Source organism: Neopelma chrysocephalum, unplaced genomic scaffold (assembly GCF_003984885.1).
Source record: "Neopelma chrysocephalum unplaced genomic scaffold, ASM398488v2 Primary Assembly neopelma1_149, whole genome shotgun sequence".
NCBI classification, from domain to species: domain Eukaryota; kingdom Metazoa; phylum Chordata; class Aves; order Passeriformes; family Pipridae; genus Neopelma; species Neopelma chrysocephalum.
Window position 1 is genome coordinate 377,173 of NW_020897811.1, and position 71,647 is coordinate 448,819.

The 71,647-nt window shown below is 45.5% G+C and overlaps 1 protein-coding gene across 1 annotated transcript; it reads left to right on the forward strand.

Annotated features, from left to right (window-relative positions):
- Window positions 1-18,532: 18,532 nt before the first annotated feature.
- On the forward strand, window positions 18,533-43,607 carry KCNA6 (potassium voltage-gated channel subfamily A member 6). Its single transcript, XM_027701130.1, has 3 exons — window positions 18,533-25,061; window positions 25,370-25,456; window positions 41,189-43,607. Exon 1 carries the CDS (start codon window positions 18,959-18,961, stop codon window positions 20,519-20,521), a length of 1,563 nt encoding a protein of 520 aa, XP_027556931.1. The 5' UTR covers window positions 18,533-18,958; the 3' UTR covers window positions 20,522-25,061; window positions 25,370-25,456; window positions 41,189-43,607.
- The last annotated feature ends 28,040 nt before the right edge of the window (window positions 43,608-71,647 follow it).

Below are 71,647 nucleotides of genomic sequence, written 5' to 3' on the forward strand. Positions count from 1 at the left end.
ATCCTGCATGTGAGGATGGGACTTTATGCCCCCATTAGTCCCCTTCACATGAGACATGCTCCAAGGCACAAGTTTATTCCCCTCACTCCTATTCAGCCTGTCCCTGGCAGAGATCTCCAGGACAATGTCAGCCAGGCCCTCTGTAGTTAAATATAATCATCGCACTAAAAAATAATGAGAGCCCAGCCATCCATGTGAAAATTAGGATATAAATGCAGATTTTTCTTTGGTAGTAATGCTACTAAATCATGTCTTCTCAGCCTGAGAACTCAGTGTTTGTACATGAAATTGGAGAGAAGATGATATTTACTTTACCTGATCCCTTTGGTTCCATACTTAAAAAGTGAAGAGCTTTGATCTGAAGTTAATGAAAAAGAAGCATAATCTGTTTTATACAGATGTACCCAAGAGAATTTTCAAATAGCTCTTTATATTTTTTTTCATTGAGGGCTAGGGAAGTTAGCAAGAAAACACCTTTGTTTTTTAAGCTGACATGCACAGTAATTTTTCTGTCTGGCTCTTTAACAGGAGGAGGTATCAGTCCTTTGACTCTCCAGAGTTTACTCTTGTCCATGCAGATGTCATTCCCTGTCTTGCTTTTGGAAAATTCACATGTTGGAGAAAAGGACTTTTAGCATCAGGATGGTGAGTGGAGCAGTTGCAGGATTTGAGAAGGTCCGTTCTCTGTGACTTTTCTATGACCAACGAGTTACCAGAGAGAGTCATGTTGAGGGGCTTTTGGAAAATCACAGAAGTGTTGTCTGGAGGGCACCTCTGGAATCCCCAGCCTGTCCTCCTGCAAGGGCAAACTGCCAGCCAACACCAGGGCACATCAGTCCTGGCTTTGCCTCTCTAAATCTTCAAGACTTCTGGAGATGAAGTTTCTGTGACACAGGAGCCCTTGAAAATGATACCCTGCAATTTGTGTTAACTAATCATACCACAAAAGGTAGGGAGAAGCAGCTCTGCAGGAATCCACGGCTAAAGAAGAGAATGGGTCTACAACTGCAGAAATAAAGATTAATTGCTTTGTTGCTTTTAAAATGAATTGGAGTATTATACTTTAATAGTTTAAACCAGATCTATATTTAGCACCTACACTTCTAGAAAAGATTAAAAGGCCTTTGTTTCACTGATCCTTAGGATAATGAGGCCTCAAACTGGAGATCAGGACACGCAGTATGGGTTAGGGGAGTTAATTATTTAGAAACTGAGTGGCTCAGAATTTTTTCTGACTTTTGAAAGCCTTAAAGCCCAACTGTTTTTCCCAAAAATGTGGATTTGCATAAAATCACAGAGTTATAGAGGGGCTTGGGTTGGAAGGGACCTAAAAGATCATCTTATTCCAACCCTCTGCCATGGGCAGGGACACCTTCCACTAGCCCAGGTTGCTCAGAGCCCCATCCAACCTGGCCTTGGACACTTCCAGGGATGGGGCAGACACAGCTTCTCTGGACAACCTGTGCCAGGGCCTCACCACCCTCACAGGGAAGAATTTCTCCCTGATATCCAATCTAAAGCTACTCTCTGTCAGTTTGAAGCCATTCGCCCTTGTCCTGTCACTCCAGGCCCTTGGAAATAGTGTCTTTTCCACCATGGATGCACAGTTTCAAGAAAAAAATTTTCATGTCCTTGGTCTCCCATTTTGTTCTCTGTCTTTCCAGGTGATGGTTCTGGGAAACCTTGGAAGACAGGGAGCCACATACTGCTCTTAATTAGTTTCCATATGTTTGTAACCTGTTCCTGTGTTTTGTTATATTGTTGTGCCTTTTTTCCCCACCCTTATGTCCAGTAAGAACATCTCTTGCTTCAAATTAGAACAATTATCTCTTATTCTGTAGCTGAGCACATAAGACCCTTGCTCTTTGCTCCTGATAAAGCCTGTCAGGAACTGGAAGGTGGATTTAAACATATCTCCAAAGCTTTATCTTAAGTATAATCAAGCTCCATTGCCTCAGCTTCTCCTCACAGGACAAATTCTCTTGCCCCTGGACCATTTTGGTGCCCCTCCACTGAACTCATTCCAGTTTTTCAATATCTTTCTTGCCCTGAAGGATCCAAACCTGGAAAAATTTTGAAGTAAATAATGATTTTCATTTATCTACTCACCATCCTCTTTATAATCCAGCTGTTAGCCTTCACCATGGTCAAGGGGCACTGCTGATCTCTGCTTAGTTGATTGGACACTAGTTCTTCTGGCTCATTTTCAAAGCCAAACAACTCTTAGCAGGTAGTTTAGTTCAGTTCAGGTGCAAGAATTTTTTCAAGATTACATTAATTTACTTCTAAAAATTCCCTCTTTGTGCTTTAAGAGGATTTTTTTATGCTTCATTCAAAAGGACGAGTAATCATGGCTAAAACATTTTGACTGGCTTTTTTTCAGGCCTGCCTTCAAATACATGAGCAGAGCACCAGTTTCATGTTTCCTTGACATCCTTTCTGGGCCATGTCTTTGATTTTGTGTTTCTCCCATGACACATAGGAGTCCTATTCTGTTCCCATGGGGGAAACATGGAGTTTTTGCCTTGGACTTAAATGAAGAAAAAAAAATAAAAATTGGTTTCTTTCAGTTTTTGTCTTACTCCTCCTGCTTGTGTCATTAATTAGGCAAACCAGCAAGAAACTGCTTCTTAGAAATGTATATATGTGCATTTCCAGGTATAAAAAAGGACTGGATAATGCTGTATGTGTCTTATCATGGTAAGTGTTAAAAAGGGCAAGTAATTCACGTTAATAATGAGTTTTCCTGTCAATGCAGCTGAGCACATTATGTGTAAAGCCCAGACTTCCACCTTGCCACGCCACTACAAAAGAATGTTCGTTCCCTTCTCAGACATGGCCAAGAAAATTACTTCAGGAATAGAAATGAATTATATAAGGCTGTACCCTGGCCATCTGACAATCTTACATCTTCCCAGTAGGCACAGTACTAACTTTATCCCAGCACAGTGCTCAGGCTAATATGAGTCATCTGATAACCTCCTCATCGTGCATTGACCTCAACCTTGGACCAAAATAAACATAAATTAAATTACAAACCTATACTTGGTGCTCTCACACTCCCTTCAGTGTCTCTGAAGCTCTGAGAAGTGTGGCAGACTTGGAGGCTTCGCTTTCTTCCCATTCGGCTGTTGTGAAATGGGAGCCGAGTGCCAGAATACATTGTGTATGTCCTTTAAAGAGCCTGATCCTGTTTTCAGTGGGTTCAGCACTTATTCTGCCCTGCTCCCTGCAGGTGAATTACTTCTGACTGATGCTGAGCAAGCAGGTGTTCTCTGTGATGTTAGAAAAAACACTGCTTCTTTCTCTGAAGGCAAGACCTTGCTTCTAATATCTAATTTCTTTCCCTGGTCACACTAGTGGATGGGAAAGATTTCTGTAGTTTCATAATTTTGCCATTCTCCCTTCCTGAAAGACAGATGCAAGTTGAGCATCTCCAGGAGGAGAAAAGGGCATCTGGAATGCCCATCTTTGGGGCTTATTTTAGGGCATTGGACTGAAGGGAAGGTAACCTCAGCTCTGCTTAGTGTCCTTCGGCACTTCTCTTCTGCCTTTTCTCCATCTACAAAATGGGGCCCATTTCTAAGGTTGGCCTGTTCCAAGGCTGTGTGCTTTTTAGGGAAACATCTAAGGGTTTAGGAGTTTGTCTGGAGAAGATTCCAATGGGGATAACTTATGGAGAATACTGAGCACCCCTGCACCAAAACTGAGAGTGCTCCTCTTCTAAAGCCTTGATTTAAAGCTCACTGAGCTGTTTTCTGTGAGTAAATTATAGAACAAATTTACCTCAGTCTCTGGAGCCATCCGGTCCTGATTTATCTTGAAATAAATATTTGAAACTTTGCAGTGATGTAAATTCATGTTATTCTACAGTCTGTGTCTGAACTGTTTGCCTTAAAATAAGCCCCCTTCCCTGTTCTTGCTGTGCATCAGTCATTTGTTCTCCGCTGTCTGCAATCACTAAATCAAGAAAATAACCCATGAAGAGAGAATAGTGATTGCAATACTTTCTAAGGTGCAGTTCCAGATGCATTGTGCAAAAGCTTGCTAAATGATTCAAGAACATTTTCATGCATAAATTTGCAAAGACATGTATTTGTACAACCAGTCAATAATTCTATAAATAAGCAGAGCCTTGCAACCAAACGTGTGCCATGTAAACACACCCAGATACACTTAAAGATTTGTACAAAACCTGCACTTATTTGGCTTAATAACTACCCACGTGTCTGGGCAGAGTAAAGGGGACTCTGACAGCAATTCTAAAGATGAGTCAAAAAGTTTGGGTGGAAGGCATTACTGAAATATGGAATTATTATGTCTAAGGTGACCCTTAAAAATAGGGACTTACACACAGTTCCAGAAAACTTTCAGCACTGAGTCTGACATGATTGAATACAATACAGAAAAGATAGTTCTGTTCTTAGAGCCTATTCACTTAATTTGTACCCAAACTACCCTGGAATAAAAGGATTCTTTCATCTGAACCACTTGAGCTTAATACACCTTTTGTTTTACATGAAGCCTGAGGTATTCACCTCCTGTCACTCCACTGGTGAAGTGTTTTACCTCCTTTATAACTTGATCAGATGATCTTTGTACTCAGCACAACGTTTCCTTTAAAGTCAGTTTGGGAACATTTATGCACCGTTTTTCTTAAAAAAAGGATTAATTATTCAGAGGAGCATTAACTTCAAATGTCCAAAGTCAGGCACCTGACAGTGGTCCAGACTAGTGATAAGAAGCTGTTTGGAAAGTCAGGCTTCCTTTCTTCAACACATAGCAAAAATACACAAACACAGCAGTTCCTTGTGGAAATGGAATAATGAGCTCATGCTCATCATTATTAACTCCAAGTTCCTCTGGAAACATCATTCTTTGTGTCTGGGATAAGAATTTGAACTTGAGAACAAGTGTAGTGCCTCTGTAATAAGAATAGAAGGGAAAAAAAAGTACGTATCTTTTGTTTTTTTGTTTGGGTTTTGTTGTTGTTGTTTCTTTGTTTTTTTTCATTTTGTTCTGTTTTTTTTTTTCCCCTGTGGAAATAGTGGTATATTTCCTAAGAAATCATAGAAACAAAGAATGGTTTGGTTGGAAGGGATCTTAGATTATCTCATCTCAAGCCCCCTGCCATGGGCAGGGACACATTCCACTAGCCCAGGTTGCTCAGAGCCCCATCCAACTTGGCCTTCGACACTTCCAGGGATGGGGCAGCCACAGCTTCTCTGGGCAACCTGTGCCAGGGCCTCCCCACCCTCACAGGGAAGAAGTTCTCCCTAATATCCAATCTAAACCTACTCTCTGTCAGTCTGAAGCCATTCCCCTTGTCCTGTCACTCCAGGCCCTTGGAAATAGTCTCTCTGTATTTTTCTTGTGGGCTCCCTTCAGGTCCTGGAAGGCCACAATTAGGTTCCCCCAGAGCCTTCTCTTCTCCAGGCTGAACAATCCCAACTCTCTCAGCCTTTCCTCACAGCAGAGCTGCTCCATCCCTCTGATGATCTTAGTGGCCCGAATTCAAATCAACGAGATGTTTTGGTAATGGGTGGTGCTTGGAACTCATTATGGAATTCCCTAGTGTGGTTCTGCTTCTGCAGGTAATGGTAATCACTTGAGAACAGCAGAGAAAGAAATGCATTTTATGATCTCTAATTTTTTGTTCCTCACCCAATTATCATAATTGCAATATTGGTCTGTGCCTCTGATGTTATGGGCAGTACACCCACTGCGATATTCTGGGGCACACAAATGCTGGCCCTTGGAAGTGTTTAGGTTTTTGGTGACCTTGCCATGAATTTTACCTGTTGTACTACCCTTCAAAACAGCAGCTGCTGTGGCTGGGCTCTGGACAAAGCCCACTGCCAGGTTTTAAACAACTATCTAGTTGATATTTTCAATTTGAATCTATGTCTGTTAGAAGGTCCTAGTTCATTCATTTTCCCTTCTGATCTAGGATCAAATCCTGCATACAGTTGCCATTTGGGAACTGAGGAGTCAACCCCAGCGTCCTGTGGGTCCCTTGGACCTCAGTTATCCTGATGTAATCCTGATGACTGCCAGCAAAGTTCTGCATGTATGTCCAGGGATAATCAATAACACTTTGGGTTCAGAAACAGTGATTCTTTCCTAGAGTTTCCTTCACTTTTTTTCCTGTGAATTAAAAATCAGGGATCAGACAAACCTTCTTTCAAACAATGAAGACAATAGACCTTCTTTATTTGCAAGGATTTGGGAATTACATTTTAACCAGGGCTGACTCTGTGGGGACAGTTTTCTGATGGAAATGCATGTAATCAGACACCAAGATTTTATGGGAAGACAGCTTTTTACTTCTCCCTTTCTCCCCTTGGATGACTAGAGCAGGAATCCTTGGTTACCTGTTCACAAGGTTCCAGCTTCAGAGAAACAGCAAAACTCAGAATCAATTCTCAAGTGGGGATGAAAAGCAACCACCCTCCTGTCTGTCCCTCTCAGCAGCATCCTTGGAAGCCAAGCACTGGGAAAGGGGAGAAGCAGAAAACCACAAGAATCTGTTGCTCAGACTTTTGGTTCCTACACAGAACTACTGTTGAATTCCCTTTCTCCTTAGAAGCAGACAGGGAAAATGCAGAAATAAATGCACAGATAAGGCACCAAACCCCTTAATGACAAGCATCCAGAGTTTCCACCAGAATATTTCTGGTGCAGTGAAGTGATAAAAAATGGGAGACAGGCACATGGTGTTCCTTCAGGTTGTCATTTGCTTGGATGTCATAGGTCAAGTGAATTCATCTGACATGAGGTAAGAGGTGGCATAGAATCATGAAAGGGTTTGGGTTACAAGGGATCTCAAAAAGATCACCTCATTCCAACCCCCTGCCATGGGCAGGGACACCTTCCACCAGACCAGGTTGCTCAGAGCCCCATCCAACCTGGCCTTGGACACTTCCAGGGATGGGGCAGCCACAGCTTCTCTGGGCAACCTGTGCCAGGGCCTCACCACCCTCACAGGGGAGAATTTCTTCCTAATATCCCATCTAAACCTCCTTTCTGTCAGCGTGAAGCCATTCCCCCTTGTCCTGTCACTCCAGGCCCTTGTAAATATAGTCTTTCTCCATCTTTTTTGTAGGCTTCCTTCAGGTCCTGGAAGGCCATGCAGTTTGATAGTGCTTCATTGCTATCTGTTCTGCCTCAGCTGGATCCAGCTGCAATTTTCCATGGAACTCAGAGGCAAACAGCAGATAAGACATCTCCTCATAGAAGGATATGCCTGGCCAAAAATATCTCTGAATCTATCAGTACAAGCTGGATAGGCTTACACGTAACTGAAGGAATGCTGGAAGCAAATCCACTAAATGGGTTTTTGGTAGCACTAATGCTCTTCTAATAACACAGGCAGAGGAATGACCCTCAGCTCAGTGCTGCCCCACAGAAGATGTCCAGGAGGCTGGAGGATTAGAAGACCTTTGTCAGAACATACACTTGCATCACCTTGCAGGAGCTCTGCCAAATGGGCCCACTGGAGTGGAAAGCAGCCTGATCCTTCCAGTGTTCCTGTGGGATATGTGTATCCCTGCTCAGGAGAGAGCACTGGTTGGCTGCAGAAGAACTAATCTGTGCAAAAACCCTCCTCAGAGGGTTTGGGAAGTGTTTTTCTTGTTTAGAGAGCACACACAGAGCATTTTGCTGGGCTACAATCGTCTCTATACGTGCGGCAAAGACCTCAGCATTTGCAGAATTACCTCAGAATTATTGGTCAGTTTGGGCTCACAAAAATAGATGGGATCCTTAAGGCTCCACTCCAATAGCTGGTTCTGATGACAGCTCAAAATGCCTTACAAAATGAAATACAGTTAATGCTATTTCTGTCCTGAGCTGATCTATCTTTTCTTTTTTTTTAATTATTATTCTTAAATATTAATAGCAATGTCTCTACAAAAGATATGAAGTTCAGAATTCCACACTTTCCAATCATTAGTCAAGCCATTCTTCATGTTAGGTGCTAGTTATGCTAAAGAGCACTTCTCAACAGGGTAAAAACCTGCAGGATTGGGACCACTATCCTGGGGTGAAATGATTCCCTTGGGGAAAAATCCTGGAGAAGCTGTTCCCGAGAACCTACTGGAAATGAGAGGGGTTCTGTTTGCTTTTAAAAGCCCAGAATACATCCTTTATTTTTAGATGTCTGGCAATGAATCTGGCTGCTTTAGGGATGCTTAAGCTCTTCATAGAATCAAGTGAGGTTCCTTATTTTTCCTCCAACGTCAAGATGCCAACAATAGTTCTGATTACACAGACCTGTCAGCTTGGTTATGCTTGCTTAATTGACAGTGTTAGGCTGATAAAAGGCTTGTTTGCAAATTCTTAGTTCTCATGGTTTGACTTGCCTATTGCACAGACAGGATATAATAGGAAAAGGTTAGGGGATTATATTTTTTTTGCAAAGAAAAGCCTCTTTCCTAACATCAGAGGCTACTTAAACCAGAGGTCTAGAAAGGGTTAATATATGATGATGTGTACAGGTAGAAACTGTAATTTCTGTTTTTTCAGGGCTGTGAAACTGAAACAGGACGGTAGCTTAATGGTAAAAATTCAAAACCAATCTCCATGAGAATTTTGAGGCTCCTCTTAATCTTTTAACAAATAATTTAGGTATTTTCCCACAGAGGTTTATTGACTCCAGTTAGAGCAAAATCAGAAAGAGATGTCATTCTGAACTGCAGCAACTAGTTTGAAACTCTGCTATGGGAAAGGCATTATGCATTTTTCATAGAAAGCAATAAAATATTAATTCCTTTTAGTGACTTAGATGAGCACTATAAAAAAAAAGGTATTAGAACTGGGCCAAAAGAATTGCATTATTCAGCCACATCCTCTTCATTACATGTTATTAAAAAGATGTTCGATATTCTGAGAGGAAAAAGGCTTTTATAGTTCTGGTTATGAGAGTAAAAAGTTAAAATTTCCTCAGTCTTGGGAGAGAGAACAGAGCCTGAAGGAGATGTTCCCACTCCTTTTTTTTTTTTTTCCTAAAGAACTAAGCATCAACATTGTAATTAAGGAATTTTGTTTGACACCTTTATGGGCACTGGAACAGCATTTTACAAGACTGTTCATCAGAAAAGCCCTCAGCAGAGTTAGAGCCTGGCATGCCAGGCTCTCTCTAAGTGATCCCAAAAGAGGTTAGAGGGATTCCACCAGCCAAGGAAAGTTGCTCCCATGCTTGTCCCTCCAACAGTACCTAAGTTACTATATAAGGCTTCTCCTGAGCTCAGGATTGTGTGATATTTGTCCCTTACAATCATAACCCATTGAGTGTTGACATCTTCACAGCAAGCCTTGACCTGGCAAGGCTACACAAGGTTAATTTTATGTATATCTCATTAAATTCTGAAGGGTGGTTCAGGAGCGTCCCTGGTTTATTTTACAGGCAGCTTGTGGCTGCTCGGGGTTTGTTTTTTTTAAAAAAATAAGAGTGGTGTTGCTGTTGTTCCTCCTCACAAAACGGTTTGGCAGCCATTGGGAAACTGTTGGATGTAAGTGGATGAGACAGCTCTTATAGGAGGGATGTCATGGAAAGAGTGTGATTCATTGCTTTGAACCGCGCACAGAGCTCCAATCCTTGGCGTAATTTGGTGCTAGGTGCCAAACTACATATCTATTGCTTGACACTAGGACAGAGTGCTTTTTTTTCCTTTTCTCTTGCTGATGCTGAAACTCTTCTTCCCCTTTTGAGGAGCCTTTCCTGGGTGTCTTGGGTTGATCATATTCCAGAGGTAATTACACAGCAGTGCCATAGATGTGTTCTGCAAGCAGCAGCTGGAGCTTGGAGGACATACCCTTTCCTTGGAGCTCCTTACTCTCAAAGTTGTTTTACAGCAACATTTTCCTAGATCTGCTTCCCAGATTAACACAGGCGGCTTTAAGCTGCATCTAGCGCTTAAAATTGTGACTCTGCCAAGCTCCAGATCTTGAAAAAGCCTAAAATTGGAGGACAGATCTGCAGTATAACTCTATTCCATTGCTGTTTAACATGTTTTTCAGAATGCACTAAGTTGTAGCACATTGTGTACACAGGAAGAGAAGTTAAAAGGCTTTTGTTTCCTATATAATGTACATTTTAAACACCAGGAGACACTGTATTGCTGATAAAACAAGGTAGGCAACATTCACTGCTCTCTCCCCTTCCAGTGAACCAGCCTTTTCATCATAAAAGGAAATAAAGTTGGTCAGACATGATTTGCCTTTGATAAATTCATGCTGGCTTCTCCCAACCACCTTCTTACCCCTTGTGTGGCTGGAAATGGCTTTGAGCAGGATTAGCTCTGTAGCCTTCTCAATGTCCAGTCTTGAAAATGGGGTCTGGATTTGCCTCTCAGGCAACAGGAACCTCTCCCTGCTCACCATGAACTGTAGACATGATAGGAACTGGCCTTTGAATGGCATTGGCTGTTCCATCAGCACCATAAAAAGCATCTTGGCTGATCCCATAGCCTTGTGTATGTCCAGTTGATTTCCATGTTCCCTAACTTGATCCTCCTCTGTTGTGGATATTGCTTTGCTCTCACAGACTCTGCTATTTGTGTCCTAAGAGGTCCCAATTTTGCTGGGAACAAATATTAAAAAAACCCTCAAACCAGCCAAAAAAAACACCAACAGTGAACACCTCAGACTTTCTCTTGTCCTTTGTCCCCATCTCCCTTGTCTCATTGAGCAATGGGGTCATTTATGTATTAGCTTTCTACTTTCTGCCTGTTTACTGGTGGAGCCCTGAAATCTGACTCAGACTGCAAGAATCAGAACTTGTGGCTCTCCAGTGGTCTTCAAAAAGCCCAGGAGAGAACACAGATGACTTTGCGTGGGTAATTCCTCACCTTACCTGTGACCCTCATGCTTTTTATTCAGCTCCTCCGCAAAGCCCCACTGATTTTCAGCAATTTTAATGCAGAGGAGGTGGTGGCTTGTGTTACATCTGCTCCTTATTGCTTCATATTTCAAGACTGACTTATTGCTCCAGTGGTCAAGAAGAGGGGAAGTTATTTCTGTCCTTTATAGCAATTAAGACGAGAGGATTGTGTGAATGGAATTTGTCTGTGTGCTGGTTTTGTATGTCAGGCTCCTCTGTTGAGATTTAATTAAGTTTAGTGTCTGTTTGGTCTGTATTCGGTAATGACAGTCCCAAAATACTGTCGCTAAGCTCAGTGATCACACTACTGTTGTCCTCAAGGAGTCTGGTAAAGCCTTCTCTGTCCTAGCTGGAAGGTTTCTTGTTGATCTTAAGACTGTTCAAATAATATTTTTTTCATGTTTCTTGTCTACCTCAGGGCTAATTTGCCTGTTTGTTTTTATTTGGAAAGCTGCTGCTAAAACAAACAAAGGGGGGAAAGTGATTTGGCTGTCTCTGAAACAGAGTTGGTGGAAAATGTTTTGCTTTGCCTGTCAGAAATTATTACATTCATTTTGCTACAAAGCTCTACTACTTCTTCAGCAGAGACAGAAAATTTGGCAGGGAGGCTGTTCTGACGTCATTGTTTGCTGCTTTTTGCCATCCTGGAAGAAATTTGCTCAGTGCATTCCTCCAAGATTTATTTCTTTAGAGACTTGTCAGAGATTTACTACTGAAATCCCTGAGGATTTCTTAGACCAGATGTTTCCACATCAGCGGGAGGGATCTTGGCTGGCCGAGCCCTTGCTGCTCCTGTCTGTGCAGGATGGGTGGGATAACAGGTGGCAGACCTGAGAGCTGTGTCTCCAGGGCTCTTCGTGCCCACAGGCAGGACACTGGGGAAGTGGGAAGGTGCCAAATGTGTCAGCTGAAGAAGTTCACAGAACGGGATGAAGGGAGGGGCAGCCTGAGAGAAGGAGCACAATGCTGCCAGCTGTGCCTTCACAGGTAGGGACACAGCCCTTTTTTAGCCACATGGCCTCTAGAAGTTTCATGGTTTCCACTCCAGGAGTGACCAGAAATCCCTGTGAAGGGCAATTAGAAGTTAGAGAAAGGCCAAATTCTTTCCCTCTTCTTCATGGTTGGGATGGGGGACAGGGAGAGCAAGCAGGAAGAGCTGTGTTGCTCCAGGGAGTGGTATTCCCTTCTACTTTCCCCCTTGAGTGCACCTGGTCAGTCTACTGCCTAACCTCACACTAACACTGACTACTGAGAAAAATGGAAATGTGACCTTTATGGAGACACACAGACGTGCAATGTGGGGGATAAATGAGTTCTGTGGAACCATGGAATGGGGAGAAGGTCTTTGCAGATAGGATATTCCTTATGGCACTGTCTGTGGGGGAGGATGGACACATGACACACACATGGGGTGGGGGCTTACCTTGGACACAGAGCTCCCTTCACATCAGAGCAACACAAATCTCATTAAAGTCTTTCTGTTTTGTTCTCTCTCAATAGTGACATACAGTGGTGGCATAAAATAAAGGAGTTTTGTTACAATGCAGGCAACATCTCACCTCTTACAATTTGTAATAGCCAATATTGAACTGTAACAAAGTTCCACAGTTGTGGTGTTCCTTGTTTGTTTTGTTGCTGCTGGTTGTTTGGGTTTTTGTTTGGGTTTTTTGTGGTCTTTTTGGTTTGTTTTGTTTTAATAACCTTTAAACAGGCTGCAAGTGGATGTGACCTTTCATAGAATCATAGAACGCCGGGGTTGGAAGGGACTTTAAAGATCATCCCGTTCCAACCCCCTGCCATGGACAGGGACACCTTCCACTATCCCAGGTTGCTCAGAGCCCCATCCAGCCTGGCCTTGAACACTTCTCAGGATGGGGCAGCCACAGCTTCTGTGGGCAACCTGTGCCAGTGCCTCCAGCATAGAATTTCTTCCTAAAATCCAACCTAAACCTACTCTACATCAGCTTGAAGCCATTCCCCCTTGTCCTGTCACTACATGTCCTTCTAAATAGTCTCTCTTTGCATTGAAAGGGTCCTTGATTGGGTTACTTTAATTAAACAGATGCTTTCTTCTTCCACATACCCTTACACAGGATACAAGGCACTGAGGTGGCTCATTAACTGGACCACTTAGGCAAACGTTATAGGGTTTCTTACAAGGCAATGCCACTTATTTCTATTTCACAACACCCAGCTCCATATCCTCACTTTGTTAATATTAGCTCCATACTTGCTGCTAATGGGGCTGTTTTGTATGACACTGCTCTCTCAAACCTCCATTGCATCAGATACACGCAAACACAAGTCTACTATAAAATTTCCTGTTGCAAACACCACCAGTTGAAAATATTAGAGGTGCCACCAGCAGCACGTGCAACCTGATCTCAGCCCAGGACTCCTGGCAAGGGCTTTCTGAACTTGGGCTGAAATGATTTTCCTCACTTGTGCATTTGGAAGTACCAGGAGGGCTGTAACATCACTCGTGCACAAATGCAGACGGACCAAATGCCACAACAGAGTTTTCAATAATTACTTGTCATTTTGGAAATAATGCCCTTCTCTTGTGTACAGGTGGGGCTCTGCTGAAATATTTTGGGTTCAGGAAGAGCCAAAGCTAAACAAAAGGATTAGGAGAAGGAGGGGATGGGAAATGAGGAAGGATGGAACAGTGAACTGCAAGGGCTGAGAGAAGATAGAAAATGCGAACAGGAGGCTGGGACATGGGCAGGAGCCAAGGCACAGGATGGCAGGATAAACACTTGGGACCAGCTCAAGGACTGCAGGGTGGAAATAAATCAAAGGATGGATATTGAATGACAGAATGCAGGAGCAAAAGGGGTTGAACAGACCCAAAAGAGGACAAAGTCCAGCTGAAGGGTGAGCAGGGATCTCAAAGCAGTTGCATTTGATACTGCAGGACCTGACACAGCGTTTGTACTACTCAGGAATTTTAAGGTGCCTGACAAGTAGTTGTGAAACCCTCCATCATTTTCTGGTGATAGGTCTGCATACTGTTGTTAGCTTCTTTCACACTCATTCATTTGCTCATACAGCACAGGAGTGTGCTGTGAAACTAAAAACTGTGCCTGTCTGAGAGGCCAGGAAGTTTTTTGTATTGTAATAAATCGAAACCTGAAGTCCCTGACACACATCTACAGGATCTGTCTATGAAAAGCATCTTAAAAAACCCCAACATATTTACATGGAAAATACTTAAGAAACTTAAATAAAAGTTTAAAAAAGGCTTAAAAGTTACTCAACTGTAGATAGAAGTTTGGGGAACTTATTTTCAATTTTAGCTTTTTGAAAACCCAAGACAAACACAGTGTTGAAGGCGCTTTACAGAGGTAAGTCCTTGAAAGCTAGGAAATACTTGCATGAAAGTTTCTAGTACAACCTGCTTTCCCTTCCCCTTCTCCCTTTATTTCCAGTATCGTGGCAAAATCTTCAGTTACACCGTGGCATGTTTTTCCCAGTACAAGAACCTGGCATTATTCGATGCACAGAAAAGACAGAGTTCCAGTAATACTCCAGGGTGATGCAGTCATCTTCAACTTATCATGGAAGAGCAAGCCTTCCATCAGCCAACAGTGGCACAAACATCCTATTCAAAGTGTAGTATAGGGACAGTGTCCAAGGCCAGGTTGGATGGGGCTCTGAGCAGCCTGGGATAGTGGAAGGTGTCCCTGTCCATGGCAGGGGGTTGGAACTGGATGAGCTTTAAGGTCCCTTTCAACACGAACCATTCTATGATTTTATGACTGGGATGGATGGTTTCCTATCAAATAACAATCAGGGTTGCTTCTATCTTGGGAAAACTGGGAATTTTTATCCCTGCCCATCGGGGCAGTGGTGGAAATGGCAGTGTGATGGATACATGGGTGTCATTAGATGCCTGATCCCTACTCATCTTTTTGCCATCTGAGGCTTTGAGGTCTGCAGCTGCACAAATTGCATAGTTTCTTCCCTCTTACAGTGTAATGGGAATGTGAAAGCCACATTCAGTGAAATCACTCCTCTTTCCCATCATAAGTGCGTCTGGCATTCTGCGAAATGCAGAGAGAAACATTTCAGACCCACGCCTTCGCTTGGAGTAGAATAAAGAGGCCGAAGGCACCAAAGAATCTGGCCACTAACATCTGATGCCGTAAGCAGTTGGCTGCTCTGACGCCTGGAAGGATGTTGACAAACATCCTTCAGGTTTGCTCCTGTTTTCTGGTAACCAAACAAAGCAGGAGAGCTCCTGTTTCGGAGTGGTATGCCTAGCAGCTTCAGGGCTTCAGCTAATTCTGCTTCCCTCCCCTGTGCAGCACTCTCATTTATGTATTTATGGCTCTGAGTAAGTGAAGAAGTATGAAGTTGGCTGTAATTGGTACTGTGCATAAGCGTAAATTACCATTTCAAATGGGGATGCTCTGCCAGCTATTACATTTTATTTTTTTTTTTTAATTTCCCTGTCTATTGCTCTTTTTAGACCATGGGGATTTATTTTGTGTATGTGGAATATTTTGGCTCCTGGGAGATGAATTCTGCCTCAGGGCCTCCAGGCTGTAGGAGGTTACATTGTGCCTCTCAGGCTGCATGTTAAGGTGTTGATGAATGATTTCAGAGGTGTTTTGATCACCAAAATATACTGCAGGTATGGAGGGCTGTTTGGTTTTCTTCTTGTTTCTTCATTTGATGTGGATGAGTATTACAAGATGTCACACAAGCAAAGAATCTCTAATTGTTCTCCTTGTTGCCCAGTGCCTTCTCCCCGTGAGCCAGATGGTCAGGCAACACCTCCAGTGCTTACTGGGCAGGCTTCAGTCCTGACAGGATTTTTGGAAAAGGGATATAAAAAGTACTTTGATACTGGGAGCCACTGGCCTTCAAGGAAGTGAAGAAGTCAGAGGGGAAGAGAAGCTCCATATCTGGGAAAAGTGCCAGAATGTGGAAAGCAGAAGATAGGGGTAGCCCAGAAACCATGGAGGAGAGAACTGGAAAGTTCAGGAGAAGATGGGGTGACTGGGAAACACAGAAGGGCAGGAAGTGGGTAAGAAGTTCTGCATGTGCAAGACTCAAATCTAGATTCCCACTTGGGGTGTCTTGTTTTTGGAGTGCTTATCCTGAGAGTCTCTGAATTTGGCTATCCTGGGAAAATCCTACTCAGATATGATTTTGTGGCAGCTGCAGTGCTGAGCACATCAAACCCTGCAAAAGGGAGCTAAAGAGAAACCAAGGGGTGGTAGTGTTACCCCAAATGCTGAGCCACCTTCAGGGGTGTGTAAGACATCTAAGGAATGGTTTGGCCTGTTGAAAATGAACTGTTGTGCTGCAGATTCACAGGTGGCTGTAAGGACCAAGCTTGGGAGGACAATGTCCCTCCAGCTTCTGGAGTAGGATGGGAACCCAGAATCAGGTGTCCTGCTGTGCCAGTCAGCAACAATTTTTTTTCCCATGTATCTATGAAGGGATTTTTGTGCCCCTGGGCATTAGTGACTGATACAGACTGGGGCAGGATGTGGTCATTGTGAACTCTTGAACCACAGTGACATGCCATACCTGAGCTTGGAGATGTGAACGCTGTCACTAAGCTTCCCTGTGAGGTAGTGGCATGTTTTCAGGTAGCAGTGGCCTTGTGGAGTTGGCAGGAGACCCAGCAGCCAAATCTCTCTGTTATGGTACGGAACTGTGGCTTTTGGGAGTGCTGCTGTCTTGCCCCTCCCTCACATCTCCACATCTCCCATTGCTGTTCCTCTCCAGCTTTGCAAACAGTGAATGTGCCATCGGGAGCTGCTGGTCCAGCAGGATCCGCACGGAGGCTGAATGGTGGCAGCTGGCATCTCCTCTTAATATAGAAGTGAGGGTGGGGCTGCACAGGCACTGTGCTGCAGAGCACTTTGGGAACAGCCTGCGTTCTAAAAAGAGTTGAGTTGCACAGTGCTTCTGCATTTAATACTGAGACTAAAGTGCAGGATGAGAGCACAGAGGGAAAGCCAGCGGCTTCTGAGGGGCTTTCAGGAGCGAGCACAGGTGGCGTGGAGCAGCCCCAGCGCCTGCTTAGAGGTGAGCTGTGGCAGGAAGGGATGGCTGGACGGGACTGCACCTCAGCTGTCTTTCACAGAATCACAGAATCCTGTAACACTGCTCGCTCAGGTAACGTGAAGACCAGAGCTGTGGCAGCAAAAACGTCTCTAGGGGCTGCAAAATCATCCTGCAAACCGTGGTGGAACGTTGTTCCTGCTTTGCTGCTTGGAGCTCGCTCGTTTAAACCCAGCACAGGGTGAGCTCAGTCACAGCAATGTGGACATGCCCTGTATCCTCTCATAAACCTTAGGAGCTTTTCCATCCATCCCTCTCAAAAGCTCTTTTTAAAGAGCTCAATAGTTAACCATGAAAATGAATAAATCATAATTGTGATTCAAATAATCCCAGGGATAAATAATTCATTGTAATAATTGAAAAAGAAATTTCAGCAAGAAGCATTTTACTATTACAAAGGTAAACATCGATTCATGATTTTTTTTTTTTTAAGGAAAAGGTGTATTCTCCAGGCAATTGTTTTTCCTTACCACAGTTATGTATAATATGAAACAAAAATATGCTTCTTTGCGAGACAGCCATCTTCACATAAAGGAAAAAATATGCTTCCTTTTACAACAGCCATCTTCAATGCTAATGAGTGAGAAATGAAAAAGGATTAAGTGACATTTAAATCATATTCACCTCCTTGCTGAGGACAGAGCCAAACAAGGCAGCCACAGTCAGCTGGTCAAAATGTCCAGAGCCTGAACTGGGTAGTGCCAGATAGTTTGGAGCAACTGGGAAGAGGGGTAAAGAGGGGAATGTTTTCCTCTAGATATGTGCTGCTATGAGATAGTGTAGGCTAAGGACATGGCTTGCAGCCAGCAAAGGCATCAGATACTATGATTATAAAAGCCTGATTAATAATATTTAGCACTGACAAAGGGCTTTCAAGTGAAGGACAGACACTTGCCCTGGGAAGCATGGAAGCAGACTCTCCTGTTAGCCCCATTTTCGGGTTATTTCAGTAGAAAGTACACGGCCGTGAGTTTCCCTATGCTTTCAGAAGCTAAGTGTGACATGGATGGAGCAAGCCACAGGTTCCTAAAGCCAAAAGAACTAGTAGTCTGCCTCTGAAATGCAGATTTGGCTCTCGGGGAGACTTAGTGCTGACTGGGTGGTGGTAAAAAAAAAAATAAAAAAAAAGAAAGCAAGCTCACCTGTTTGGTACCTGGGAGAAGGGGAAAACTCTGTGCCCTGCAAATAAGAGGAAGGAAACTGCATTTACCCGTATCTTTCCCCCAGTTGCACTGTTTGCCCTGACAGGTTGTCTCCATCTGCGGATGGTCCGGTGCCACCGCCGCGCTTGCATCATGGCAATGACATTTATAAATGGAGGTCCGCGAGCCACAGGCATGGAGCGCCTGGCTCAAGGTCAACTCCAGCCTGCGGCAGGGACGGGAGCAGCACCGAGGTCCGCCGGCTCCCACGGCCGAGACCTGAGCGCTGTTGGACAGCCCCCATCGGGGGTTTGGCTGGAGGGGCAGGTTTCCACGCTGGAGAGGTGGGGGGAAGAAGGGCGGGGGCGGTGCCGCTCCTTGGACAAGCTGTTGCGAGGCGGCCGACAGGAGAGCTGCGCCCGGCAGCGCGGTCCCCGCGGGGGTCTCCCCCCAAAATCCGGCTGCTGCCGGGGAGAGGTGGGGCCGAGCATCCCCCGCCCGCGGGTGCGCGCGTGTGTCTCGCCGCGCCGGGTGCGCGCATCGCTCCGTCCCTGAGCGCGCCCGCGCTGGCGCCGTGTCTGCGTGTCTGTGTGTCTCCGTGTCCCTGCGTGTGCCCGTGTGTGTGTCTGCGTGCGCCCCTCCGTGTCACACCGTGTGCTCGTGCCCCTCCCCGTCCCCCCGGTGTGTGTGTGTGTGTGTGCAGAGCCGCGCAGCCCCGCGGTGCCCCCCGGGCTCCGCGGGAGGAGCCGCTCCGGGAGCTGCGGCCGCCCCGAGGCGCAACAGGCGGATGGCGGCGGGCGGCGGGCGCTGAAGGCGAGCGGGGCGAGGCGGAGGGAGCGGACCGGGCGGGATGCGGGCGGAGGAGCCGCTGGCGCTGGCGGCCCCGCGGGCGGGCGAGGCGGAGGCGGAGGCGCCGGGCGAGGAGCGAAGCGGCGGCGGCGGCGGCAGCTGCTGCAGCAGCGAGCGGCTGGTGATCAACATCTCCGGGCTGCGGTTCGAGACGCAGCTGCGGACCCTCTCCATCTTCCCCGACACGCTGCTGGGCGACCCCAGCCGCCGGGTGCGCTACTTCGACCCGCTCCGCAACGAGTACTTCTTCGACCGCAACCGGCCCAGCTTCGACGCCATCCTCTACTATTACCAGTCCGGGGGGCGGCTCCGCCGGCCGGTCCATGTGCCCCTCGACATCTTCCTGGAGGAGATCCGCTTCTACCAGCTGGGCCAGGAGGCCATCGAGACCTTTCGGGAGGACGAGGGTTTCATCCAAGAGGAGGAGAAGCCCCTGCCCCAGCACCACTTCCAGCGTCAGGTCTGGCTGCTCTTTGAGTACCCCGAGAGCTCCGGGCCGGCCCGCGCCATCGCCATCGTCTCCGTGCTGGTCATTCTCATCTCCATCGTCATCTTCTGCCTGGAGACCCTGCCAGAGTTCCGCCAGGAGCCCAAGGGCGCCCAGCCTGGCTTCGGGGAGGCGGCACCGCTCGGCGACGAGGCGCTGCTGCTGCCGCCGCCGCCGCCCCCGAGCGGGACCCCGCCGCCCCTGCGCCCTGCCGCCGGCGCCGGCCCCTTCTTCACGGACCCCTTCTTCCTCATCGAGACCCTGTGCATCATCTGGTTCTCCTTCGAGCTCCTCGTGCGCTTCTTTGCCTGCCCCAGCAAGCCCGAGTTCTCCCGCAACATCATGAACATCATCGACATCGTGGCCATCATCCCCTACTTCATCACCCTGGGCACCGAGCTGGCTCAGCAGCAGCAGCAGAAGCAACAGTCGGGGGGCAGCAGCAACAACGGGGGCCAGCAGCAAGCCATGTCCCTGGCCATCCTCAGAGTCATCCGTCTGGTCAGAGTCTTCAGGATCTTCAAGCTCTCCAGGCACTCCAAGGGGCTGCAGATCTTAGGGAAGACTCTCCAGGCCAGCATGAGGGAGCTGGGCCTCCTCATCTTCTTCCTCTTCATCGGGGTGATCCTCTTCTCCAGCGCTGTCTACTTTGCAGAGACTGATGACCCTGACTCCCTGTTCACCAGCATCCCTGATGCTTTCTGGTGGGCAGTGGTGTCCATGACCACCGTGGGCTACGGGGACATGTATCCCATGACCATTGGTGGCAAGATTGTGGGCTCCTTGTGTGCCATTGCAGGTGTGCTCACCATTGCCCTCCCTGTTCCTGTCATCGTGTCCAACTTCAACTACTTCTACCACCGAGAGACTGATCATGAGGAGCAGTGCCAGTACACCCACGTCACCTGTGGCCAGCAACAGTCACCCTTCTTTGAGCCTAAGAAGGGGGACAGTAATCAGTCTCTCAGCAAATCTGAATTCCTGGAAGCAGAAGACCTGGAGTCCGTGAAATACTCCAACTTCATTCCTCCCAGTAACCAGGGTTTTAAAGAGAAGAAGATGCTGACAGAGGTGTGATCAGTTATGTTCTCCTGGGTCCAGACACAGAGCTGCGAGCTGCTGTACAGCAGCCTTCCTACAAGCAGCTGGATCTATTCAGCATTTACATGCCAGACTGTGAATTGTGATACCGTAAACAGAATGATTGTGATAATGGGCTCTTCTGTCCTGATTTGCTGTTTCTCATTACTGTGTGCTGCCAGAAATGTTCTTGCTTTATTCTGTGGAGTGCTAGCTGTCATCCCCACTCCCCTGTGAATTTCTTTCTCTGCTTTTGAAGACTGCTTTTAACCCAACATTTGCCTCTGAAACCAAGCCTTGTTACTCCACTGGCAGAGAAGCCCTTGCCACTACTTCGGCTGAAGGATTCAGCAGAGTGAACAGTTAAAGGGGCCGCAAACATCTGGCTCAAGCTGTGCCCTTGGTTCCTGTGCCGGCGCGGTGCCCTTGGCTGTGGGATCGGTCACGCCTGCCATTGCCTTTGAATAATGGAAACGCTGCAGCCAGGAGCACAGCGAGCTCTGCAGCTGTAGGGGAGAGTCAGCAAGCAGATGCCTGCCTTCTTTGCAACCCTTGGCATGCTAAAGATACTCTTTTTGGTTTGTGTTTCAAGAAAAAAAAAAAAGGTGCATAGATCTGAAGGCTCTTTTGCTGCTTGTCACCGTATGTACCATATATCAACAACAGGCTTGTAGCAGTCAACAGTATTGGTGATGATTCTCTGTATTTTGAGCTTATCTCAGCCTTATTTATGCCAGTGCCCTGATGTGAATTGGCCTTTATAGTACCAACTTAATCTTCGTAGTGGTAAGTGCCTTCTGATGCAAGGCGCATTTGAGTAAATTCATTTGTTATCTCCACACAATAGCGTTTAATAAGATGTGCTTTATGCCTCAGATACCCAGCTCTGTATTTGGGCATGTGAGAGCAGTTGACTCCACTGCTTTTTTTCATTGAGCATTTGTATAGCTGAGGGAAGTTTGCATGGTAGTATTTTGTTGACAAGGCTGAAAAATTCTGACCACAGGCAGCTGCACCTGTGCTGTGGGAGGATCTCACTGGTTTAAGGACTCACAAGCATAAATTGCCGCAGGGTAAGTGTGTTAACATTTGAGACTGTGGTTACAAACTTCCCTAAGCTATCTGCACAAACCCAACGATTTCGAATGAGGGGAGAAGCAACTGGCCTTGAAGGGATGCTTTTGCTGTATGACTGATCCAGCCAGTGTTTGGTGTTTCATGGATAGAAGGGACAGCAGTGTTTTTTGGACTGGGTTTTATGAGAGCAGTGTATGCCAGCAATGCAAGATATGCATAGCTTGGCCTGCAGTGCTGGGTTTGCCAAGGGACCAGAGATTTGTGTCTTAAGATGCACATTTTGCTTCTCAGATCATTGAATTAGTTTCAGTCAGCTCCGCCTTACACCTAACTTTAAAATGTTTCAACTGCTGCCAGCAGGTGAAAAGGGGGAATGGATGCTTTCAGATTCTACTGGAAAATTTTTCTGCAAGGAAAAGCCTTTCTTGTTCTAAATCTAAGTGTATATTTTGCATTCACATGTCTGCATGTGTATGAAAGCAAAGGCAGCCGTTAATGCCTTGCATGATCTTGTATGATATGCATATTAGAATGTACTACATATTGCATGTGACACATGGAATACATAAACCAGACATAATATCAAGGTGCAAAATACATAGAATGCATTTTATGTATGTATAATGCTTTTCAGCCATAAGGCTAAGAATGCTAGAGGCATATCATAGAATCATAGAATGGCCTGGGTTGGGAGGGACCTAAAAGATCATCTGGTTCCAACCCTTCTGCTGTGGACAGGGACACCTTCCACTAGATCAGGTTGCTCAGAGCACCATCCATATACTTTAATATAGTCAGAACTGGCTGTGAGAAGGGATCTGTTTGCATCTTCATTACCCTGCCTGTTTTCAGTCATCTTGAGATATGGCTCCATGCCTAGAGTGCTTTTACTGTGGCCTCTCCTCATCTGAGCCCTGGTCATATGGTAGAAGTTGTTTGTGCAAATCCCGACTCTGCTCCGTTTCTCCAGAGCCCTGTTATCCTCTCCAAGGTTTTTAGCATGTGGGGATCTCCCATGGGGTCAGCACACAACCATTATATTAAAATCTCTGTTCTCTCTCTCTCTGAAATCAGGAGGAAAATGCCACTTGTGTCAGTCTGGGAGATACAGGCGTGGTGTGGTGAGGGCTCGTAGCTCAGAGGAGTGTGCCTGAATAATGTATAATTTCTCTTTGCTTCCTTGGGATTGAGGCAAAGGTTTGTGGAGCTCTGGGCCTTGGGAGCCATTCTGCATCCCTTGAAGAGTGTAACCAGCTGGTGGGTAAGTTGTCCTGGTGAATAAGTGGGACTGAGGAAGGATCAGCGTGGTGGCATCTCTGTTGATTTTGTCTAAAAGGACCCAAGTCCAGGTCATTGAGTTTATTCAGTAAAAAGCTGGTGTTGTTGTTAGTTGTGTTTCAGGGTCACTATAATGAAATCTTTACTGTGAGGGAAAGAGAGGGACTTCCCTTCAAATTTCATGTTGGTGGAAACCAGCAAAAGAACCTGCTGTTTAAGAGGAATGTTTCAAGGCTGCTGCCCTATCCTAGCAGAATGCCCATGTTTGGGGATATTTTATGCCTGAGTATATCAGCTGATAGAAGTTTCCCCAAAGTAAGATATAAAAAACTCAGGTTAAAACATAAGTTCAGGAGAAGTCACGAGACACACGCTGAGCCTGTGTCAGAAAATTCCTGTGCTTGTTTCTTCCCTTCAGCCTGGCCCCGTTGCCCCTGCCAGGCAGGAGCCCTCCCTGCTCAGAACAGGTTGTTCTCCTGACCAACGTGACAGACATCTGGGCATGGAGACTCCGGCAAAAAGAGAGATTTCCTGTTCTCTGGTGAAATTCAGCAGTGAGTTTCTAGTGGGTTTTAAAAGTCTTCATACAGATGAGGGGCGTGCGTACCCAAGGTGCGAAGGAATTCTGTTGTAAACAGGCAGCTTTGTGCAGATTTTGTCATCCACATTTTTAATTTTTCAAAAGAAAGTGCATGTAAAAATGTGCAAAGCAGGAGTGGTGCTTGTTCCCTGGATTTTCTGTGTTAGAGCGAAGAGAAATGCAAAGAGCTCACAGAAGTGTGGAAATTGTAACCTTGGGAGTCATTTGGGCATGTAAATCCTTCTCTGAGCACCTCCTGAACTGCAGTGAAGTCCCAGAGTCATCAATAATCCCACATATTATAGAGCTTGTGGAATTTGATATTTTTATTAAGGTTTTTTTGGGGTTTTTTTGTGACTGAAGTGACATAATGGCACCTGTGCCATCGACTTCACAGAGGTCTCGTTGTCACCAAATCACAGAAATGCTTTCAAGAATTTTACCTCAAGTTCTCAGCCCATAGCACTCACCCCTGAATGTTCAAAATGCAAATCTGTCTTGTTCCTTCTGAAGCTATTTCCTTCTGAAGGTAGAGCACATCCTTGTGAAGCCAAGTAGGCACCTCCAGGGAGTTGTTTCCATAACAACCTCCTGGACTGTTTCTCTCTACGCTGTGACTGTGGCTACAAGCAAAAGCCCTCGTTGGATATTTTGTTTTCAGATATTAGCACCTCATCTTCACACATGTTTTCCTTGCTTCCTGAAGATGATCCCATCACCTTGTATCATGTACAACTTGTCCTGTCCAACTTCAGAAGGACAGTTACCAGCCTTTGAAAGAAGGGAGTGCAAACCTGGAGATGGGAAGAGATTTAACTTGTACACAGAGGGGTGGAGAGTGTTTGAAGGGACAATCTGAGCACTCAGTCAAGGAGCTGAGGGTCAACTGGCCTGTGGATTTAGAGTCATCTGGGTGCCTGGTGACAGGGAATACAATCTAAAGCATCACATGAAAAAAACAGAATCTCCTCTTTCAGCAGTCTCACTAGGAAATAGTTTTGCAGTGGAAAAGACTATTGTTCCTTCCTGATCCCTTGACTGGTTTGTGACAATCAGCTCCCCAGAGAATTTTCCCGCTGGATGTTTTGCACCAAAGCAGGACAGGGCAGAAATCATCTCCTTGGAGGTGGGGAAGGAAGAAAAAGAATTCTACTGAGGACACCATTTTTTAATCCACTTAAAGGACTGTAAGTGTGAAAGGCACGAAGACCTGTTTTGTGATATTTCAAGATCTGCATTACCGGTGGATTCCTGCACTTCCTTCCAAGATGAAATTCCTGTTCTGCTCCTATGTGGAAAATGTTGGAATTCGGTATTTCTGAGCAATTTTCTGTTTGGCCATTTTCTTTCATGGATAAAAACTTACTGCTACACCAGCCATGGGGGTGAAGGTGACTGGACTTGGTGTTCTCTCCTTGGCTGTCTTGTTCAGTGTACAGAGATCCCTCTGGAGATAAAGAAGAGTGAGTATAAAGGAAATTCAGGGCGGTAAGAGAGAGGGTAAGGACTGAAGTGTCTTCTGTACAATGATGGAAAGAACAGCATCAACCCTGAAAGCAGAGGAATAAACAGCTCCAGCATTGGCTGCTGTAGCTAAAATAGGTAAGGTTTCTTTTTGTTCTATGAAATTAATGACTAAGAATTTCTTGAAACTAATGAGGAAGGATTTTATAATTAAGATTTGCAGCCTAAAGGGAGAATCTGGTTCTAGGTGAAGACAGAAAGATAATTATAAACTACAAAAATATAGTATGAGCCAGATCCTCACCATCTGCTGATTCAAGCTGGCAAAACTCCTTTTAGTACAACTACCTTGGATTATATTGGGCTCCAACTTCAATCTTCTGCATCAAGTCAAAGCTTATGTGCTGTTTGTTAAACTGCTTATTTTTGTTTGTTTTTTTCTTGAGGTCCTGTTTACACCAGGGAAGGATCTGCAGGTTACAGCAGGAGTTAACCACAGCTTTCCCAAAAGTGCTCATCTGACTTGAGTCCAAGTAAGTCTACCGAGCTCAGCAAAGTTAAGCTTCTCTTTAAAGTTTCTATTGACAGAAATAAGAGCAGCAGCGTTTTGTCTATTTATTTCTTAGTGGTGGTAGTATCTGGAGAAATCCACAGGGAAGTTTAAGACTAAAGAAGATCCTGCCCTCAGTGGCAGCCCTGTGAGCACAAGATAGCTCTATTTACGTTGCTGTAAATGAAAGCACAGCCTTGAGCTCTTCATCTTGCTCTTTGAAGTCGCACTAGAGACAGATCCCATTCTGAAGACATTTGTAGCCATGTTATCAGCAGGTTCACAGTCTAATGCCTGAATTGCAGTCACCTGCTTTACACAGAAGGAGGGGAGCAGGTGTTTGCGGGATGAAAAGACTTAATCCCCTGATGAAAGGAACCTGTGAATGCTGAGTGTCCTTAGCTGCCACCAAAGACAGTTGGTGAGGAAATTGCCTGCCAGCTTCAAGGAGGAGCTCTTCTTTTGGAGGGTCAGGTCCTAAGTAACACATGAGCCCAGCCAGGGAAATAAATCCAGAAAGCAGGCAGAGAGTGCACTAATTGTTTTCAAGTGTAGCTTATGCTGTTAGTACCTGTTAGTTCCACACGCTTTCCGTGGGTTTTCCTGTGATCCAGGGAAGTCTGTCTGGGGCTTGTTGGCTGATACAAGAGCTTGCATATCATAGCGTGGTTTTACACTGTGGGAAACACATGGCTGTGATCAGTGTGGGTTTTACATTGCTAAAGCATAAACCTTCACTGATAAACCCTCACCATTGGGAATATCCATGTTGTCTGTAGTACAAATTAATAAGAGGGGCTGAAGCAATGTGCAAGTACTCCTTAGTGAAAAGAAAGACAGGATTTACAGAAGAGAAAGTGCTCATCAACTTCCATGGTCACCCCAAATAACTGAAGCTGTGTTGACTATTTATTAGAGACAAGATCTATGGGAAACTTTTGTCTTATCCTTGAAGATTCAGTAAGTCCTTCTTTGGCTTTATTTTCACTAAGATATTTATTCAGTGGTATAAAGTTTTGGAAGGCTCTTAGTCAAAAAATGCTGTAAATCACGAATTTATCTATTTAATTACCAAATTCAGCTGTTGTTTGTTTAAAGAAAACCTAAGGTTAGATAAATACTTTCTTAAGAATATGAGTGGTATGACTCCTAATTTAAGTGTGAGAGAAGAATCAGGCCCAAAGAAGAGGGCTGTAGATGACGAGAGTAAATCTCTTCAGGTGTTGCAGAGACACATTCCATTCACCTGAAAGGTTGTACACAATTTTACACCAACAAAAGGTTTAGTTTTTAGAGTACATATTGGTGTATACTCCAGTATATGTTGGTGTATCCTCTTACATTCTTTGGAGGGAAATTAAATGGTATTTTACAAGAAAACTGGAGCATTACCCTCTCTTCTTGCTGCTCCTTGACGCATCTGTTGTTTTCAATTAGCTTGATGGCATCCATTTTCAGAAAGCAGATGCTGCCCTCTTTTACACGGGTGCAATTCTGGAATAACTCCACTGACGTCAGTGAAGTGACTCCAAATTTATCCCTGTTGAAAGCAGAATTGGACCACAGTCCTTTTGTCTGCGTATCTGCTCTGGAGCTCTCAGGAAGGTGTGCTGTTGTCACACCATAAGGTGGAGGCAAGTGCCTGTGTGCTGTGCCATGCTCAGGTCTCTTGTATCCTTGACATCACACTCACGTGCCAGGGCTGGAGCAGAATCCAGGCTAGTGAGGGGCTTGTGTGGTCACCAGGTTCCTCATGCAGAGGGCTGGTCCTAAATTCTTGACTGTTCTCCTATTCCAGTTTGCGTTGGCTTCCTCTTGCTTGGACGTTTTCTATGTGGATGCAGAGTATTTTAAACTCCAGAAATGTGATTGCAAGTCTTAAATAATATAACAACAGAAGGGTGGCAGAGGTAGATGTGGAGACAAACTCTACCCCTCCTACAGGTTTTTGCTGTTAGAGCTACGTGAAAATTGCTGCAGTCGTGGTAGGTTGGCTGTACATCTGCTGGTTTCAGAGTCTCTGTTTTGAGGGAATACTAAGTTTAAACAAATTGGGCTGTATCTTTCCTGCTCTTAACTCTTTGGATCTTGGTCATGCCTTCCCTGAAACTGGACAGCAAGCTTCATATGCTGTACAAAAAATGCTACATGAGATGGGAGAGGTCAGGGTGAATAGAAGAAATAGAGGCATAGAATCACAGAATGTTTAGGGATGGAAGGGACCTTAAAGATCATCTAGTTCCGTGGGCAGGGTCACCTTCCACCAGACCAGGTTGCTCAGAGCCCCATCCAACCTGGCCTTGAACACTTCCAGGGATGGGGCAGCCACAGCTTCTCTGGGCAACCTGTGCCAGGGCCTCACCACCCTCACAGGGAAGAATTTCTTCCCAATATCCAATCTAAACCTGCTCTCTGGCAGTTTTAAGCCATTCCCCCTTATCCTGTCACTCCAGGCCCTTGGAAATAGTCTCCCTCCATCTTCTTGTGGGCTGCCTTCAGGAACTGGAAGGCCACAATTAGGTCACCCCAAAGCTTCTCTTCTCCAGGCTGAACAATCCCAACTCTCTCAGCCTTTCCTCACAGCAGAGCTGCTCCATCCCTCTGGTCACCTTGGTGTCCCTCCCCTGGCCTCACTCCAACAGCTCCATGTCCTTGCTGTGCTGGGCCCCCAGAGCTGGAGGCAGCACTGCAGGGGGGTCTCCCCAGAGCGGACCAGAGGGGCAGAATCACCTCCCTTGATCCATTCTCTGAGTCAGTAAAAAAAAAGAGTAAAGATGTTCCTCCAGGATTAGTCCTGGGATTGTTCAGAATATTAGCAGTAGAGCTGAGACTACAAAATTTAGCAGTGAAGTAACCTAAGTGTCATCTTCAAGACTGTGGATTAGGACACAGAACTAGATGACCGAATAATTCACTTTAAAGAAATGGAAATATATTAAATAGCACAGAAATTAATGTCATAGAGGTTAATGTCTGGAAGACAGACAGACAGAAAGAAAGATTGGGGATGCTTAGATCAGCCAGAGTGCCAGTGTCACTTACTGAGCCACCAGAGTAATGCAGCCATAAAAACTGCAGGTGCAAGTCTTTGAAAGTCTCAGAAGAAGCATGTTCAGTGTCACCTGGGAAGTATTAATTTCATAAGGCCTCATCTGGAATGCTGTGTGAATGGTTGGTGACCTAAATTTGGTCAGGAAGGATGCACAGAAGAAGAGCAAGAACAATCAGGTGAATGGAAATTGCTTTGCAAGTGGAAGCTGGAGTAGGCTGACTTCTATAGGCTAGCAAAAGATGGACAAGACTCCTCTAGTCAGGAAAATACTGGGGGCAAAGTAAACAAAAGAGAAGAAAGAGATGAGAAATTTTAAGATCTTCCCACATATCTTGTGTCCTCCAGCTTGTTTGACGTAGTGCACCCATTTACCTACAAAGCACCAAGTCCTGGTGATTTTATTATTTAATACTTGGGGTTTGTGGGTAGGAGGCAGAACTAGAGGAGGAGCTGTGAGTCTTGGGAGGTGTTTTTTCTTGATGTGAGTGGGATCCTAGGAGTGGGGTAGGGTGGGGCAAGGAATACCAGATCACTCTAGGAACCACTCTAGAGACACAGAGGAAGTTCATACCCCTTTAAGTCCTACCAAACTATGTTCATTGCACTTCCCCTTCAACCTGGAACTGCTGCTGACCTCATCTAGTCTCTTCTCCCTATCCAGAGCTCTCCAGCCCTGTGCTGATCTTCCTTCTTCTTGGAGTTTCTGGTCATTCCTCAACTACCATGAGCTCCCTGGAATCACTGGAACAAGGCATTGCATCTCTTGTTGAGAAAAGCCTCGAGCCAGCTCTGCTGCAGCTCAGTCAGGTTGTCTGATTTGAGCAACCTGGTCTAGTGGGAGGTGTCCCTGCCCATGGCAGGGGTTTGGAAGGAGATGATCTTTAAGATCCCTTCCAACCCAATCCACTCTATGATTCTATGATTTGTATGAAGAAATAGTCAGTGATGCATGATCTTCAACAACTGTTGTTCGCAGAATTGTAGAATCATTAAGGTTGAAAAAGATCTCCAAGATCATCAAGTCCAACCTTCAGTCGAATATCACAGTGCCCAGTGAACCATTTCACGAAGTGCCACATCCACTTTCTTTGAACACTTCCAGGGATGGTGACTCCACTTGCCTGGGCAGCCCATTTTAATGCTTAACCACTCTTGCAGCGAAGAAATTTTCCTAATATCCAACCTGAACCTCCCGTGGTGCAACCTGGGGCCATTTCCCCCTGTCCTACTGCTGGTTGCCTGGGAGAAGAGGCTGCTCCCACCTCGCCACATCCTCCTTTCAGGGAGTTGTAGAGAGCAGCACTGTTGAATGGATTTACCTATTACCTGGTGTCAGAGAGCCAAACCTAGGACATCTACTTTAGCATTGTAGTTTTTGTTCAAATAAGTATCACAAATCTGTATTTCTCAAGCTCTGGATTATTCTCATATTTTAATGTATCAATTCTCTCAGGTACATTCCTTTTAATACTCTAGACTGTGGGCTTTCATGCTTACAAAATAATGCCCAGAAAGCAATTGATCTTTGCAGTCTGTCCTTGGAAATGGCGCTGTGACTTTCAGAAACGTTTTGGAGGGTATTCAGTATTGCTTACACATTAGTCTTTTATTTGATGATCTACTACAGCTTTCAGCAGTGAATTGCAAACATTTCTCTAGGGCGTATTTCCTCATCAAAAGGTGCCCCTTCCTCAAAATCAGAAATATTTGTGAGAGAGGTTTTGTTTCAGCTCGTTTTGATGTTCTTTACAAAAGTCATGTTTGGAAAATTTTGCAATGTACATGATCATTTTCTTAATGTTCCAAATATTTGTCCTTTTTAAATGTTTTTTAAGAAAATGTATGTAAAGAAGGTAAAACACCTTACATTCGTGTCTTATATATGTGGATCTATAATGAAAGATATAATGTGGAGTTGGGGTTTGTGAGGGTGTTTTTTTTGAAAGGGAGGGGACTGCCCTTTGTTTAGGAGAGTTTATTTTTAAGAGACTTTTTTTTTAAGCAATGTAGTGGTAGCCATTGGTTGTTTCTGGTTGCTAGCAGTGTGGCTCCAGTGTCAGCTCCAAAACTTCCTTGAATTAAGGTAAATGTTGTGGATACACTAGTGACAGAAGGGATGTCCCAGTGCTTTGGCTGTGGCTGAGCCAAGCTAGTTGTTCTTTTCTGAGCTGGAAAACCTGTCCAGGTAAAAAGTTCTCTGAGACCAGAGTGCTTTTACAGCACAGTCTGACTTGCTAGGACGTGTCATTTTGAATTCTGAACTCCTCCTTTTCCCATTCAGCTGGTCATCTTTTAGGAACTTTTACTTGGAGAGTAATGGGGGGGGGGGGAAAGGAAAGGGGAAAAAATCCACAAAAAATTATTACTGAAAAATTTCTGGGTGAATTGAGAATGGAGGGAGAAGTCACTATCTGGAATGTGCTGTAGCTCCCCTCCTTACTTACTTTTTTCTTGGCTCTTTAAAAAACCCTCAAACCTGTGCAGATTTGTGAAGTGCCATTAACACTTAACTAAGGGGTTTTCAGAGGAGATGAGTTGGGAGTTCTTTGCGTGGTAACCACTAATCAACATTTCCATAGAAGATGCCTGAATACATGTTGATCAAGCCAGCTGCAGCTGTGACAAAGCTGTGATGGATTTTGGAGGCTGGTGCATCTTTCCATCCCCAGTCACAGAACCTACGTAGCAGCAAAAAACACCCACTGGTACTTCTGGCTCTGGGATTTCTGCTTATTAGTAATTGCAGCAAAAAGGGATGTGAAGCTTTTCTTTAGTTAAGAGACCACTTAATGAGGAGGGTCTTGGTAATTAAATTCTGGATTTGGTGTCAAGGGGACAGTCCCTACTACTGTCACAGGGCCTTTGGATGTCCCACATATCTCAGTGCCTTGGCAATAAAACAGGTCAGTATTAGGCCATTTAGTTTCTTTTTCCTAAACCATTTAGACATGGAGATCTTTTTGAGTATGCCCCATCTCTTCCCTAACACCTAGATGATGTCAGGAGCTCCTCCTCCTCAGGACACAGTGTTGTGTTACTGCCATAAAAGGAGTAATGAGCAGATGGACAATGAGGATCAAAGAAACACAGGAAGACATTTGGCCCTGTGTGTGAGACTTGTGTAATACCCAAATGCTAACAAGTCCTGCTCTATCGACCCTGATTCCTGTTTTTCAAATCATCATCATGGCCGGGCTTCGCAAACAAAGATTTGGGAAGGGCTCTACCCACATTTGCTACAAGCCTGCTTGTGGCTAAAAAGGCCAATGAGAGATAGACAGGTCCAGTTGCAAAAGGCACAGCAGAAAGACTCCTTAGGTGGTATGGACAAGACACGATTCTTTCTGCATTGTCTTTTCTCCTCGAGAGGGATCCTGCCTGCGTTCTCAAAAGAAGCAGCAGCGTTATGGATTGTGTGTCTCCAGGCCTCCCAATTGGAGGCCAGAGTAGACCAGCGATGATGAAGTTTTTTTCAAATACTTCAAATACAAAATACTTGGTGCAACCCCCTTGTTTGTGACTCTCTTGTTCCCTTCTGGGCCGCCCTGTGAATTAAAAGTGTGCAAAATATTTCCGTGTGACAAAGCCCGGAGCTGACTTACTGTGAGGTGAATTGAGAGCTCATGGAATGCTCTGTGGAGATAAGAGGCTGATATCAACTTCTCACAGCTGGTTCAAGAGAAGGAAATTCGAGCAAGTTTTTCTCTTAGACCTCATGAGTTGGTAAGGGACCACGGTGGTAAAGCAGCAGCAGAAGATACGCTGGAGATGGGAGGAGTTCACAAGCTCTTTCAGAGATTTGTATCAGCTCTCCAAGCATGAAGGGCTGATACTGAACAGTGAAATCTGCACTTTTGAATCTGGCAAGATGGTTTTTTTCCTGCAGATTTTCACTGGCATTGTTAGGAACTAATCCTCCTAAATACTTTGCTGGTTTTTCTTCCTTTATGATCTTTCAGAGGAATAGGAGGATACATAGAATAGCAATTATGGCTCTTCATGGTTTATATTTAGTCATATATTGGTGATTCAGAGACAAGCATATGTAAAAAGGCCCAGATGAATCCTCTTGCAAATTGCTTTCTGTCCTGTAGCACATTTAGGTGCCTGAGTCTTTCATGCAAGGCATGAGTCTCACAAAAACCTTATGTTTTTGGAGAGGGACTGTTGCCATGTCTTTGTGCCCACCACGATGCACGAGGAGTTTTTTTTGATGGCTGAAATATTTTAACAGTCCTACTCATGCAGAGACTTGGTTTCAGGCAAATGGAACCAAATTCTCACATTTTTCTTCTGATGCCAACTAGGCAGTGTGGTACAGGGTGCTTTAGAAGCCTTTATTTTTTCAGATGGTCAATTTTCATTATGGTTAGGAAACAAGACCTGTTTATCCTGGAAATCCAGTGTTTTAAAGCATAACAGAAGTTTCTGTTTGAGTGTTTTTGAGTTTTGACTGTCAGATCTGCCACAGCACCACGCTGGTCTGTGGGTAGGCTGATGCTGCTCACTGGCACATTCTGGGTCTGGATCTGGTATGGATCTGACATTTCATTTTTCCTGTGCCTCAATTCCCCTAACTGCAGAAGGGAAATAAAATCTTTCTCTCCTCAGTATGCAGTTGGGTGTTCATCAGTGATAAGGTTTTATAGGAACAATTAGTGTATCCATTGGTAAACTTACTTGTCTTCAAGTAATGCAAATGACCGTGATTTTCCTACAGGGAGTCACAAGCAGGTGGTGTGAGGCAGGCTTGGGAAATTAGGATCATAGAATGGCCCGAATTGGAAGGGATCTTAAAGATCATCTCATTCCAACCCCCCTGCCATGGGCAGGGACACCTTCCACTACACCAGGTTGCTCAGAGCCCCATCCAACCTGGCCTTGAGCACTTCCGGGGATGGAACATCCACATTCTCTGGACACCCTGTGTCCTAGATGTTCAGCTGGGGCAGCTGGTTACTGTGGGAACTCTAGGGAGCTTCTCTGTAAACCTGTTTCTGATTTCACATGGTTGTAACTTCCATAAAGGGCATCATTATTTTCACAGCTGGAAACAGGATAAATGGGATGTTGACCCTCTTTAATTGCTTCAGTTACATTGCCTCTATTAATAGTATCTTTTTAGGAAGAAATTCTTTACTATGAGTGTTGTGAGGTACAGAAACAGGTTGCCCAGAGAAGCTGTGGCTTCCCCATCCCTGGAAGTGTTCAAGGCCAGGTTGGATGGGGCTTTGAACAACCTGGTCTAATACAAGATGTCCCTGCCCATGGCAGAGGGTTGGAAGATGGTCTTGAAGGTCCCTTCTAACCCAAACCATTCTGGGATTCTGTGAATATTTCCCTACGCCCCTTTCTGTGGTTTCTGTCAATAATCAGAAGCCTCACTACTGCGTATTCAGGCAACTACAGTGGGAGTATAAATACTTAGCTAAGCAGCCAGGCAGTAAGAAGATACCATAAATTCACACTCCCAGAAATCTGGTAGAAGACAGCACTAAAAATAATGTCTGTTAAAGCCTAAACACACCATGGCCTTTGGGAAGTTTTTTCTGGTGAAACAGTTGGACCGATAGTGGAGATCCAAACTTGTCGCTTGTATTTGTGTGGCTGTTTTTGATCACAGTCCTTGTGCCCAGGCGGTTGTTGCTCTGCTGATCCTGGAGTGTGTGACCTGTGCCATACCATACACACCTCCAAAGCAATGCCTTCCGCTCGTGGTGATTTCTTTTAACTCCATGACTCCGTCAAAGCACGGCAGCTTTCCTATAAATTCGTGCAGCTGCTTTGGGTTTGTTAATGTTTTATGGTGCCTGCCTGATGTGCCTCAGCTGCAAGGGCAAAATTAAATATTGCTGGATGTGTGGTGCCAGAGTTAAGCCATGGGGAGGAATAGAGAGAGGGAGAAAGCCAAGCTGAGCCAGAGGAACCCTAGAGACCCTTGGGAAGAGGGGAGAAGTAAGGAGTGGAATAGACTATTACCACTGCCACTACCACGGCAGAAGTTTCCTTGTCCCCAAGCCCCTTTTCCACATTTCTCATTGGCTTCCCAAGACTTGGAGAGAAGGTAGGACCATGGCTGTTTTGCTGTCCCTCAGCAGGCCGTTGTCCTTAGCAACTGTTGTCTTTGCCTCTGCTGCAGACCCAGCTGTAATGTTTTGGTGGTTTTTTGTGTGCTGGTTCCCTGGGTACACTGAAAAGAAGCATTTAAAACAGCAGTGAAGATAAAACAGATGAGGATTTAACGAGGGCTAGCAACTGAAGTTAAAGCTGATAAGGGAGGTTGGATTCAAGTTGAGTAAAACTCAAGTTGCTTCATCTTCTCAGCTGCTTTAAGCTGAAATAACTGACCTTTGTGATCTTTTTCAAAAATTTTAATAAGGACAAGCGTATCTTGTTGAATTTTAATTTAAAATCATTGACTATGCAGTTCTCCCAGAATATTTCTCTTGAAGGGGTGCTTTGTGAATCAAGGGAAAAATCTAAGCCCTGTGTCATAGGCTCATCAAACGCTGATGAGAAGGCTTTGAAATCTGACGCACAGCCCAAATTTTAACATCTGTGGTTTGGCTGCGTAAATGGGAAAGGATTGGGAAACTGTGTGGGTGCTTGAACAAGAGCATATGTGCCAAATGTGTCCACAAATGTGTGTGTAAAGGTTTGGTGGACAGTTGGTGCTGGAAAGCTGTAGGCTACAAAAGCTACAAGTTTTTGCAGTGATCTGAAGTAAAATGCAAATGATGTGTTAAATAGCAAGACTATGAACTGAAGTTGGTTTTATATAGTACTTTGAACATACCAAGCATGTTGTGAGCAATAGCTGTTCATAGAATCATAGAATAGTCAAGGCTGGAAAAGACCTCCAAGATCGTAAAGTCCAACCTTTGACAGGTCACCTTGTCAACGAGACCAGAGCACTGAGTGCCACATCCACTCACTTCTTGGACACCTCCAGGCATGGGGACTCCATCACCTCCCTGGGCATCCCCTTCCAATGCCTGACCACCCTTTCAGTGAAGAAATTCCTTCTGATGTCCAACCTGAACCTCCCCTGGCACAACTTGAGGCCAATTCCTCTTGTCCTGTTGCTTGTTCCCTGGGAGCAGAGCCCTGGCTACAACCTCCTGTCAGGGAGTTGTAGAGAGTGAGAAGGTACCCCCTGAGTTTCCTTTTCTCCATGCTGAGCCTTTTCTGGGGATAAGATTACCGTTGTTAGTCAAGCAAAATGCCCACAGGAAGGGAGGTGATATTTCTGGGCAAAGACAAGCACCAGCATGGGAGAATCTATAGAATTACACTGAATTCTGGAAAGCCTGAAAATTCAAAGGAAAAACGTGCAGCATGAAAAAGTCTGCATTGTACTGACTTGCTGTCAGGAAGTGCCACTGAGAGCCCGTGAGGAGTTTGTGGGGTGTCACAGTGCCATCCTGTGGGCCATGGAGGTATGAGACAAGCCAACACCTGGATGTGTGACCTGCGCTGAGATGGGGTGTTGGCAGTGGTGGGTTTGGCCATTGTCGTGGTTTCACCCCATCCAGCAGCCAAGCCCCTCACAGCTGCTCCTTCACTCCCCCACCAGCGGGATCAGAGAGAGAACTGGAAGGGCAAAAGCCAGAATGCTCCTGGGTTGACATAAAGACAGTTTAATAGGGAAAGGAAAAGCCATGTACACAAGGCAAGGAAAACAAGGAATTCACTGGTTCCCATGGGTGGGCAGGTGCTCAGCCATCTCTAGGAGAGCAGGGCTCCATCACGCCTAACAGTGACTTGGGATGACAAACACCATCACTCCAAACATCCACACCTTCCTCCATCTTCCTCCCACTGTATGTACTGATCATGGTGCCATATGGTCCGGAATATCCCTTTGGTCAGCTGGAGTCACCTGTCCCAAATGTGTCTCCTCCCAACCCTCCGTGCAGCTCCAGCCTCCTTGTCAGCATGGTGGTAGGAAAAACAGAAAAGGCCTTGTCTCTGTGCCAGCACAACAAAAAATGTCTCTGTATTATCAACCCTGTGTTCAGCACAAACCCAAAATGTGGCCCCATACTAGTCAGTGGGAAGAAAATTAACTCAGCCCCAGCCAAAACCAGCCCAGCCATGAAGGCTCCACTCACATGTGGAGCATCTTCTACCTCAGCATTTAAAGTTTTTAATCTCTTTCATTTGCTACTGCAGATCTATCTAAATAATCAGTGCTGGGGTGTACCATGGACCCTCCACAATGTTCATGCAGCTTTACACCCTGGCTGTGCAGAAGCAGGACTTAGGGGCAGAAACCTCCCCTGATAACAGAGAAACCTTTTTCTTTTTCTTAAGCTGAATGTGGACTGGCTCTTTCAAGACATGAGAGAGGGAGAGCAGCTTCTTTTTGTGTAGTGAGCAGGACCCACAGTGCTGGGAGAGTCCCCTTGCCACCAGGCATCAGAGGAGGCTGGTGTAGGGGCACAGTAGGATGCTGTCCTTGCTGCTGAAGCTCTGTGGGACGTAGGGTTAATGATGCAGAAGAGGAAGTCTGGCTCCAGAGTACTCCTTGGAGAATGGAATGAGACCTCCTGCTCTTCAGTTCTTCCTTCTTTCCTGAGTGAGAGTTTTGCCACTGACAGCCTGGTGGATCCGCCTTGTTTTGTCATTCTACCAGTGTTCTTCTGTCTCCAGAAGTTTGGAGACGAGAGCTGCTTTGGTGGCAGCTGAGGACAAGCATTTGGCCTTGGATTGGATTTAGACACGTAAAACAGAATGGAGGTGGGACTTGGCCACATCACCCATTTTCTGGAGAAAGTCAGTATAGTCTTTGCACAGTGTCATTAAATCCAACAATGTCCTTTTTGGCTGTCAGCGTCAGAATTGAACACAACATGTGCTTGAAAGTTGAGATTCTTCAAGGCAGTTCCAGATGGCTCCCAGGGAGAGAAGTGTGAGCTGCATATGGCCAGCACTGTGTTGGGGTTAAACTGGAGATTTAATTTGGGGAGGGATGATGGAGTCTTGGGGATTCCCCTGAATGTTTTGATTCACTCAGTCAAGCTAAAACTACCAATCTCACATGAGTCAGTTCTGCATCTTTCCACTTATTTTATTTCCAGCTGATTTTATATGTCCACTGCATCAGTGTCCTTTACTGTAGCAGGACATGGAAGGAGTTCATCCTCTCGTTAGAAACTGCTCAGTCCACAACTCTATTGCTCTTTTCTGCTTTTCTGTTTTAAAATGGGCACTATAAATACACTGGATCTGGTCTGTTTAATCATCTCTCCCTTATCTTTGCACAGTATAATAACCTGACTGCCACATGGGTCTGTCAAAATGAAAGCAAGTAAGATTTGCTTCAGTGGAGTTACAGCCACTTGAAATAACTTTCCTCACATCTTTGCTATCCCTAGAAACACTCAAAGCCTGAAATCATTCTCAATTAACTTGCTAGGAGTTGTTTCTTGTTTGTAGATCTCCCTCTTACTTGCACGTAGAATTTAAATGGGATTGGATCTGTCATCACTGAGAAGGATTCAAGGATCTTCCACGTTAGCAGGAGGAGTCAGTTCTGTGTTAAACATGAATCTTTTCAAATCATAAATGTAGGAGGTGTCTGAAATGGGGTTGAAAAATTGCCCAGGTGAGTTTACATCCCATTCCAGAAGATAATCCATTTTTTCATGTCACTGGTCTCAGAAAGCCTCACTGAGGAGTGAGGAGCCTTTTACTGTGAATTCAGGCATCAGTATCAGACTCTCAAAATTAAGGGCAATAAGGGATAGAGAAATGGGTCCCCCAAATTAATCCCTTGCATCCCTCTACGTGTATACGAGGTCCACCTTGTAAAAAATGACAGCAATGTAGTAGGTTTTGTTTCTGTACAAGACCTGCTTTCTGAAATTCAGTCCCTTTGTAGTTCAAGCTGAGCATCCAACATCACTGGCCACTTTGGAAATTCTTGGTTTAGATTTGCACTTTACATTAAAATAGTATTTAAAAGCAAGTAAGCAATAACTGAGTGATGAGTAAGTCATAGGCTGGCAAGGAGTACTTTGGTATTTCATTTCTCTTATGCTTTTTTTCATGTTCATTCCTTTTAAATATTGATTGCTTTTACACTTATAGAATTATAGACATAGAAAAATCTTCTTTGGTCCATCTGCCATTCCTCTGGCCCAGTCAAAGCCTTTCCTATTGCTTTCTCTGTGTGAGTGATAGCAATCATTATTTTAATCATTATTTTAACGATGCCTTCCTTCAAGCGCTATTATAAACTTGGATCTAGTCCCTGGTTTCGTGTCAGTCCTTCACTGCTGTGGTGTGTAAGCTAAACCCTTGCTTATTTGACAGATTTAAAAATGTGAGTTTTTCTGTCCTGTGGCTACACTGTTTGGGTTTTTCCCAATATTTGCATTTTTAAATGATTATGTGTTATACTGTAACTGAGTGCAACAGCTCTTTTGTACTTTCTAAGTGGTTTGCAGACATCTGCTTAATGCTGTACTGTTTGATCCCTGCAGTTCCTTTGTTTATAGAACAGATGACGAAAGACGGTACAGAAAAATTTGGGCTTTTTGATTTACGAATACTTCAAGAAATTTTTTTCATGCCAAACCCAAAAACCTTTTTATGTCATTCATCTTTTTATCTACTGAGACCCCATTTCTTTTGCTATTGATTTTAAGTTTTGCACAACCCTTACTTTGAATAGACAGGTGACATTATATGCAATGCTTGTAGTGCAAGAGGAGTCTTGTTTGCTACCAAAGATCTTTACTAAATGCATTTGCAAACCGTAAAGGAGCAGGAATCTTCTCCCTGTAGATCAGGATTTTACAACTTCTAAGCATTTGTTGGATTATTAATATCCACGATGGATAAAAGGAGATCCTCGATATCACATAATGAATATTTAGACTCTCATCCTCTGCCCTTTACCAGTGGAACATCTCTACTGACTTTGGGGAAGATCCACATCAGATACATCAGTGTAAAACTAAAACTAGAATCAAACCAAAGACCGCTGGGATTGTTCCCTCTGCAGGAAAATCCGGGGATTTGTCATAGGTTCAATTAATGTAGCAGTTGCAGACATCTCTCTCTGCCCCTGAGTTACGTGATGGGGTCTCTGACTTACCAAACTCCAAGCAATCACTGGGATCCAGTGCTGCTCTGAATCTTTTGAGAGCTGTGAACTAGCCTTAGCATCTCAATTTGTTCACTCTCTGTAATCCTTGCATTGAAAACTTTCCAGCATATAAATCCACAGGAAAAAGCTAACATGAAAGAGAACTCACCGAGGGAATTTGGCTTTGAAGATCAGCGTTATATTTAGCCTGTAAAACAGAGATTTCTCACAGCTTTGGTGAACTCAAAGCAAACAGGCCATACGTTTTGTTGGTAGACCTGGCTTTTTTTTCCCTGAGAAAACTTTGTGAGGAGCAAATGCATTTTACAAATCCTTACTTGTGATATCTTGCGCATCTCTGTGTATCTGTAATCACTGCTTAAATGTGTACCTTCTGTGTGAGTGTGAATATATCAATATATATTTATATAAGGATACGTATTTATATATTTTATGTGCTGCTGACATTTTCTCCTTCTGAATCTAGATAGAGCTTTTGACAAATCTAGTTCACTTAGAAGGCTTCTCCAGCCTCTGATGTTTCTCCCACTTCTTTCTGCTCCTTTGGGCTTTGGCAATGTTACAACCAACCTTCTGGCCCAGGGTATACTTTTTATAGCCTGTTCTTTTTCTTTTTCTGGCTACTTGAGTCCTTGTCAAGCAGTAGCAGGAGTTGCAGCAGCACAGGGAACTAGAAAGTGCATGATTTTCATAGTGGAATAAGCTGCTTTGACACTCCTGCACTGAGTGAGGAATGGAATTGTCTTTGTAGAAAATACTGCGTAAAAACAGTTATTTTTTATCTTTCTCCCTCTTTTGTTGTTGAGGACTGCTGATATTTTTAATAACTTATTAAAAGCCCTGTAGGTTCCATGGGTAACCAGCACAGATGGACTTAGATGCAGCTAGAATGGATTGCATGAAAACGTGACAATGGAGAAGTCTCTGAAGAATGAAAGGTTCTTGCAGACCCAACCTGTTTTCCATCTGTTGCCTAATAAATTGTTTCAGATCTGATTTAGAAGAATAAAATGAACATTTTCAATTTTAAATTCCCTCTCTTGCTCTGAGAGACTTCCCTGCCCCTGACATGGAGGGGAGGGGCTTGTGAGCCAAATCGTTAATATAGATCTGTCTCAAAAGGACTTAAAATTAGACACCAGTGGCTGTGGGAATTCCCAAAGTCCCAGTTACAGTAAAAGTCAGACCTTATGTCTCCATGCTTGGAGAGCACAGCACTGCAATGCATCCTAACAAACTTTGTAACCTTCTGATGTATGAAAAAGGTATTTCATCTCCTGCAAGAAGATATGTATAATTCCCAGTAGCCATAAGGAAAAATTGCCCCCAAAACCAATCCCACTAGGCATCAAAGAAATGTAGCACTTTCTATTTTAGCCAGCTGCAGTAATCTTGACAACATATCTCAAATTCAGCCCCTTCAAACGTTCTCCTTAGGAAATGAACCCTTAGGTTGACGTGTCTTGACTGCGATCCATGTAAAATAACACCTTTGTCTTGGGCATTTTTTTTAACACAAGGCTTTTTTTATTTTTCCTTGCTAGGCTGGATTCTGGATGCTGCGAGTCTGTCATGTCAGGATGCTGCAAAAGAGGTGGTTGCATCTTCTTACTGTAGAGTTGGTGACGTTTCCCTGTGTGCAGGGAATCCGACCTTTATGGACAGAAAACTGTTTTCCTTGCTTTGCAGTTCTTTTGGTGCTGTTGGTTTTAAAGGGATCAACACTCTCAGTTCAAAGAAGGTGAAACTAGATGTGAACAGGGATTGGAGGAAGGAGGCAGGGAAAATCCCCTACAAGATTCAAATGTGTCTCATTTCTGGGAAAACCAAATAAAACAGGATTCAACTGCAGCAATTTATGAGCTGTTCATCAAAAACCCCTGACAAGCACTGAGTCCTGTGGGAAGCTGGAAATGACACAGGACATCTCCAAAAGACTCTGTTGTTGAAACTTCCTTTAAACTTTTTTTTTCAAGTGGAAGATCCAGACCTGGCAAATGGGTGAGGTCATCCCTTAGAAGAGCTCTCTCCAGAGAATTGAACAAGTCACTGAAGTCTGTCCGTTTGTCTGCCTGTCTTTTGGCCTCGGGTTACTGTGCTTTTTAAAACTGTGATTTCATAGCTCAGATAAAAGGTAGGTGTTTCACATAGCTCTACAGGTAGCAATCATCCTGTTCATGCAAAATATCTGCTGTGTAAGGGATGGGCCCAAACTAGAGGTGTTTCTCACTTACCTACAAAGCGTCTTGCCTGGTGTATGTACAGTCAGTTCTTGTGAACATGTGAGTCCATTGCCTGCTCTAAAGGAGTTAGTGACTTAGTTTCAGTGGTCATAGAGATTTTCACCGAAATAGCGCTGTTTGTGGTAGTCTTTTGTGTGATTTAGAAGACACAATAGCCAGACAGTTCTGAAATTATGATATAATTGTACTCAGTGTTCCCAGAAAATGCTCTGAAGTTTTCTCCTGTTGCACCATTGTGATAAGAACCTCTGTTGCTTTTCAAGCTCCACAAGTCCATGCTGTGCTGTGCTGAAATTGCTTGAAAACCCAATTAGGATTGAAAAGGGTAGGACAGAGTGGGATACTATGGCCTGGAATTCCCTCCCTTTGGCAGCAGCAAAGGTCAGTCATGCAGCCAAATTTCCATAACCACATGTGGATCCATCCTGTGTGTGTTGCCAGTTCTCTGCATAGGAGAGTGAGAGGGTGGGTAGAAAGAATTGCTTCTGAAAGGGGAGAAGAGTGGAGTAAGCAGGATGACTGGGATTTTCAGAAGTTAGTCTGATGGATGCTGGGCACTGAGTTCCCTAGAACTATTTATCAATAACACCCTCTCTATTTTCATGAGTGACATTTAGCCTGTCTGGCAGTTTTCACAGTCAGTGTGTGAGGGAAAAGAGGTAGAGGGCAGTTCACTCTGCTTTGGCAGCTGTAACAGGCCGGGCTGTAATACCTGAGGGTCTGAACTCTGAGAAGCTGTGACATCCTGACTACCTGTCAGGTTCACAGAGGCTTATAAAAGAAACCCTGACCTGCCAGATGGAAAGTTGCTTCTGGAGCAGGTCTTCTGAGTAGTCCTGAGCATGGATGTGAGGCTGTGGTCCTTAGGCAATGTGTACTCCATGTTCCCAAGAGACCTACTCTGTGTCTTAGTGCAGGCCAGCTTGCACTGTGGGACTTCTCTGAGTCCTGTGTATCCTGATCTTGCCATGTGGCTGACCATGAGTGACCAGAGCTGCCATGGACAGCAAAGGCAGTTGTCTTCAGAGTCAGCCTAGGTGCAGGCTGCCTTTGGAAAAGCATAACTATCCTGCAGAAGTCCATGGATACCCTTCAGACACATGGCACAGCGGTCAGAGACTTTAGACCATGGCTGTGTGCCCACGCAATCAATCAGCAGGGGTGATAGTTACAGGATTGCTTTGCTTTTGCTGTGAGACCTGGTTCTGATGCATTATTTCAAGGAAGACAGTTGGAATTTGCAGGCCAGACCATGTGGTGAAATAAGGAATTTCCTTTATTGGAGCGGCTTGATAGAAATCTGGCTCAACATTTCTGAGAAACTGTTGATGGTGGGGGTTTTTTTGTTTGTTTCAATGAAAACCTGAAGCCTTTCCAATAGAGAACGTGAGGTGTAGAGAATTTTTTGATGGAGCATGTGCTTCAGGCTGTTTGCTGGATTCAGGCTTTGAGAATCCAAGTTCTTTGTAGACAATCCCACACGCAGTGGGAGAAGAGGTTATTAGGCTTGGAAGTTGACCAGGGAGATGGGACTCAACTGAGCTTTGAACAGCAATCATTGTCCTTATTGATGGTGCCATAATATGTGCTTGACTTAAACCCAGCCTTGCACAGGCAAGAACCTGTTAAGTCATGTAATTAGATATCTGTGGTTGTTCCTACCAGTGTGATCCAGTGTTGAATAGGCTAGAACATATGAATAAAATCAGTATTTTTTAAAGTGTGCTGTGTTTTCTTTCTCAAAAAGACTGGCTACCCTCTTGGACTTTATTATGTTCATATGAAATATTTGATGTGAAATCAATGCTGCTTTCTTAGGACAGTCCACGTCCACTTGCAGAAGTGCCCCTTTTCTTCCTCAGAGGTGATTGCTGCAGTCCTGCACTGTCCTCCTGCCACTGAGCTGACCTGGGCACTTTCCAAGAGAGCTGTCTTGCTCCAGCAAGTTCACCTCCTTGGGACTGCTCAGTGGCAATCTTCAAATTAACTCCTCACATCTTTTTCTTGCTTCTTCACTTGGAAGCCACAAAGGTAAGTCCATGTATATGGCATTTATCCACTGGGGAGATATTCTGTCTGCCATACGGTCACACTGGAAGAGGCCAATGAGACAAGAGTCAAGGAAAAAGCCAGACCCTGTTTCCCCCACTGGATGCACCAATCCGTATCCTGCTGAAGGAATCAAGGGCAATGGTTCATGCACAGAATTTGTTTTCTTTTACCTTGACACTGTGACAGCACTGTTAACCAGTGAGTACATGTGCTTGTCTGCTCCCTGTCACTTATCCAAAGCCATGACTGTCTCTAATCCTTGAGCCCTGGATGCTCTCACTGTCACGTTTGAGTTCACACCCATCTTTTTTTTTTTCTTACAAAGCCTTGGTTGTCTCAGCTGCTGTATTTCAAACCACAGAGTCAGCCTGACCCTGCTTGCCTACTTAATTCATCTCTTTCCCTTCTTCATTCAGCCCAGATGATCCTTGACTCCTCTTTTGGAGGAAAGTTGCTGTCCCAAAACACTCTCATTACAGATACCATCCCTGAAGCCCTTCATCAGTGGTGCTCAAAACCTGCAGCAATGTGTAGAAATGAGATTACTCACAACTGCCAGTATGTTTTACAAGTGGATGTATTATGTCAAGGTAAGTTATAGGCAATTTTATCAGATAAATCATCTGTTTGGGGGGAAAAAAAAAGAGGTTTTTTTAATCCAGTCAGGTTTAGGGTAAGTTTGGGAGTCTGTTTTTGGAGGATGGATTGATGGAAGTATAAGCTGTGCAAGGCTGACTGACCAGTTGAGCCCTGTTTACCATAAAGGTCCATAAAAGTCTTTATGCATTAGAGAATATGCATGGACAGTACAGGTGGAAAAGAAATAGCAGGAAGAGGGAGCAGCAGGGAGGAGTATAAACGTAGTAATTTTGAGTACAGCATTTGTATTTGCTCTTGTAATTGGTCTGCTGTAATGATTTTCCTAGAAGTGAATTAGTGGTCCCAGCAGAGAATACAATTTGGAGAGTCATTGAATTAGAAGAAATGAAATCAAAGACAGACTAGCATCTCTCCTGTTAAATAAGTGTGGCAGAAATTGTGTTGCAGACATGTGGAATGAATGCTGACAAATCACCAGAACTGAGTGGTGTTCACTCACGACTTCAAGGGAAGTGGTGGGATTACTTATGGCATTGTATAATTCACTTAATCCTCCATTGGTGCCTGAAGTCTAGGGAGTAGTGAGCGCGGTGCCTTTCTTTAAAACAGGTTCCACAAGTGTATCTAAGGTACTGCAGTCTGGTAAATTTGACATTTGTATTAGGCCAATTAATAGTGTAACAAGGAATTTAATCAGTGAATGCCTGATAAATACAAAAAATTTCACAGAATAACACAGAATATGCTGAGTTGGGAGGGAGCCACAGGGATCATCAAGTCCAACTCCTGGCCCTGCACAGGACCATCCCCCAGAGTCACACCATGGGCCTGAGAGTGTTGTCCAAACACTCCTTGAGCTCTGTCAGCCTTGGTGCTGTGCCCACTGCCCTGGGGAGCCTGTTCAGTGCCCAACCACCCTCTGGGAAAAGAACCTTTTTCTACTATCTAAGTCAACAAGGTTTCTGTTAAGAAAGGTTTTGCTTTAGGAAACTGATTTCTTTGAAGGGATAAACGAGCACAATGATAATGGTGAGTCTCTTCGATTAGGTCAGAAGGCTTTAGAGGAAACTGTACAGTCATGGGATAAAAGAGAAGGTCCTGGCATGGTTAAAAAGGGGAAACAGTGGGCAGAGTCTCTGGCCAGCTGATAGAATGGAAACAAGTCAGTTAAAAAGTCGTCTCAGTGCTCAGTGGCAATTTAAATAGTATTTAATTAATAATAAGCATATTAGGCTCTGCTTAGAGCTCAGGTACCACCGCAGTCCTGGTGCTTCATCTCCAGACTAGAGCTGGAATATGTTTGGAGAAGGCAAGGAGGATCATCAATGGCGTCAAAGAAAGTCTGACAGAGGCCTAATTATGAAATGCATGGAGAGCTTGAGTAGGGATTAAGCATTACCTGTTTCTTCTTGGGTACCTAGACTTGGAGTAATCCAATGAGACTGTTGTGATACAGGTTCAAAATACAAAGAAGGAGGTGGCACTTCAGGCAAGGAGAAGCATAACTGGGGAGGTCATTGACAAAGGAGGGTGGAGATGCAAGAAATTTGAATGGAAATAAGAGGTGACCTGGTAAGGCAGAAAAGAGATTGATTGCAGATTACTAAATAAACAAAACACAGCAGATTGAGTAGACCCCAAGAGCCAGAAATGGTTAAAAGATGGCAAAGTATATGGTTGTTCTGTTCTTATTCTCCTTTAGGTGTTTGTTATTGTTCTTAAGACTTCCTAGTATTCATGCGGAAGATTGGCAGAAGCAGGAAGCCTCTATCTGGACCAAAGTCAGTTCAACTTTAGGAGTAAATGACATTACATGGTGTGATATAGATTTGACCCTTTGAAGATACCTAAAGCTGACCTTTCCCAAGCTTGGATGAAGTTAGATAACTGTTTTCCAGTCTTTTCTGATTTGCAGATCTTCTAAATATTGTTGGTGGAGATGAGAATAACAGTACAGTAAATACCAGCTTACTGATGACCTTTATGGACTCCTTAAAACTTGTCCACAGACCCTGAAAGAGTCTTGAACAATAGCTTGATGGACACCAGCTATACTGTGTAGAGTTCATAAGTATATTTGTCTCTGAATGGAGCAGACAAACTGCCTGGGTATTGATTTTGTGCACATTAATACCTCCTAACAGCCCAGACTGTTTCCTGGCTAGCAATTTGCATACTCATAGGGGAATAATTTCCTTGTTTATTGTTAGAAAAAGTCACCCTTTACAGTATGTTTTGACCAGAAGACGACCATTTCAGGCCACTTTGTAGTAGTGGAAGGTACATCATGTAACCATGATCTCTGTGGCACTCCCAGTCAACAAGCAGTGGAGCGACTGTGAGCCCAGCCTGGTGTCCAGCAAGTCCAGCCAGTCCTGTGGGAGAAGCAAATGCTCATATAAGACTTCTCTTGCTATGAACACTTGATCTTCCTCAGCGTGGAACTGTGAGGGTGCACAACAGCAGGACCCCTTCCCCAGTGGTTTGTTTCCCAGCAGCTTGGGGATAATGACAATCCAAGCCTAAGTGCTTATAGTAGAGCCAAATATGCTTTTGCATTTGCTCCTGAGTGTTGTTTGGGAGCTGAAAGTGTCTGTGTACACATCCTTTTCAAACAGGGTCATCCCTGGCTTGGGAGTGGTTTAGTGATGGTCTGGGGAAGGTGCTGAGGAGGTGCTGTGTTTCTGGAGGTCACCTCTTACCCTAGACTGCTTCATTATGTAGGGATATATAGCTGTAGCTTCTTCCAAACCAACAGGGTGCTGTTTAATTCCTGCAACTGCTCACTTTGTGTCTTCTCATTGCTCTGTACAGCCAATATCATCCTTCCAGTTGCTTCCTATGTCCATATGGGAGTGAAAGCTGGGTGTCACAGAAGGAGGGAAGAAAGCTTTCAAGGCTTTCATCCGTACCATGCACTCCTGGTTCTGGCCAAGCTGAAATTTCAGACTGCAGGCAGCACCAAAGGTCAGAGGTGCAAATACACTGTAATCATTAGTGTGGGGCCTTCCCAGGACCTGGGTGATACAGTGTAGTCCTAACATCCCTCCCTCTGGAATCACTTCTGGTGTAGTGCCTGGTCTCCTCATTGTGACATAGGGGAGGATGAGGAGTTGTGGGGCTTTCCCTTCCCACTAGCTGACAGAACTCCCTTTCTTCCAACAGAGAGACAGAACAGCACCAGGAGTCACCAGGTTTTTGCATGTCCTGGCCAGGGAAATAGTGTCATGGAATCAGATAATGGTTTGGTTCCAAAGGGGCCTTAAAGCTCATCTCGTTCCACCCCTTGCCATGGGCAGGGACACCTTCCACTATCCCAGGTTGCTCAGAGCCCCATCCAGCCTGGCCTTGAACACTCCCAGGGATGGGGCAGCCACAGCTTCTCTGGGCAACCTGTGCCAGGGCCTCCCCATCCTCACAGGGAAGTATTTTTTTCTTTCCCTTGGGAACAGTGTGGATCTCAGGCTGCAGGGGTAGGTGGGGTAAAGGACTGAGTCTCAGTCACACCTTACCCTGTGGGTAGAGTCTTCAGAGGTAGGGATGACTTCTCCCTGCCTTTGCAGAACTGCTCCATTACCCTCCTTGCCTTCTCACTGTCCTCTGATTTGATTGGTAATAAATTAAGCTCATTTCCCCAAGTAGAATCTGTTTTGCCCGTGACATAACTAGTGACTGATCTCTTCCTGCCCTTATCTCGATCCATAAGCCTCTCAGTATATTCTTCTCCCCCCATCCAGCTGAGGAGGGGGAGTGATAGAGCAGCTTGGTGGGCACTGGGCATCTACCCAAGGTCAAACCTCCATAGATGTGTAGCATTAGATGTTTCTCAGGCAAATCCCAGCTTCTTGGAGAGTGTCCTTCATACTCCTGAGCGAGCTGCAGGAAGAACCACTCCAGGATCTGCTCTCCTGCATTGCTAATCTACTGAGTCTCCCTGAAGTCAAAGACCTCACGAAGTCCATCCCTCCCCCTTTGGGCTCCCTCTAGGGAGCAAGATCACCCTCATCACCTGTTGTATAATGCTTAATTTTTCTGTTGTGTATAACCCTTATATTACATTATATCCCTTGAGCTTTCTCCCTCCTAAACGATCCTTGTTCTCTCCCAGCTCTGATCCTTCTCATGTGTTGTGTTCCCGTCTCTCCACCCTGGCTTGGCTGGGATGAGCGCAGCGCTCCAGCAGAGGGCGCAGGATCCATTCAGGAATAAGCTGGAGAAAGTTCCAATGACTGACTTATTTTTCTCTCTTTTTTTCCCCCTCCTTTTCCCCTACAGTGCTATTTCAGGTGTGTAAATACTTGCCCCTACAGACTCTGCCTGTAGGACAATCTCTAGATTTTTCTCTCGCCCTAGCACAGTCTAAGTAGCTGTTTCCCTTTTTTCCCCCTTTTTTTTTTCCCTGCTCATGAGTTAGGCAGTGTCTGTGGAGCTGCCTCTGCATCTGTCTTTATGGGGCACAGCTGTTTTAGAACTCCTCGAGTGGGACAAGTTGGTTGACATGACAGTGTTGGTGGCTTTAAGCTTTGACTGTGTTCACTTCTGTACTAACTCCATTTCAGTGGTGCCTCCCTAGTGTGGGATGTGAAGCCATCGCTGATGGAAGTGTGGGGTGTCTGCCTGCTGAGGTTATTCCTTTAGGGTAACTTAGAATCGTAGAATCATTGAATAACAGAATCATTATGGTTAGAAAGGACCTCCAAGACCATCGAGGCAACCTTCGACCAATACCCACCTTGTCAACTAGAGCCGAGCACTGAGGGCTGCATCCACTCATTTCTTGAACTCCTCCAGGCATGGGGACTCCACCACCTCCCTGGGCAGCCCAGTCAAATCCTTCACCATCCTTTCAGTGAAGAAATTCTTCCTCATGTCCAACCTGAACCTCCCCTGGCATAGCTTGAGGCTGTTTCCTCTTGTCCTGTCCCTTGTTCCCTGGGAGCAGAGCCCAACCCCCAGGTGGCTACAGCCTCCTGTCAGGGAGTTGTAGAGAGTGAGAAGGTCCCTCCGAGCCTCCTTTCCTTCAGGCTAAATACCTCCAGCTCCTGCAGCTGTTCCTCATGAGACTGACTCTCCAGACCCTTCCCCAGCTCCATTGCCCTTCTCTAGACACTTCCAGCCCCTCAATTTCCTTCTTAACGTGAGGGGCCCAGAACTGGACACAGGATTTGAGGTGTGGCCTCACCAGTGCCCAGCACGGGGGGACAATCCCTGCCCTGGTCCTGCTGCCACACTATTGCTGATCCAAGCCAGGTGCCATTGGCCTCTTGCCCCCCTGGGCACACCTGGGCTCATGTCCAGTCACTGTCACCAGCACTCCAGGGCCTTTCCCAACAGGCACTTTCCAGCCCCTCTGCCCCAGCCTGGAGCTGCAGGGGGTTGTTGTGACCCCAGGGCAGGACCCAGCACTTGGCCTTGTTGAACCTCAAAGGCATTAAACAGGACTGGCCCCAATACTGACCCCTGGGCAACACCACTGGTGACCAGCTGGATGTAACCCCATCCACCACCACTCTCTGGATCTGGCCATCCTGGCAGTTTTTAACTCAGCAAAGAGAGAGTTTAACTTGTAGATCTAGAGGACAGGAAAGGTGAAAAGATGGCAGTGGGAGAAGAGCTAGTTGAATCACAGGGCTGCTCTGCCAGGAGGTTGAGATTCCACTGCTCCCTTCCCTTTTCTCATTACATTACACACCCATAGCAATCCTCTCTGGCTTTAAAATTGATGGCAGATGTACTGCTCAGATAATGAGTCTCATAAAAAACTGTATGAAATCTCCCATTGAATTTGATGGCAGGGGTGCTGTTCCAATTTAAAGGTTGCAGCATGATGCAAAAAAAAGCTAAAGAAAGGTTAAGCTTTTCCACTCAGCCTCTGGAACTTGGGTTATTATAGAGCTGACTTTGCCAACACTAGAGCATGTTCTTTTGGATGACTGAAAGGAATCTGTCTCTGGACAAGGAAATGCAGGAGTGTTCCCCATGTGTTAAGTGGACATAGCTGCAGAGGTCTGAGAAGTGTCACCATGATTCGTCACCGAGGTCCTTCTCATGGCAGAGCAGTGACACTTAAAATTTCTCTGAAAGAAAATGAAAAAATTCTTTTTTTTTCAAACTGGAAATATTCTATCATGTTGCACTGTAAAATTTTTAAATTATTATTATTAATTATTACTGTTAATCTTGATGGAATGCATGAACATGAAATAACTATGGTGCTGTAATACTGTCAACTCTTTTTCAGTACTAAATACAATGTCATCTTACAGACAGACCTATAGCCTGGAGGTTTTGCAGCAGGTGCTCTTCTGGTTCCTTTATACGGAAATCTTTACCCCTCTTAGCCATGGAGAATGACTCCATGGACCAAAGCCCTGCTCTGACATTATCTACCAGGGTGGACCTGCCTGGTGCAGTGGCAGCACGTGCCTTTGTTATGGTATTTGACAGGTCTTTGGTACCAGAGCTGTTTTTCTTGTTAAAAGCCACAAACATGGGTGTGGCCCGGGCTCATATTCAGCAAGAGAGCACAGAATAACCAGAATCTTCATGTCTTAACATATATGGTGCCAAGAGAGACTCCTTTTCTTTTCTTGTGACTAGCACAGCTGAAGTTATCCCAAATTTGAGACTGTGGCCCGTGGCTGGGGATGCTGAGGAGCACAGCAAAGCAGATTCAGGGAAGGGTGTGTGCTATTACAGAGATCCGGGTTTTAGTGACTGAAATTCTTTTTAGTGCCACTAGAGGATACTCAAACCGTTGCCAGCATGTAAGAAACAGCTCCTTAATCTCGGCTTCCTTGGAAGTCAATTGCTAGGAGAAGGAAATGTATTAGGGGTGAATAAAGCAAATAGATATTTAGGAACATCTACAATCTTTCTTCTAGGTTACAGTGGCAGCTCAGGGAGTAGAATCACGAGCACACAAACTGAAGCAGCAAGCTCCCTGTACCTGAAAGCTGCAGCTTTCTCTGTGTCAGAGAGTGGCTGGTTCCTGTGAGATGGAACCAGTGTCTCACTGGTGGAGCAGCCACATCCTATTGTGAGAGGCTGGAAAAGCTAAGGTGGTATGGGAGAGAGAAGGATGTATAGAGAGGCTTAGAGAAGGGGCTGGTAGGATATCTCTAGATTTTATTCTGGCTGGATAGATGGGATCTGGTGCAAGTCTTGATTCCAGTTTAACATTGGTGTAGAGTCAGAGGGAACAGAACAAGCCCAGAAAATTCCCTGAAGAATTCACTTCTGAGGTGTGCTGGGGATGTCTGATAGCAATGCTGGCCTCAAGGGGTCATCCATGTATTGTTTAACACCTCCAGAAAAAGCAAAGACAGGGAAGAGTCCAATGAAGTTGAACTTCTCAAGGAACTAAAAAAAAAATCACTACTGTTTTACTCGAAAAGTCACATCAAGCAGGGCTCAAAGCATTTTCTTACCTTGTCCAAACCAGGTGACACCAAATGCACCAGCAGTGCTGCTGCTGGATCTGACAGTCTCACCACAAATCCCTGTATTGGGATGGATGCAGGAAACATATTCCTGTCTGACCTCTAGTAACATTCCTTGCTGGGCAGTGTCTCAGTTCTTCCAGGACGACTGTGATGAGGTTGGTTATCCTGTTACTTCTGATCTGCATCTTTTGGAGATGGTTAAGCTGACAAAGGTGCTTAATCTGCCAACTAGAGCAATACAAAATTCTTTACTACTAATCCAAGAATTCTTTTAAGGGCACATGAAACTACTCCTCCTAAGACCCATGGCAGAGCTCTGTCTTGGTAAAGTCAGTCTCCAGCAGTCTTATCCATCACATGCAGGATTGATGTCATTCTGGGGCTGTCTTTTCAAGTCTGTGTCTTACCTTTAAAGACTGCAGTAGACTGGATGGGGCATGTGTCAGAAAAAATGTCTCTTGACAATTTCCCCTAGAGACTGGAGGTAACTTCTTTCTCAGGGGCTGGTCAGGAGCACAGCAACAGGATTCCATGCCAAAATTCAGGAGAAATTCTTTCCCGTGAGGGTGGTGAGGCCCTGGCACAGGTTGCCCAGAGAAGCTGTGGCTGCCCCATCCCTGGAAGTTTCCAAGGCCAGGTTGGATGGGGCTCTTAGGAAGGGGGAAGGTGTCCCTGCCCATGGCAATGGGGTTGGAACAAGATGATCTTTAAGGTCCCTTCCAACCCAGGCCATTCTCTGATTCTGTTTTTATAAATTAACATGACCTTCCTTCCTAACCAAGGTCAGGCAGGCACTCTTTTTTCCTTGGTCCTGCTGACACTGATTTCCTGATTATCTGTTTCTCAGTGTTGTTGTACCTGCCCACCTGGATATCATCTGTATGCTGCTGGAATGAAGACTTGTTCCTGCTCTTCTAAGGGCTGTATATCAGTGTTGAATAATGCAGCCAGAAGTCTCTAGAGCTCGTGTACTGCAAGTCATTAAACTGGATTGACTGGCCCCATACACGGTGAACAAGCTGTTCTTTTTAAAACAGCAATTTATTGTCTTAAACTGTAGTAAATTCTGCTGCATAAACCCAGAGAAACTCCAGTTCGCAGTGAGACAGTTTGTTTTAAGGTATTTGAAGACAATTCTATTGCTCTGTTGATTAAATTATGTTCATTTCTCCTCACTGCCATCTCGATCTCAAAGCAGGATGTAACCTATCTGAAGATTTTTTTCTAGCCAATTGTGGTGGTTTTTCACCCACAGGAAGTTTCTCCAGCTGTGCCTTTGTAATCTTCAAAATTTCTTCCATACTTTCATCTTCTTTCCCACCTGTTTGATCTTCTTCTTTTGTCTCATAAACTGTGCCAAATGCTTCCTTGAGCTCTTCCAAGTGCAGACACCCCTTTCATTCTGCTGATGGCCTGTGGCAGAGTGAAAGTTAATTTTTTTCCCTTTTGTGGTAAGTTAGCTCTCCCAGAATAGAAGTGATGACTGTAATGCCGTTTGTGGATATGGCTGTTGGGGGAAAAATATCCTTACTTTTGCTCATTGTTATCTGAGGACTGAGATACCTGTGGTGAGGGAGAAGCAAAGAACGGACTAGTGGCTGTTCTTACTCACCTTGTTATGGCTTGGGATTTTATCTGCAAAAAGCCATACCAGGCTTCATAACTCAGCAAAACTGCATTTCTATAGGTTTTTCCATTATTTCCCATTGTTTCCCATTGGTTGCATGCTGTAAGTGTAGTGAGGTTTCTGGGAAATATTTCAGCTCACGTGTTTTATGCTTGGGTTTTTGGGTTTCTTTTGCATCTATGCATTCAGCTTGATTTTGAAGATCCATGAGAGAAGGTCTAACATGGGCTGAAAGGTTAATCTCCTCCCTGATGTCAAAAAGTGCCAGCCCACTGTGCTTGCTGGGAATATCATCCTGATGTCTGAAAACTCTGTGGAATGGAACGTTTCTTTGCTGTCAGCACCTATTAGAGAGCAGGGAAACAGGGGAATGGAGCTCTGTGGGAAACTACAGGTGCCTTTGGGGAAGGATCACTCTGCTGCAAGGTGAAACAAGTGACTGGTGAAATGCTTAACTGGTTTGCAATTGAAGAGTTTGGGATACTTTTGTTGTAATGAAGTTATGTTGGAGGCAATAAGTGTCAAGAGCAGAGGCAGATAAATGGAACTCAGTGTGGCCAGGAGGTGAAACCATCCTGTCCTTGCCCTGGGTCTGCAGGATTAGGTAGTACAGATGAAGAAAAGCACTGGTGTTTTCCCTGGGAGCACTTGCTCCCTGCTTGGTGAAGTTTCCTGTTCCTCTGTAGCGTTTCCCCCAGGAGCAATGAGAGCTGGGGCAGGGCTGGAGTGTGTGGAGCCCTGCAGAGGAGCAGCCTGTGAGGCAGGACTGTGCCATGACATTCTCCAGCTGGAGAAACCCAGAGAAGCCTGGATCTGCTGCTCGGAGTGTACCCACCCTGCAAGGATTGCACTGACCATCATGGGAGGTCGGGAGACTCCACAGCACTTTCCTTCCATGACTCCAGAGGTAACTCCTGGTGGTTCTGGGCAAAAAAATAAAAACTAAGGCAGTCAAAGGAAGGAAACCCTAGACAAGCACAGCTGCTTTCTTTGCAACAGACAGAATCTGGCAAGGAGGGTCACAGGAGTAGGATTATCCCATAAAGGAAGCACTGTAGGAGTCCCTGAGACCTGTAGTGACACACACACACCCCCTGGTAAATGTGCATTTGAGAAAGGACAAGTACCTTTAGGTGACTGCTCAAGTGAACAAAACATCTACAGTGAGCAGTTGTTTGTAAGAAGGCAGCTGCCAAAAGCACAGGCACAACCCCGTTTGGTTGAATTTTGTGGCTACCTTAAAGGAAGATAATTCCCTGGAGGTTCCTAGCTGTTCTCTTGGGTGACAGAGTGGCATTTCTGGGTGTTTCTGACCAGTGGCTGTACCAATGACTTGCCTTTCTATTGCACTCCTGCCAAAAACTCAGGCCAGTGACTTCCTGTCCTGCAACTCTCTAAGTGAGAGCTGGATCAGGTTATTTCCAACATGTGACCAAGGCTGTTTCAAATGGCTCCCCCTTTCCACTGGTGTCCTTTCAACTAGTGATGGGGGTGAAATGTGGGATAATCTGTGTGCCAATCACAGATTTCACAGACATGCCAGAGTTTTAACCCATGGGATCCAACAGTGTGTCTGTGCTGGATGTTCCCTGTCCAAGAATATCCTACTGACTTCAGCTCCTGAGCCCTTCCCACACTGTTGGTTGGTTGGTGCCAAGGTAAAGTAGGTCAGCTAACTTGGAGACCATCTCTGGTTTGCCTCCAGCAAGGTTACTGGTGTGGTTTTGGCCACTGGAGGGCTCCAGTTTTATTTCATAACTGTGACAGAATGATGCTAAAAATGACCATTGCATTGGGCCAAATGGAGGGTCTAAAATCCTGCAGAAGCCTCGTGCCTTATCCTAATACTTGGGCATGAAAATTGAAAATGGGATGTCCAGCTTCCTGCATCACAAGTAATCAAGAATCTGGGACACTTGCTTGAAATTATTTGGGTTATTACAATGATTTTTCTCAGCCTCCCAAGTCTGTCTCTGTGCCAGTGCAGCAAGGATGTGCTCATAAAATCTGGTTTTGTGCAGAGGAGCACTGGCACTGAAAAACAGAGGCAAGGGTGTGTGCGGAAGGAGAAGACCACGGCAGAAGCAAAGATAGACCCACACCACTTCTGTGAGATGCTTTTATCAAGGGCTGGTTGGGGGTAGGACGGGAGGGAATCCCCAGATTGCACCTTCCTGAATTGGTTAAAATTCTGTCTTTTTCCCCTCTTCTCCCTCATTGAGAGACTGGTGCAGCCCAGGAGGGAAACAGAGAGGGAGCTTTTATTCATCACAGAGCACTGCAGTGCATTCACTGTGTGTCCTTGAAGGAACCCCTCATTTTGCAGCTGACCCTGAGCTTTAGCATCAGGAAAGCTTTTTTTTTCCTTCTTTTTTTTTTTTTTTGCCTCCCTCAGCTCTAGTCCTATTTTTAGAGCCTGCCGTTTTCTCAGGGGCTTCGCAGCCTGTTTTTAAAGAGACTTTGCAGGCTGCCAAACCATTGTTATTTTCTTTAGGGTGATGTCAACGTGGTGCCTATAGTAAATGTGGCCAGCATTTACAATAGGTGATGTTTTAAAGCAGAAAAACATTAATGTTGAAGGTGAAAAATGCTTTTGCAAGTGTGGCCCCACTGTGAAGTGTTTTATTTCCACACAGCATCCTTTTGCTTGCCTCATGACTTTCCCCTCTTTCGAAAACACCGTTGGTCTGACCGTCAAATTGCTCACTGCTGCATGAACCTGATCTGTACATTATTAGATCATCTAGAGTGACTGTAAATCAGGTTTGGTCCAAGTCTTGCAGCATGTTTAATGTTTTTATAAAGTTCTTTTTTCTTGCCTTTTGTATTGGGAGTGAGTTAAACAGCCCAGCTCTAAAAGCCGCATAGGGAAGAGTTTGAAGGGCTTAAAATATGAGCAGTAGCAAATATTAGTAATAATCATCATATCATCAATTTTGGTGGCATTTCTCAGATGAATCTGGGATAATCACAGCTTCTTTTTACCTGTGGGGAGAAAAAAAAAAAAAAGGAAAAAAGTCAGGAACAGTTATGTAAAGATGTGGGAGCAGATGTACTGCTGGAGTAAGTTGGCACTGCTCCACTGATGTCACTCAAACTAGTTGATGTGGGGGAACATTTGTCTGCAAGGGAAGCAAGTCTCAGATTTACCACTGAGCTGTGGTGGCTTCACAGAATCACAGAATGGCCTGGCTTGGAAGGGACCTTAAAGACCATCTTGTTCCAACCCTCCTTCCGTGGGCAGGGACACCTTACACTATCCCAGGTTGCTCCAAGCCCCATCCAACCTGGCCTTGGACACTGCCAGGGATGGGGCAGCCACAGCTTTTCTGAGCAACCTGTGCTGGGGCCTCCCCCACCCCCCCAGAAGTCAATAAGACATCAAACAGTTTAGCATAATTGCCCATGACATTCTCTGATCCCCCCACAACTGTGAGTGTGATGATGTCTGTATTAATTCTCTTTCATGGATACTTAAGCCAATGTCTCTTCTATATTTCCTGCTGCAGACAACATTGCCCAAGAGGACAATTCCTGCCCTCAACTCATGCACAGTCATTCCTTGGGCTGTAATAGCTCAGCTGTGCCTTTGAGCACCGACTTGACAGGCCACAAAGACACCTCCTCCATCAGCTTCTTGTGTGAATGCCAGGGGAAGACTGTGGAAAAGTCTCCATGGGAGGTGGTGAGCAACCCTTCTCCAGAATCACAAGGACATTTAGAAGCCTAAAGTGCCTTGCTTCAGTAAAATTTGAGATCATGAATACTTTTGCACATTTAAACTTTGAGTGCTTGTCGAGGAAATAATGCACAGTACACAGGAATGGCTCTGTTATTTGTGCCATTCTTGCTCTGAGTCCTTTCCTGAACTATGAAACCTCCAGAAACTTCACAAGTTGATGGTATTCATTTCAAATATAAAGCTCCAAGGGACTGATCTTCCATGAGTTTGACCAGCTGCCTGCTGAACCCTTGTAAACAATTACAATCCATAATGTCCTGCAGGAAGGAGTCCCACGACTCAGCTCTCCTGTGTGCAGAGTCACCTCCTCTTGCATGAACCTGTCCCTTTTTTTGTTACCTCCTCACCCATAACTTGATTTCAGTGGATTGCTTGAGGCTCTACATTGCCTGGAATTCAGTTTCAGTTCACCAAAGGCCCATCTCAATTTTACCAGGAGACCTTTGCACTTTTGTGAACCCAACCTGAGACTTTCATTGGTAACCAAACCAGAGGAGTTTCGCCTAGGTTTGTATTTCATTGAACATGCCTTACAGTCTTCTTCCATATAATCCCACTGGACAAGAACAACCATTTGGAAGCCCCCAAGAAAACTGCCTGACTTCAAGTTATTTTGGCACCAGCCCCCAAACTCGGAGGAGCCACCAGTTCTGGTTCATGCTTTTGGCAGCTGAGCTGGTTGGCTGCCTCTGAAGGTACAACTGCCATAGCAGATGGCTGTGAGGTTAGAATTTATTCAGAGCTATGCATAAATGAGGCTGTCTTTCCTCAGAGGGAATGGCAAACAGGAGCACGCTCACATCCCCACCCACGGCTGCACACTCACATCCCGGTGCTCCGTGGTGACCGAGGAGCGGAGAAGTCAGCCTGTCTGTCACACCAACTCCCCTGTGCTGCTTCACCCCACAGTCTGTGCCAGCTCAGCGGGGCTCTAGGCTCTGTCTGCCCTACTGAGCAGCAGAGGTGTTCCATGAGTCCGTGAACCTGCCCTGTCCGTAAGGAAATAGGGCTGGAATGGTGCAGAGCCTCCATCTTGGGCACATCCTTTTAAGTGCCCTTGGTGACCTGTGCCCAGTCAGCAGTGCTGGGTCACTGTTGTCCCTCCACTGCAAACTGGGTATCAGCACTCTGAAGCACTGCTTTTCTGAAGGAGTGGCTTGTAGGAGTCTGAAAGTCTGATGGGAGTGGAAGGATTGGGACAGGAGGGATAGGAATCATAAAATCACAGAATGGCCTGGGTTGGAAGTGACTGTAAAGATCTTTTAGTTTCAACTCCCCTGCCACAGGCAGGGACACCTTCCACTAGCCCAGGTTGCTCAGAGCCCCATCCAACCTGGCCTTGGACACTTCCAGGGATGGGGCAGCCACAGCTTCTCTGGGCAACCTGTGCCAGGGCCTCCCAACCCTCCCAGGGAAGAATTTCTTCCTAATATCTAATCTAAATCTGCCCTCTGTCAGTTTGAAGCTATTCCCCCTTGTCCTGTCACTCCAGGCCCCTGGAAATAGTCTCTCCATCTTTCTTGTGGGCTCCCTTCAGGTCCTGGAAGGCCACAATTAGGTCATCCCAAAGCCTTCTCTTCTCCAGGCTGAACAATCCCAACTCTCTCAGCCTTTCCTCACAGCAGAGCTGCTCCATCCCTCTGATCATCTTGGTGCCTCCTCTGGCCTCGCTCCAACAGCTCCATGTCCTTGCTGTGCTGGGCCCCCAGAGCTGGAGGCAGCACTGCAGGGGGGTCTCCCCAGAGAGGGGCAGAGGGGCAGAATCCCCCCCATCTCCTGCTGCCCACACTGCTTTGGGTGCAGCCCAGGGCATGGGGGGGTTCTGGGTGCCAGCACACACGGCCGGGGTAGGTCCAGCCTCTCACCCACCAGCAAAAAGTCCTTTTCAGCAATAATTCACACTATTTTCCTGGGAAAAGCACTATTATTATATTAGATGCTGGTGTAGGAGTGAAAATGGCTGAACAGAAAGAGAGCTGTAAACCCTCAAGAAGTTTCCTCTTCAGTGCTTGTGTGTAGGAGTTACGCATCTCCACCTGTGTGCTGAAGCAGATGTGAAGGACCCTTGGTCAGAGCCTGTGACTACTGAGCAAATATACCAGCAGTTAATGGGGTTTGAGCTGACAGCTCCTTGACTTCTTTTCTGCCCCTAGAGTAACTGCATTAATTTTTATCTTTGAACATTCCTGCTGCACAAAAAAACCTCACCAGTGGTACCACCTCTGAGTCATGCCAGCATATTAGTGTGCTGGTATATTTAGGAGCAAAGCTGTTGGAGTTCAATAAGTATAAAGCAGCACTTGATAAGTGAGGTAGTTGGTGGTAGTAGCTGTTTAGATAAGGCAAGGGGAGATGTGGTTTGCTGTCAGTAAGTACTTGGCGCCTTACAGTGTTGGACCCCAAAAGAGGTTGGCCCAGGCTGTTTCTACAGAAGTGGGTTTTCTACAGGTTAAATTCCTTTCCTCAGACTCGGAGGACATATCAGTGTTATCTGCCTGATAGGAGGCAGAGTTAGATCATAGAATCATAGAATATGCTGAGTTGGAAGGGACCCATGAGGATGATCGAGTCCAACTCCTGGCCCTTCACAGGACACCCTAAGAATTCCACTATGTGCCTGAAAGTGTTGTCCAAACAGCTCTTGAGCTCTGTCATCCTTGGTGCTGCCCCGGGGAGCCTGTTCTGTGCACAAGCACCCTCTGGGGGAAGAACCGTTTCCTAATAACCATCCTAAACTTTCCCTGACACAGCTCCAGCCATTCCCTCAGGTCCTGTCACTGGTCACCACAGAGAAGAGATCAATGCCTGCCCCTCCACTGCCCCTGGTGAGGAAGCTGCACTGCTCTGAGGTCACTCCTCAGTCTCCTCTCCAGGCTGAACAGACAAAGTGCCCTCAAGCAGCTCCTCCTATGGCTCCTCCAGGCCCTTCACCATCTTTGCAGCCTCCTTTGGGTGCTCTCCAGTAACTTTTTCAAATAAATATCATAGAATGGTTGGGGTTGGAAGTGACCTTAAAGATCATCCAGTTCCAACCCCTCTGCCGTGGGCAGGGGCACCTTCCACTATCCCAGGTTGCTCAGAGCCCCATCCAACCTGGCCTTGATCCTGGTGGTCAGATCAGCACTCTGTCTTTTCAGTCCTGCTTTCCAGTCTTTTTTTTTTGACAGACACCTGCAGATACCCCAGAAACTCATTTTCTCTCCTGAAGTGCAAGAGAGAAGCCTTCCGTTCAGCCTCTAACCAAGCTCCTTGTTCAGATCTGTGTGCAAACAACCTGTGCTTGTCAGCTGCAGTTTCTGGTTGCTGATCTGCAGAGCCCTTGCTGGTGTTTCAGGGGAATTGGTTACCTTCAAGGTAATGGGTTGCCTCTTTATTCCAGCAGCCAGAGAGCACGGAAAGAAGCTAAAAATACCTTTCAGCCGACATCTGATGTTGCTTCTCCACGTGAGGGGTTTGTGCAGTTGCCACGGGGATCTTAAGCAGTTGCATGGGGGAGGGGATAAAACCCTTATTTTTGTGAATAGAGGGGGAGGCGCCCATGAGAAAAATCCCTCTATGAAAAGTCTGTGGAGCCTGGGGCTTTGATGCCTGGGTTGAAAAAGCTAAATATTCACAGATTTAGACCAACCAATCGCCTGTAAATGCTATTTTTGGAAAGCACAGTGCAGAATTATGGCACATGCATCACATGTGAATTGGGAAAGTGCAAGCTATTTTTGGAAGCTGTTTGCATATGTGCTGAGTCAAGGTTTGCACACAGAGCTAGCCTATACCTAACATCTCTTAAATCTGCTTTAGCAAGATTATTAGCTTCCAAGCAGTCTCTGGGCCCCACAAAATCCTTTTACTATCACCTCAGCATTACAGAGAGATTAATTAGAGAAGCCAAAAAATTAATTGCAAAAGGGAGCCATAAGAAAAGGGGAAGCAATTTAGAGTTGAAGGGGGATGGGTTCTGAAAAAGTAATAGCTAGGTAAGCACAGAAAGGCCAGAAAAGTGTAAAAAATTATGGAAAGGCTTGTAAAGAAGGTTGTTTTCCACCTTATTCTATCTTTGCTAAAGGAAACCTATTACAGGGAGCAACCCCTAGAGAAAACAGGAATCAGAGAAAGAAGCTGGAGCAGCACTTCATGAATTAAAGCTAGCCCTTGATTTGGGGGCATGGAAGAAAAGCCCCTGGGTTGCATGGCAAAGGGATGCCAGCCGAGGATAAAACTAGATTGGCTGGCTGGTGGTGGTCTCAGTGGATGGTCTGTTCCCAGAGGATACAACCTTTTGCAAACTGCCTTCCAGAGCAGTGCTGGCTGCCCTGACAAATGATGGAAACTGAAACAGAGTTCCCTATATGGCCAGAGGTGCTGCCTAGTAAGGGATCTTTCTTATCAACTATTTCCAGAAGGCAAAGGCCTCAAATACAGGAGATAATTTGGCTGCTGCAGACTGCTGTGGTCCTTAGGGGGAACTTGCGGTTCAACAAGACCCAGTGCTGGGTCCTGCCCTTGGGTCACAACAACCCCCTGCAGCTCCAGGCTGGGGCAGAGGGGCTGGAAAGTGCCCATCGGGAAAGGCCCTGGAGTGCTGGTGACAGCGGCTGGACATGAGCCCAGGTGTGCCCAGGGGGGCAAGAGGCCAATGGCACCTGGCTTGGATCAGCAATAGTGTGGCAGCAGGACCAGGGCAGGGATTGTCCCCCTGTGCTGGGCACTGGTGAGGCCACACCTCAAATGCTGTGTCCAGTTCTGGGCCCCTCACTGCTGGAAGGGCATTGAGGGGCTGGAAGTGTCCAGAGAAGGGAACAGAGCTGGGGAAGGGTCTGGAGAGTCAGTCTCATGAGGAGCAGCTGAAGGAGATGTTTAGCCTGAAGAAAAAGAGGCTCAGGGGGGACCTTCTCACTCTACAGCTCCCTGACAGAAGGTTGTAGCCAGGTGGGGTTTGGACTCTTCCCCCAGGTAACAAGTGACAGGATGAGAGGACGTAGTCTTAAGCTTCACCAAGGGAGGTCCAGGTTGGGCATTAGGGAGAAATTCTTCACAGAAGGGGTGGTCAGGCATTGGAAGGGGCCGCCCAGGGAGGTGGTGGAGTCTCCACCCCTGGAGGTGTTTAAGGAAAGACCAGACGTGGCCCTCGGTCCTCTGGTCGGGTTGACAAGGTGGTGATTGGTTGCTGGTTGGACTTGATGATCTCTTTTCCAATCTCATTAATTCTGTGATTCCGTGATTCAGATCTTCTCCTGTGCCTCAGTTTGCCTTCTGCTGGCGGGAAGCACGAGCCCAAATCCGCAGAGTGGGTGAGAGTGGGGCTGACGGGGAGGATCTGTCCATTCAGGTGTGGCACTGGAGAACCTTCTTGGTCCTGTGTGCACGGAAATGGGTTTGCAGACACGGAGAACACAGTGCTAGCACACCAGCAGGCCCACCAACCAAAGAGGGGAACTTGAATGTGGCTGGGAATAGGCCAGTCTAGGACTATTCTATAAGAACTGTTGGTCAGAGCCTGCAAAGTGCAGGCTGCGTTTCACTGCCACCAGGAGCTGGATAAAGCATGACACAGAGAGGCTGAGTGGAACTGGGGCTGCCCACCCAGTCCTCCTGCCTTCCAACAGGTGAGCAGAAGGTGAGCTGGGATATGGCACAACCTGAGCTGGACTCTTTCACTTTACATGCCCATTCCTACTTTCCAGCAAGTCTCCTGACTTGGAGGGTACTGTGGTATGAAGCCACAAAACAACCCTACAGAAAGCTGGGGAGGTGCACATGACATCCTTGCAGCTCACTGGAGCCATTCCCACAGTAAAGGAAAAAGCAGGAAGGCATATTCAGAAGGACCAAGATGGATTTCTGTTGAAATGAAAACCTACAGGTGAGTGGAGCCAGGCAATACCCCCAGCTTCCACTCATACAGCTGTGGGGGAAAGGGAAGGTGTTTTTAAGCTACACAAGATGAGAAGCACAGCAAGAGCAATCTGAAAACTGGTGGAGATCCAGATGCGATCCAGAGCAGAAACGTTCTGTATCCTTCACACCAAGAGCAGCACTGCAGAGTTTGTAAGGATGTTTCAAAGCCTTTGTCCTGGTGAGGTTGGCTGTAGAGGTGGTGAAAAAGCCTTGGAGCATAGGCTGAAAAGGAGAAGGGAGCAGCAGTGCATGGACACAGATAGCATCCCTTGTGTGCTGATAATACCATGTCATGCAACAGGATACAGTGAAGAGATGGGATTCATGCTGATCTCTTTAGGAGGGCACTGTTGGCTCAATTTATTATTTCAGTTGCTAGAAACATGGATGTCAACATAAGAACACACCTATAAAACAGGGTAAGACACAGCATGAACATGCCAGGCACACTGACTCCTATGTTTTTCCCTCCTAGTGTCTTTAATCCTGATGGAACTAGACCTGCGTGGCCCTTTCTGGTCTCTTACCTGCCTAGGTACATGTGGTCAGGAAGAATTTGTTAAAATGACAGCTAATCTGGTTTTTCTCTTGTAATCAGAGAAAACAAAAAAGTGAAATTCACTCCATCAAAGTAAAAAAAAAAATTGGGTTTGAAATACAAATCTCAAGCCCTGATCTTGAAGGTGAGCCTGACTTTAAAAGAAGAGTAGCATAAAACAAGAATAAAAAATGCATATGTTGATGGCATTTCCTAATTTGGAAAGTGGATACCAGGTGAACAAATGCCAGCATAATGATCCCCACAAAACAAAACAAATTAGAATTCCCCTCCAGTTTTCCATGTATGCTAAAAAAGGCTTGAACACGTATCCAAAACCTGTGGAAAGGCTGAGGAAAATCCTGCACGTCTCCACATCTAAGCAGTTTTACTAGAAAACCTTTTTTTTTTTTCATTTTGACACCATTTTATTCTTAATATAACCAGACAGAGAACAGAAAGCAGCATTTTTCCAAATCTTTTTTTGGAGAGGTTTCCAGTTAAAACCACTTGGGTTCATAACCTTCCTTTCTGCAACCATAGATCCTCAGCCCGAGAGCTGACACATGACTTGGACCTGCTGGAAATGTGAGCGGTCATTTCACTCAATCCTGTCCAGGAACTTGGATGAACCCAACCTGAGATTCGTGTTTGTAATCAAGCCCAAGCACAGATCAGTTTTGCCTGGTTTTAGTTTCACGTAAGAAGGTGCCCACCTTTCCTACCTGTCTTCACCTTGACAAGGCGGTGGCACGTCCAGGTATCTCCTTGCAGATCATCATTAGCCTTTCAGGGTATATAATCCCCTTCCTTGTCCTGAAACTGGTAACCCACCCATTTGTGCTTCATCAGATCATCTTATTCTGATTAGTGTTCTCTGCAGCTGACATGGCCACAGAGCCACAGAATATCCTGAGTTGGAAGGGACCCACAAGGACCACTAAAATCCAACTCCTGGCTCTGCACAGGACACGCCCAAAAATCCCACCACATGCCTGAGAGTGTTGTCCACACTCTTCTTGAACTCTGTCAGGCTTGGGGCTGTGACCCTGGGGAGTTCCAGTGCCAACCATCCTCTGGCTGAAGAAACTTTTCCTAATGTCCAACCTAACCTTTCCCTGACACAGCTCCAGCTGTTCCCTCGGGTCCTGTCACTGGTGACAGACTGGGATGGGGTCTATCCGACCTCTCGTTCCCCAGACTATCCGTACATCCAGGCTGGCTCTGTTCAGGGAATGACTCTCCACCCAGATGGTAGCAAGCCTGATAAGGACTCTTCTCAGAACTGTGTACAAATGATTCCATCTTCCCTTGGATGGCTTAGAGTCAACAGCACCATAATTGCAAACCCACGCACCCACCTCCGCAAACCGGCGTTCCAGCACCCTGCGGAAAACAGAATGCCTGACTGACCCACACATCCCTGCCGTGCCAACAAACCTCACCAGCTGTAAACAGAATCAGGGATAACACATTATCAGCTTAATTCACACTGCACTTCTCATTTGTAGCATCAGAGTGGCCATTTCCCACGGGAGAAACTAAGCTACAGCAAATCAAAATGCTTTTCAGAGGCCAATCGTACATCCAGGAACAGTGACTGCACTGTGTGCAGAAGTGATGATCTCATTAATTCAGTGTTAATTCTATATTGCTATGCAAGAATCATGTGAAAAATTGGTTGTGTTTGCATCCTCTCTACTCTCAGATTGTCTGAACTGTTTGACAGCTTGTGTCTGAAGAAATGTGCCACAATCTCAGGGGAGATTGTGCTCACTGTGGTGCTCACTAATAGGTGGCTATCAATAAATTGCTATTTAAAACCCTAATCATGTTAGCTTGCATAGATCAGATTAATAAATTGCACAGTCTATTCTGTTTCTGGATATCTGAATGTCCCAGACTCTAGCTGGTCTGGAAGAAATAGTCTCATCAATACCTTTAAAATGGAATTCCTTTGGATACTTTGAATAACTGACTTTAAATATAGTGCTTCTTTGAACTGTCTGACCACTGGATTTTTTTTTTTTTAATAATAGACTAGTTAATTCACAAGGTTTAAAACCAGAGCTTGACTAATAGCTTTCAAAAGCAATGGGGCTTTTTGGTATAGGATTTTTGATTTCAAAGCAAACACCACTCTTACTTGTGTCAATGTCAGTGGTAAATGTGTCCCACTGGGCCCCTCTCTCTTGAGAGAACAAAGTAAAACCCCGAGGTCCTTGACACAACCAACTCTTCTGGAGCAATAAGGTTTGAAATAAATGAGCAGTGAGCTTCCAAGGGTATCCCAGACAAGCCTGGGGACATATAGGCATGGATGTGGTACTCCAGCAGCAGTAGCTGAAAGCCAGGGCAGGGACATCCTCATAAGTCTCAGATGGCATCAAATGTCCATGATTAAGCACTGATCTGATCCCACTGATAGCCAGTGGAGCCAAGAGAGAGCTTCTGCTTGTCTGAAGGAGGCATTGGCTCGTTGTGACACAGCCCACCTGTGTCACTGGGCTCCAGGAACCTGCACTGTCTGGATTTCCCCTGGCTGCAGACCCAACTTAAACAACTATCCTGCAATATAGACACTGTCACACTGTCATCTTGAGCTCAGCCTCCCCCAGCTGAGATGGCAAATAAGGTGGGGTAAATATAAGCAAGCCTATGTTTTCACTGGTGAGAGAGGGAAGAATGAAAAGAAGGAAGAATGAGCTGCACAGACAGCGTGAGGAAGATGTTTTGGAACATCTCTGCTGAGCGTTCCAAGCAGATACTAGTTGGTACTTTGGAATTTCATGTATATAATAAAGCCAGCTCTAGCAGACCTCTTTAGGGCTAAAAGGTACTCTGCATTTTGAAGGGCTGTTGGCTGAATATGTGAATAATCAACAACACATCATCAATAACCAAGCTTGTTTAACTTTTGAGAAGAGGCACAACTCTGTGACGCTGGTCTTAATATTCGGAGTGGAAGTAGCTCCATTGAAGCTGATAAAAATCCTGTTTAAACCTGGTTCATAGCCTGCCCTATCTCCTTTGGGTGGCAGGGGTGGTAACCACTTCCACTGTGTGGCACCTATGGCTGCAGGTGGGCCACTAAATACCTCCATGGTTAAGGGCAACAGAGTTATTGTGTGGGCATGGATCCAGCAAAGAGTGCTTGGAGCACATCAGGAGCATTGTTGACTTCCTTAGGACTACATGCATGTTTGAAGAGCTGCTTGAGAGTCCTGTTGGATGAAGCTTTACATATCTACTACAGTGCCCTGAAGGTCGAGGCTGGTCTCTGAACATAACTTTATTTGGTTTAAGCCATCCATCACAATGAAATAAGGCTGTTGTTGGGTAGGAGAAAAGACTATTTTTATGGCTATGTGTAATATTTTCCACTGTCGCCAAAGCGCCTTTCAGAGTGATAAATGTGTAGATTTCCTTCTTCCCCGGGTCTGGAGGAGCAGAGGAGGCTGGTGGGATGTGGCGCCTTTTCCCTGTTTATACAAGCGGTGCTGATGGAATGGGGGAAGCGGCCGGGCTGCAAACTGGCAGCGATCAGCCTGCAGATGCCCTTTGGCAAGTGGCACACCAGCAGGCTGATGCAGAACAGGAACTTCTTGTTTACACAGCTCACCATCTGCATGGAATTGGCACCATCTCCCCATCTGTGCGTACGAACGGGAATGCTGCCCCTGTGAGCAGTGCACCCGCTTAACTCGTTGTGGCTGTCTGAGAAATCGAAGTCTTCCCACTATTCTGACAGCATCTTTCTCTTACCTGGAAGAGCTAATGTAATCTGGACCTACATGGCACAGTTGTAACCACGTAGTGCTAGAGAGCTGGAGGAAATTAGGCAATAAATGGAATTGGAGGAGTCATTCTATGTGGTAATCTGCTGAGGATTCACTGTGGAAGGTTTCATGGAATCATAGAATACCTTGAATTGGAAGGGCCTCACAAGGATCATCAAATCCAATTCCTGGCCCTGCACAGGACAGCTCCAAGAATCCCACCCTGTGCCTGTGAGTGTTGTTCAAATGATTCTTGAGTTCTATGAGGCTTGAGGCCATGACCACTTCCCTGGGGAGCCTGTTCCAGTGCCCAACCACCCTCTGGGTGAGGAACCTTTTCACAGTATCCAACCAAAACCTCCCCTGAAATAGCTTCATGTCATTCCCTGGTTGGCCCTCCTGGCTGCCAGGGCACTGCTGACTCAAATTCAACTGGCCATTGTCCAGCACCCCCACGGCCCTTTCCTGGTGCTGCTTTCCAGACTGTCCATACATCCATGGTTGCCCCGTTCCAGGTGCAAAATCCAGCACTTGTCTTCGTTAAAATTCATATGGTTGGTGACTGCTCAGCCCTCTAATTTGTCCATGTCTCCCTGCAGTGCCTCCCTGCCTTTGAGGGATTTTATGCCTCCTGTTGGTCTCTGCTAAGCTCTGTCTAAGGAAGAGCCATTAGTTAAAACACAAATGAGTTTTTGGGGTTCTTTTCTTAGGGATTGAAGGCAGGAATTCGTCATGGTCAGTTGTAGTCAGGCATGCAATCACCACAGGATTAAACCATGCTACAGATGATGATAAAGCCATCAGTCACAGGGTTCTCTTAAACACTACAGCCTCCATGGACTTAAGCACAGCTATATTAAACATGCCTTGTCCCTCTTTGCAGTTACAAAAGTGATCATTATAATTGTTTCAGTGATGATATATCCTCATCAGGTCATATACTAATACTGCAGATTTCCTACCAAAGACCCATGCGATCCTCTAATGGTTTCACAATGAAATTTAATCCACAGGATGGAAAGGACTATGAACCAGAATCTCCAGGAGAAGCCACAGTTTGTCCAGCTACTGTTTCTTCCAAGTAAGCAGTGGCAGAGGGGACTGGAAAGGAGTTCATGCATGATGCCTCCTACCTTAGCTGTACAGGAACTTCTTCAGTTTGGTCTCATATCTTTGTTTGCTAGGTGGGAGTTATGAAACTTCCCTGCTTGAAACAGCATTGTTTATCCCTCTCAGACAGGGAAAGTTATAAAACACCTGCAGACATCTACTCTGAGGCAAACAAGGTGGCGTCTGGTAATTCCCTCAGCAAAACTCTTCCCACTTCCTGCATCTGTCCTGCATCTGCGTGACACAGGAATCACACAGGTATAGGTAATTATTCTACAGTCCCATCTAGATGCAACAAACTTTCCTCTTTTTCCTTACACCTGCTTTTCAAAACCTGAAACACTACCTCAGCTATAGTGTTCCCCAGTGTCCTTAAGAGCAACAAAGATATTTTCTTCTTAAACAGTTTCTACCCCTTCTACTCCTCTCTGACAAATGAAGGTGTCTTTTCAAATGCAAAATAAGCAGTTCTTTTTCTTTGTACCGGTGAGTGCGTTTATATCAGGATTGCTCCCAGAGAGGATTGCCAAAATCTTCAGGAAAGTGGCCCCACTTTTTGTTTCTGGAGGCTTACATCTCCCTTTAGAAGCAGTGATTTTATGTATCTTGCCCTTGGCTTGACAGCTTGTTGGAAAAAGCAAGGCCTGGCTCCAAAGAGTCCCTTTGTCAGCACCCATCGTGCCAGGCAGGGCCATCTGTATTTGCAACCAGCTTTCTGCTTCTTTCTTATAAGGTTTCTGTAGGTCTGAGGAGCTCATTTACCACTACAAAGACCAGTGGCAAGAGTTAAGTGCCGATATTCTGGTCGAGGAAGGGGATTCTGCCCCTCTGCCCCACGCTGGGGAGACCCCCCTGCAGTGCTGCCTCCAACTCAGGGGGCCCAGCACAGCAAGGACATGGAGATGTTGAGCAAGTCCAGAGGAGGCCACCTCTGGATTAGAGGTTGATTAGAGTTGGTTAGAGGGATGGAGCTGCTCTTCCGTGAGGAAATGCTGAGAGAGTTGGGATTATTCAGCCTGGAGAACAGAAGGATCCGGGGTGACCTAATTGTGGCCTTCCAGGACCTGAAGGAAGCCCACAAGAAAGATGGAGAGACTATTTCCAAGGGCCTGGAGTGACAGGACAAGGAGGAATAGCTTCAAACTGACAGAGAGCAGATTTAGATTGGATGTTCAGGAGAAATTCCTCCCTGTGAGGGTGGTGAGGCCCTGGCACAGGTTGCCCAGAGAAGCTGTGGCTGCCCCATCCCTGGAAGTGTTGAAGACCAGATTGGATGGGGCTCTGAGCAACCTGAGATAGTGGAAGGCAGGGGGTTTGGAACTCTATGGCCTTTAAGGCCCCTTCCAACCCAGGCCAGTCTATGACTGATTCTCTGCAGTGCAGAGCAGGGGTGATAAAACAACCGTGTGGTACAAGTGGTGTTCCTGTGTGCATGTCTTGACCAAGCCCTTTCGCCCTCCTCAGATCACATTTATGTAGTAAAGGACCTTCTTGGGGTTTCGAGAAACTTTTTTCTTGTTTTATACTCCAGCAGCAAGGCCAAGGTGCTTTCTTATGGCAACAGTTTCTCTACCGCTTTTTGGTGTTTATATACACCCTGATGCTCTGACCTTTCTCTCAGCTTATTTCATGTTCTAATGCCCACTGAACATTAACACTCAGAAAGAAATACCCTGAAGAACAGGAGGCAAACCAAAGTGCATGTTGCTTACACTGGGCCCAGGGGCTCCCAGTGTTTGACTTGCTGAAAACACAGAGATTTTTGTAGGCTTTGATTTTTGCTTAGTGGCAGGGGGTATGTGTTGCACTTTATTGCATGTTACTGTTTTAGCAAAGATATGATTTTAAATGATGAAAATTTTCAGTGTAATAGTAGGATTAAAATCACAGTTGTGTTCACATATTTAACTGCCTCCCTCTAGGTGGTGGGAAATGAATCAAAGGACAAATAGAATTTGGGTCATCCTGTGGATATGCCACTGTAACCACTAAAATCTCAGCATATACCCAGATATGATATTGCCTAATTCTCCATTCAGTTTTGCAGAGATTGTAAGTAGAACATGAGGGATGAGCTTGACCCATTGCAGAGCAAATAGTGGTGAAGAAAAGATGTTTCACTTTGAAGGGAGTAAAAGGGGTATTTTGCAATATTCCTTTGAAAACCTATGGCAAGCCAGGACAAGTCTTGTGAAAGGTGGGAGCAGGTCACAAAGTCCTTGTGTACACACAGTTTGTGCACTTTTCCTCAGCTTAAGAAAACCTGTTTGAGGTTTCTTACACTGGCAGAGCTTTCTTATCCATAGTAGGAGTTTGTTTACTGTTACACATTTGTAGAAGGTGTGAAAGAGCTTTTGTGGAGTAGATGCTGGTGGTGAGGTAATGAAAGGCAGAGTGGTGAACGTGACAGGCCTGCCGTGCCCTCTGTCAGCACTGCATTCATGGCTGCACAGCTCTTGTGCTTCCAACACCTACACCAGAGGCCTGCTGTCCCTAATCCCTCTGTTCTCCCACCCCTGAAACTCACTCCTGACTGTCTTCCAGCTTCCCAGCCACTCTGCTGCATCACCAGCAGCTCTTTGCCTTTCAGCCTGAGAAAAAGGGCAATTCCCACACCCCAGCTCCTGTCACAGCCCCCAGAGACACAGATGTGGGGCTCATTTTGCTTCAGTGGGTGCCAACCACCCACCTTACTCTCTGCCAAATCCTTCAGTGGAATTTGAAAGGTTACATTTGGGGGCTGATATAAGTGATAATATTCCCTGATAACGCTGGAGCTACGCCCAGGAGAGTGGCAAGCAGTGGGCCCAGATTGGCTGAGGGGATCGTGTTTGTCTTCCTGGGACTGGCCACACTCTGCTGTTGTGGTCTGAGAGTGTGATGCTCTCTGCTGCTAGTGCTTGCAATGGGAAGCCAGCCCGTGTGTGGTATTTGCTTCCTCTTCATGATCTGCCAGACCAAAAAACCTTTGG

What these genes read in the sequence shown, in the direction of transcription:
- KCNA6 (XM_027701130.1), top strand. Translation starts at nt 18,959, where the DNA reads ATGCGGGCGGAGGAGCCGCTGGCGCTGGCGGCCCCGCGGGCGGGCGAG.